Here is a 72,089-nt window from a genome sequence, read left to right as displayed (position 1 = left end):
TGAGACATAGAGAAACCAACTTGTAAAGGGGATGCGCTAACTCCAGCCTCCTCCAGCAATAGCAAATGATAATTTTCTGTGTTTGTCAAGTTGTATTTGGAACTTCAAATTTTCTTTCCTACAGACTCATTTGTTGGACTACCACCTTTCCCTTGGCTAAAAAGGGTACTCAGGGTTATAAGTAAATTTTGCAGGCTACAGTTCCAGCTATCTATGTATTTTCATAAAGACATAATTCCTTTGACCATGACCCTTTAAAATGTATCCCTTCAGTTTCTTTGATGGTGCAAAGAAAGTAGGTCTTTAGTAGGTCAGAAGAGAATGACAAGAATATTAGCATTGCAGGTAGGAACTTGTTTTCAAGTCATGATTATTCAATTATTAGCAGCAACTAAGGAAGCTCTTGGAGAAGGCGATGGCACCCCACTCCAATACTCTTGCCTGGAAAATCCCATGGACGGAGGAGCCTGGAAGGCTGCAATCCATGGGGTCGCCAAGAGTTGGACACGACTGAGCGACTTCACTTTCACTTTTCACTTTCATGCATTGGAGAAGGAAAGGGAAACCCACTCCAGTGTTCTTGCCTGGAGAATACCAGGGACAAGGGAGCCTGGTGGGCTGCCGTCTATGGGTTCTCACAGAGTCGGACACGACTGAAGCAACTTAGCAGCAGCAGCAGCAGCAGCAAAGAGGCTCTACACCTTGTGGGAGTCAGACTGCCTGAGATCTTAATTCCAACTTTGCAATTTAATAGTTGTGTAACCTTGAGAAAACTATTTAACCCTTTTTTAACCTCGATTTTCTCATATATGAAATGGTCATAGTAATAGGTCCTATATTTCACAGGGTCTTGTGATGATTTAATGAAATTATATATATATATATATATATATATATATATAAGGAAATATATTAATAAATATATACCATCATCATCATATCTATATTACCATCCAGGAAAACCCAAATAAACTTGCTTCTCCTTAGTGAACTTATCTATAAATTGGCAACCATGACCTAGGAGTGTTGAGAGAAATTCCAAATTTTACTAATTCTAAGCAAACATAGTAATCTCTGAAGTGTGTGTGAACTGAAGGGTATTTATTGATAATGAGAAAATGTAAAAGTTATCAAGTGACTACATGCCTCATTCAAGGCCTCTTTTCTGGGGTGAAGCTAACTCTAAGAGTGAGAATATGTGCTTATTTCCCAGTTTTTTCTGAGTAAATTAATCTTTGTTCTCTCCTACACTGACATTTCTTCAATGATTAATGCATAGTCATATACTAGATTCCAGAAACAGTGATGCCATCAGAGTCTCAGCTCTGATACTCTAGATGTTCTAGATGTCCTAGAGAATATAGGACTTGGATAACAGATATTTTGTTCTCAACATGATATGTTATCACAGAGAAATCTGGGATGGAATGTTTTTTAATATTCATTGATAAGACAAGCCCTGCACTTTCAGTGGAATATCAAAAGAATTAGAAAAATTTTGGTGCTTTTCTTGGTTGCCTTTTAATACCATTTTAACTTTTCTCTGTAGTATTTATATATCAGCATTGTTAGGTAACAGTTTCAAAGACCCTAAAATTAAACTCTAATATCATAGCTTTCTGTAGTCTGGGGGGTGAGGCTTGAAGACTTCAGCTTTTTATTGTGTTTGTTTGTATTGAATCATATACCTTTATCCAAGCCAGAATTACTAGATATATATGGGATTATGTATCAATATTTAACTTAAATGGGTCTTCAGTTGCTTAAAGCTCCTGAAAACGCCATATATCTTCCTTATGATTATTCACAGAGCCTTACACAAGTTTAGCTGCCAACTCTCTAGAGCTAGGCTTCACTTGCCACTATTTCTTTTGTTGAATAATGCTGCAATTTCTTCACCAATTCTTTGCAGTTCACCAGCAGAGGGAGTCAGTAGCTGTATTCTGTGGTTTTTCAGAAATTCCAGGGTCCACAGTGGGGGTGGGGGAGGGGGTTTAATTTGTTTTTGTTTAAAATATCTGTTGTGTTATGCTCATGGAGTGATTATCTGAGAAACTACAAAGTTGGCAATGCTTCTGAGGATGGGATTGTTTTCCAGTCCCCCAAATAATATTTTATTTGCCCCTAGAAAATATTTCCAGCTCAGAGAAAAGTTTTTTTTTCTTTTTTTTTTTTTCATTTTCAAGGGAGAAAACGTCTGGAATGTTAGTAATGAATAACTGACTAACGACTGAGTTAAGTCTATTCTCTTATCCCCACTACAATTAAACATGCACCTGTGGAGGACTTCCCATGGAGGGGGGGAGGGAAACAAACTTATTTAAACTGCTAAAACTCATGTTTAAGAGAGTTAGCTCATTAATAATACCTTGCCTTGGTTGCTGATTTTGATGTCTTTCTTACATATACACATGCACCTACACACACGTGCATATTCTCTCAACAACAAAGAAATACAAGTTTTATTTAAATTATTTTACACTGGGCAGAAACTAAAATCCAAACAGTTTGGAAAATTGCTTCAAACCATACAATTAACAGTTAAAGAAATAGAACTAGATCAATTAGGGTGAGAATAATCTCCCTGTCAACTCTCAGTGTCTAATATACTCTTGATGTTTACAGACTAAAGCCCCTTGTGACTTAAGGCATAAACTAGATGAGGGAATCAAATGAATAGAAAAAGAAAACAAACATAAAACTAAAAAGAGGCATAGACATTAGAGGGTTAGAAAGCCAATGGCCACAGCCTCGTGGCTCTCTTGCCAGCATTTAGATGCATATTTCACTTTAGTTATAAGCTAGCCTATTAAACGGAGAAGGTGATGGCACCTCACTCCAGTACTCTTGCCTGGAAAATCCCATGGATGGAGGAGCCTGGTGGGCTGCAGTCCATGGGGTCATGAAGAGTCGGACGCGACTGAGTGACTTCCCTTTCACTTTTCACTTCCATACATTGGAGAAGGAAATGGCAACCCACTCCAGTGTTCTTGCCTGGAGAATCCCAGGGTCGGGGGAGCCTGGTGGGCTGCCGTCTATGGGGTCACACAGAGTTGGACATGACTGAGGTGACTTAGCAGCAGTAGCAGCCTATTAAATAAAATTTTCACAACATTAAATAAAATGTTTCACAACATTCCAATTATAGATATATATATATTTTTTTTAGCAAGAAACTTCTTCAGCATATTTTCTACCTCATAAATAAAAGTCAATCTCAGTTGAATCCTTTTCAGTAATGTGGAACTTATACTTTCATAAACAACCTGTTTAAGAACTGCTCATATGTTCTATATTATAAATGGAAGTCCATCTCCACCTAACTTCCATTTATTGGTCATATTTCTTTCATCTGTTACATGAAAGGATTAGCTTCCTGCACTCTTATACATGACAACCATTATTCTATGTACAGACAGCAAGAAGTCTCTTTCCTCCCCTTGTCCAGCATCCCCAGGATGTTCATCATTAGTTTCACCATATATATACTTCCTTAGTCAAGCTTTCAACCTCTCAATATATTAGTCACCTTCCTCTGATTATTTGAATTCATTTAAGTATGTCATAAAATGTGACAAAAATCTCATCTGACCAATGTGGACTAGAATGAGAATGGCACCATCTTAATTGTGAGAAATGAATATTTCTTAATATATTAAAGCACTTTTCTTTCTTATAGATAAACAAATTATACAGTGGAGTTTTCACACTCAATTAAATCTGTGTCTTAAATATGAATTATCATGTCAGATCTTTTCATATTGTTGAGTCTAAATGCTATATGTAAATTAGAATTTATGTTTTTGTTTTACCCAGAATTTTGCAATATTTAAATAATTTTAAACTACTGATTATTATTTTATAAATACTTATAGCAAGCATTATTATTACAAAATATTAGAAGCATTAAATTAGAATAGGGAAATGAGAGTCAATACTAACACAGGATTAAGAAATTACAGCTGACAAAAAGAGAAGGGACAGAAACACTCTAAAAATATACAAGAATTAAAGAAGCAATGTTAGTTCAGAGGCACTCAGTATTGGAGCAAACAGCTCTGCATACCTCATGAAAATTTCACTGTATATGTAAACTACACAGTGAAGTACCTGAGCAATTAGGATAGACTTATGTTAACTATCTTCTACTTAATAAGGCAGATAAATAACTATCTTTAGAAACAACCCTGCTTAAAATGTTTTTGGTGTTTGTAGCAGGTTGACTGGTGCCCCCTCAAAATATGTCTATGTCCTAATTCTTAGAACCAGGGAATGTTACCTCTTTGGGAAAACAAGGTATTTCACAAGTTAAGGATTTTGAGATGAGGAGGTCATCCTTAATTATCTGGAAGGGCCTTAAATCCGTTGACAAATATCCTCATAAGACAAGAAAGGATAAGATATAGACAGAGGAGAAGGCAATATGAAGATGGAGACAGATTCGAGTACTGTGGAGAAAGGCAAGGAAGGTCAAGAATTACGACCAGCCACCAGAAGCTAGGAGAGAGACATGAAATGGATTCTACCCAGATCCTTGAGGAAAAAAGTACAAGAGCTCTGCCAATGCTGATTTGGGGCTTGTGAGCTGCAGAACTATAAGAAAACAAATTTCTGTTTTTTTAAGCTATGTAGTTTGTGGTAATCTGTACTCCAAACATAGAAAACTAATACAGTACTTAAAGTGCTAAGTATACTACATAGAAACTTTATTTACATGGAAACTGTTAAAAACTGGATAAATGAAGTATTTATGGGTAAAATAATACAAAATACTGTGAATCATAGGACCTGAGCAACATAATATTATTAATGTTTTAAACATTAAATAGCATTTACACAAATAGTACTGAAATGAAATTTCTTCATCCATTCACTTATATATCCATCCTTCCATCTATTCATCCATCCATTTAGCCTTTCAGCAGCCCAACGTTTACCTAACAATTATCGAATTCAATCTTAATCAACATCACAGCATGATTTCATTCATCAATGTTGTTAACCATGGACACATTTTATAGACTGATAATTTCAATCACCCAGATATTTGTAGTCATCCATACATTGAGAATCATGAAGTTGAATCAACTGAGTAATGAGCTAAAGTGTTTTCTTTCTTATAAATATCTTTTTTAAATAATTGGAGTGTAATTGCTATACAATGTTGTGATAGTTTCTGCTGTACGACAATGTGGATCAACTATAAGCATACATATATCCCTTCCCTTTTGTGCCTCCCTCCCACCCCACCCCCATCCCCCCTCACCCCCATCCTCCCCTCAAGGTGATCACAAAGCACCAAGCTGAGCTCTTTGTGCTATACAGCAGCTTCCCACTAGCTATTTTATACATGGTAGTGTGTATATGTCAATGCTATTCTCTCTCAATTTGCCCCAATCTCTCCCTCTCCCTTGTGTCCACAAGTCCATTCTTTATGTCCGTGTCTCTATTCCTGCCCTACAAATAAGTTTATCAGTACCATTTTTCTAGATTTCAAATATATGTGTTAACATATAATATTTGTTTTTCTCTTTTTGGCTTGATATCTTGTAAATGTAATCATAATCTAAAATGGCCCAAAATGCAGTTAAGAAGGAAGCAAAAGTAATTATGTTTTATATATAGCACACAAGATAATCATATGCTTTGAATATTCTGAAATATTCTGAAACCCCCAGGAAGTGGGAGGAAGAATACTTTGTGCTTTTATTCTTTTAGTTTATATGTTTTGTATATTATGTTTGCTTCACTTAAAATATGCTTTTTTACTTACAAACAAGAATAATCATGTTTGGCCAAATCAAGATAAGTAAATTGGAGAATATGTGAACATTATTGCTACCCGAGTTCAAGATGATATTGGCAATAAAGGAACTTAATTCATTATTCTATCAATGAAATACATAGAAAGTTTTCCTCAAACATGAAACTAGCTATCTTCCAGAAGTAGTTGGCCAGTGACTGCCCATGAGGAAGACTTCATCAATCTAAAGTAAAATGAGAAATTTGGGAGAATGTGACAAGTATTTTATAAATTTAAAGCATTTAACTTAAAGACTTCTCCTATCTTCTCTGTTTATTTTCTTCCTAATTTTTGGTGGCTATTATTTATTTTTATTTACTAATCTATTGACAAAATAAAATATCAGCAATCCCATGGCAATATCCATTTTTCCATGCACTAATTTATGAAATTGGAAAAAAAAAAGTTACTGGTATAGAGAAAAGAATGATGATTTTGGAATCAGAAAACCTGGATTGTAGTGCTAATTCTGCTTCTAGCAAGTAAAGTGATAACTTTAGCTCAATATCTTAGCTTCTAAGGACCTTGGTTTCATTATGCAAATGGAATTATCATTGTTATGGTGACTAGATAGAGGTTTTTTATTTGGGGTCCTTACATGAGAAAACATCTGAGAAAGCATTTCATGAACTGTAGTGTTAAACAAAAGGAGTTTCATTTCATGTAACAAAATTGAGAGAAATTCTTTGTTGTAGTCAAGTGCTTTTATAAAGGTACAGGAAGATGTTTTGAATGCTAGGTGAGCCTGTACTCTGTAAACTGTCTTCCTGTAGATGTCTTAGTCAGGAAAATTTGTGGCTTATCATACCAAAAATCAGCCTATCAGATAAAATCCTCTGTCAATAAGCAGTAACCATTGCAGAGCATTATAGAGATTAGCCAACTAGAGTCAGCACTGTCAAGATCTAGTATACTGTCAGACATTTAGCAGATGCTCACAACAACAACAACAAATATTTGTGAAAAAAAAAATTTGGGCTTCTCTTGTGGCTCAGCTGGTAAAGAATCCGCCTGCAATGCAGGAGACCTGGATTCAGTCCTTGGGTTGGGAAGATCCCTTGGAGAAGGGAAAGGCTACCCACTCCAGTATTCTTTCCTGGAGAAGTCCATGGAGTCATAAAGAGTCAGACACTACTGAGCAACTTTCATTTTCACAAAATATTTAAGCATGGAGTGAATGTGAGGGAGGGTCAAACAGATTTTAATTATTTTGATTAAAAATAATTATTTTACAAATAACACTGCTGTTTATAATTTCACATTTAAGTTTTAGTAGTTGTTAGTTGTTAGTTCTGCCAAAATTGTGCAAAAATCACCACTAATTCCAGTAAATTTTCATTATTCCAAAAAGAAACTCCATATCCATTAGTACTCATTCCCTATTTCCTCATATCCCCAGGCCCACGAATGTGCCTTTTGTCTCAATGAATTTTCCTATGGTTGATATTTCATGCAACTAGATTCATATAATACATGCCACTTTTAGTCTGGCTTTTTTCACTGATTTTGAGGTTCATATATGTCTCATAGAATGCATCATATTTCATTATTATTTTTATGGTCAAATAGTATTCCATTATATGAATATAGCATTTGGGTTGTTTCCACTTTATGACTATTATGAAAAATGTTGAAATGAACATTCATGCACAAATATTTGCATAGATGTATGTTTTTAATTCTCTTTAGTAGAGATCTAGGAGTAGAATGCCTTGTTTGTATGATAACTCTATGTGTAACTCCTGGAGGAAACATCAAATTGTTTTCCAAAGTGGATGCAGAATTTTACATTCTACCAGTAATATATGAAGGTTCTGATACTTTCACTGCCTTTCAAACATTTGCTATTATCTCATTTATTATAGTTATCTTAGTGGGTATTAACTAGTATTCTGTGATTTTAATTTACATTTTCAAATAACTAGTGATATTTAGCTTATTTTCATATGCTGGCTTTTGTATATCAACTTTGAATAAAAGTCTATTCAAATAATTTCCCATTTTAAATGAGTTATTGGATGTTTTATTCTTGAGTTGTAAGAGTTAAACAGTGAAATCTATTATTTTTGGATGAAATGCCCTGTAGATATAAATTATTTAAAATTTGCATTTCCTTATTAATTTTCTGTCTGGATGATCTGTCCACTGGTGCGAGTGGCATTAAAGTTCCCCACTGTCACTGTATCACTGTCAATTTCTCCTCTAATAGTTGTTAGCATTTTCTTATGTATTGAGGTGCTACTATGTTGGGTGCATATATATTAATAATCGTTATGTCTTCTTCTTTTTGCCTTTTCATACTGTTAAGATAAAATTGCCAACATACATTGCATCATAGAAAAAGCAAGAGAGTTTCAGAAAAACATCTACTTCTGCTTCATTGACTACACTAAAGCCTTTGACAGTGTGAAGCACAGCAAACTGCGGAAAATTCTTAATGAGGTGTTAATACCAGGCCGCCTTACCTGCCTCCTGAGAAACCTGAATGTAGGTCAAGAAGCAACAGTTAGAACTGGGCATGGAACAATGGACTGGTTCCAAATTGGGAAAGGAGTACATCTAGGCTGTATATTATCATGCTGCTTATTTAATGTGAAATGCTGGGTTGAAAAGCTGGAATCAGAATTGCCGGGAGAAATATCAATAACCTCAGATATGCCGATTACACCACCCTAATGGTAAAAAGTGAAGAGGAACTAAAGAGCCTCTTATGAAGGTGAAAGAGGAGAGTGAAAAAGCTGGCTTAAAATTCAGCATTCAAAAAATGAAGATCATGGCATCCAATCCCATCAGTTCATGGCAAATAGATGGGGAAAAAATGGAAACAGTGACAGAATTTATTTTCTTGGGCTCCAAAATCAGTGCTTCACATGCAGCCATGAAATTAAAAGACCCTTGCTCCCTAGAAGAAAAGCTATGACTAACCAGAGACATTACTCTGTTGACAAAAGTTTGTATAGTGTTTCCTGCCGTACATTAATGTGAATCAGTCATAGTAATAAATATATAACTCCTCTCTCTGGAGCCTCCCTCACTCCCCCTACATTCCACCCCTCTAGGTCATCATAGAGCACCAGGCTGTTCTCAGTGTGTTATACAGCAACTTCCTGCTAATTATCTTTTACACATGATACTTTATAAGTTTAAATGCTACTTTCTCAGTCTATCTTACCCTCTCCTTCCTCCACTGTGTCCACCAGACCATTCTCTATGTTTTTGTGCCCATTTCTTCTCTGTAAATACTTTCATCAGCATTATTTTTCTAGATTCAACATATATGCCTTAATATATGATATTTCTTTTCTTCTTTCTCACTTACTTCACTCTGTATAACAGGCTCTACATTCATCACCTCACTAGAACTGAATCAAACTCATTCTTTTTAATGGTAGAACAATATTCTATGGTTATATGCGTATATACCACAACTTCTTTATCCATTCATCTGTTGATGAATATTTAGATTGCTTTCATTTCCTGGCTATTGTAAATAGTGCTATAATGATCATTGGGGTTCATGTGTCTTCTTTAATTGTGGTTTCCTTAGGGTATATGTCCAGTAGTGGGGTTGCTGGGTCATGAGGTAGTTTTATTCCTGATTTATTAAGGAATGCCCGTACTGTTCTCCATAGTGGTTGCACCAATTTACATTCCTGCAAAAATTCAATAGGGTTCCCTTTTGTCCACATCCTCTCCAGCATTTACTGTTTGTAGTTTTGTTTTTTTTTTTAATGATGGCCATTCTGATTGGTGTGAGGTAATTGTAATTTTGACTTGCATTTCTCTGCTAATAAACTTTGTTAATCATCTTTTCATGTATTTATTGGCCATCTGTATGCTATATTTGAAGAAATGTTCATTTAGATCTTCGGCTCATTTTGTGAATGGGCTTTTTGTTTTTCTGATATTGACCTGTATGTGTCCTTTATGTATTTTGGAGACTAATCCTTTGTCAGTTGCTTCATTTGCATTATTTTCTCCAATTCTGAAGCTGGTCTTTTAATCTCATTTATTGTTTCCTTTGCTGTGCAAAAGTTTTCAAGCTTAATTAGGTCCACTTTGCTTATTTTTATTTTTATTTCTATTATTCTAGGAGATGGGTAAAAGAGGATCTTGATGCCATTTATGTCAAAGTGTATACTGCCTATGTTCTCCTCTACAAGCTTTATATTTTCTGGATTTGCTTTTAAGTCTTTAATCCATTTTGAGTTTATTTTTGTGTAAAGTGTTAGGAAATGCTCTAGTCATTCTTTTACATGTAGCTGTTTAGTTTTCCTATCACCACTTATTGAAGAGGCTGTCTTTCTCCATTGTATATTCTTGCCTCCTTTGTCAAAGTTAAGGTGTCCACAGATGCATGGCTTTAACTTTTGGCTTTCTATCTTGTTCCATTAATCTATATTTTTGTTTTTGTGCTAGTTCCATTCTTTCTTGATGATTGTAGCTTTCTAGTATTTTCTGGAGTCAGGAAGGTTGATTCTTCCAGCTCCATTCTTCTTTCTCATGATTGCTTTGGCTATTCAAAGTCTTTTGTGTTACCATAGAAACTGAAATATTTTGTTCTAGCTGCTGCTGCTGCTAAGTTGCTTCAGTCGTGTCCGACTCTGTGCGACCCCATAGACGGCAGCCCACCAGGCTCCCCCATCCCGGGGATTCTCCAGGCAAGAACACTGGAGTCGTTTGCCATTTCCTTCTCCAATGCATGAAAGTGAAAAGTGAAAGTGAAGCCGCTCAGTCGTTTCTGTCTCGCGGCGACCCCATGGACTGCAGCCTACCACTATGAAAAATAACATTGGTAGTTTGATAAGGATTGCATTGAACCTGTAGATTGCTTTGGATAGTTAGTAATTTTCATAATATTGATTATTAAAATCCAATAGCATGTTATATCTCTCTATCAGTTTAAGTAGTCTTTGATTTCTTTCATCAGTGTATATCTTTCTGCATATAGATATTTTGCCTTTTTAGATAGATTTTTTTCCTAGACATTTGATTATTTTTATTGCACTGGTAAATGGGATTGTTTCCTTAATTTCTCTCTCTGATTTTTTTTTAGTTACTCTATGGCATGTGGGATCTTCCTGTACCAGAGACTGAACCTGTCCCCTGCATTGACAGTTGGATTATTTACCAGTGAGCCACCAGGGAAGCCCTATATCCATTTTTGGTGTATCTGTGCAGAGGAAGGTGAACTCCACCTCTTACTCTGCCATCTTGAGAGTCTCTCCTTGAGTATATTCTTTAAAATTAAATGTAATTGAAATAGAGGTAATAGTTTCCCTAATTCGTTGGTGATTTGCTTTAATGTGCTTGGTAAAACACAACCTTTGTTAGTCTCATTTAATTTTTACATTATGGAATATTTTCTGAACTACAAAATCCAAATCTTGGACAGCTTTGCTGTGATGATCTATGAAAATTTGCCTGAATACTTTCTAGGGATTTGAGAACACTTAGAAGGAAATCAAAGGCAAATGTAGTAGCTCTTTGCATTATTCCTCCCTAAACTGATGAAGGTAGATACCCATTTTATCATAAGGTGTGAACTATGACATAAAATACTAAATTCTGAAATGACTGTCTTGTGAGCTATGCCTGTACTGCTAAAGTTTGCACTGCTATTTTACAATCTAGAATAATTTTGTGGTGACCTAAAGACAGGGATATTCTTACCTTCATACACCATGGCATAAAGACTTTTAGTAACATTTCTAATTATTCAGACAATACAGATAATTTCATAAAACTATAAAACTTTAATAATGGAAAGATCTGTACAAATCATAGTCTAATTACCTGAGTTTACACATTAAAAACAGAGGTTCCAAAGACTGTTAAACCTCCTAAGATTATAGTAGAAATCTATTGATTATAATAATAACATAATAGAGTTCAGAAACATTAATTTGTCACAGGACAAAATACTGTATGAAAGCTAACTAAACTGTAGATAAAATTTAAAGACTTATGAATTTCACTTTGCTTTTCTATAAAAGTGATGGTAAGAGAAAAAAGGGGGGGAGCTTAACCTAATTTGTTAAAATAAGCTTGTTTCTTACTACAGTGATCCAAATAAGTAGCATAAATCTCCATTTTCACTCAGACATATGCCTATAAAAATAGAAATGAGCTTTTTACTCCTAATGAAACTTACCCTCAGAATAAGAGACTCAATCATCTATTTTAGTGATATCTTTTTTAAACCTCATTTTAGACTCATGCCTCTCTTTAAAAATAATAATAATAATACAAAGCAGACTCATGCCCTCCTTTGCATGTGTGTTAAGTCACTTCAGTCGTGTCTGACTCTGTGACCCCATGGACTATAGCCCACCAGGCTCTTCTCTCCATGGGATTCTCCAGGCAAGAATACTGGAGTGGGTTGTCATTTCCTTCTCCAGGGGATCTTCTCAACCCAGGGATCAAACCTGTGTCTCCTGCATTGCAGACAGATTCTTTACCACTGAGCCATATATATATATATATTACCTTGGAAACCAAACACAGAAATTTATGTATAAATGTACATAATTTTGACCATAAGTTATCTAGATGGTAAGCTCACAATGCCCAGCTAGTATCTGGCACTAGTTGTTTGTCAAAAAATATTTGCTATTAGATGGATAAATAATAAAATTATGACAGAAGAAACAGGTTTAAAATGCTCTGAGAAGCAAATATGAGGTGAAAGTTGAGACAGTACCATTAAGCTAAACTGTTATTATTTTCTTCATATCCCTAGTGCCTAACACAAATCATGTTGCATGGTATTCATTCAATATTTAACTGTTTAATTAGTGCAAGTATTAAGACAAGTGAATTTCTACAACTTTTCTATTCTAGTTAATGTTGAACTACAACACATTGTAGATCACTCTACTTATCATGGCTACTAATTTGTTTTATTTTCATAGTCAAACAGGAAAAGGAAAAAAAAATGCTTCAAAGGGGAAAAAAAAAACTTTGCAAATTATTTATATTAAGTATATTATATTATTAGAAACTACTTTTCTAAATGCACATGCTTCTCCAGCAGTTCTAATGATCCTTACTCACCCTCTTGTCTCCAAAACCCATAGTTCTTCCCCTACCTCTTCATACTTATGGCAGCAATTTTAGAAGACACTGTTTATTAATTCCCAGAGGTATCTGAAACTGATAGAAGTAAATAAAGTCAATGACATAGGTTGTGATGAGTCTAACCAGTAGACAAGGAAACTTAAAAGGGCTCAACCCAGAATTCCATCTCTTATTCTGGCTACATTTTATTTTCCAAACTTCTCTTTAGTTATGAACTATTTAATCATATTGCTAAGTAAAATTCAAATTGCATTTCCAAGGTTATTATATACAAGCTACTGATTTGCAGTAAACTATTGAAACTGAGCAGGACCCTATGGTCTTTGCCCTTCATGTCCTCAATCTGCCTTTTGTCTGTGGGAAAAAAAATAGCCAAAGAATGAGTTTAATCACAGAAGTGAGAACATGCAGAAACAAAGAAAAACAGTTAAAGCAGACCAAATGTTAATAGTTTAGTCATTGAGCATAGTCAAGGATTTTTAGTTCATCTCCAGGACTATAGACAATATTCTGAGCCATATCCTGTGAGCAACCTTATAGATAATGAAACCCCACCAGGTGGAAAAAGTTAACTACATAATGACCAGACTTTAGACATGAGATAAGCTATCACAATTCCAAGAATTAGCCTCAAGGAAATGGCAACTATCCAACCATCAAACTGAAGATTAACTGTACCTGAAACAATCAAGTTGCTGCTGGCCAGACCACCAATGACCAATCTCAAGATATATATTTCTACATGTAGACACCTCCCTCAGCCTACAGAAACACTTGTTCCTTGATTGTTGGGGTGGGGGAGAAAAGTCAGACTTTTAAAAGGCATTCACCCTGCCCACTCTGGCTTGCCAGCATCCAAAATAAAGCAAACTTTCCTTTCCACCACCCTGTCCTCTTTAATGGCTTTTGAGCAGTGAGCAGCCGGACCCCACATTCAGTTACACTATCTCAGTTTAGAAGATTTGCTAGTAAATAATTGTCTTGCTTAACTCAGAGCCTAAATTGAGCAATGGCAGAGGTACTGATGGGAATTTCCCTACACCTATTAAGTTCAGACCCCAAATCCGGAACCCAATATAGTTTGTGTTAGATAAGAAAGGATGATTGGAGTATTTTATACATATTCAGAAATGATAGACTAGAATTATAGTTGATAAATAAAGAGTTAGAATGTTCCATGATTCTTACCTTAAGTCCAGCAGTGATTGGATTTTTCAAAATGGTTTTTAAATACCTCTGCAAGGTCCCATGGGAGCAATTATCAGGTTGGATGGATTCATAGAGGACTAGAGAATTTCCTTCCCAAGCAATGTCTTTGAGGAAGTTCATTCTTTTTGTTTGAGTTTCTGTTTAATATGGGGCTTCCCTGGTGGCTCAGTTGGTAAAGAGTCTGCCTGCGATGCAGGAGACCCGGATTCTATCCCTGGGTTGGGAAAAGCCCTAGAGAAGGAAATGGCAACCCATTCCAGTATTCTTGCCTGGAGAATCCCATGGGCAAAGGAGTCTGGCAGGCTATATAGTCCATCAGGTTGCAAGAGTCAGACACAACTGAGTGACTAAACCTAACCTAACCTTAACCCTGTTTAATATTGTTAGGTACCTTTATAATGCTCTTCTTGGCCTAATTCTATTTTGCCTCAGGTGTAGGCTTTACCATGCTTTTAAATCATGTTTAAATGGGTTTGGAATACAACCAAGTATGACAGCTTAAAACCAAGATGAACAGATTGTTCTCATTGAGGAGATATTAAGTTTTTGAAGTATGCAAAATTCAAGTGTCACACTATTTTGTAAGACTAACATTTTGATTCAGAGCTGTGTCTATTGCAAGAAAATAAATTTGGACTTTTAAAAACCACTGAGTCAACTGGTAATTTAAACTACTGGTTACTGGTGAAACCACTGGCTTCATTTCCTTTTTATTTTCTTTATTATATCTTTCAACTTAGTTACTGGAAATTATTAAATCAACTAGATCTTTCAATTTTTGTTTGCATTAGAAGGACTATTTATCTAAGAATATAGTAATTGTTCTAACAAGTTCTCTGCTAGCTGACACAAATAAGTTTATAGGGACGGTCTTGCTATTCAAAGTTGCATGTGGTTGAGAGTGAAAATATAGTTACGTCTAGATTTCCAGTATTGCTCTGCCACCAATTTTCTGACACAAACAAGTTATCCTACAGTTCAATTCTGATACAACACAAAGTTAACACAGACCCCACAAGAGCAAGTCCTTCATAAGACCACCAACACTACAGAAACTAACCACAAGTTTCATATATATTCAAGTGATCCCACTTCTGTTCAGCTGGCTACAATTTGGGGCCTCCAACAATGCCCCTAGGCTAAATAATTCACTAGAATGATTTCGAATTCAGGAAAGTGTTCTGTTTACAATTATTATTTTGTTATAAAATATACATATGTGTATCCTCACTGAGGAAACCAGAAGGGAAAGAGACACGTGTACCCCAATGCTCATCGCAGCACTGTTTATAATAGCCAGGACATGGAAGCAACCTAGATGTCCATCAGCAGATGAATGGATAAGAAAGCTGTGGTACATATACACAATGGAGTATTACTCAGCCATTAAAAAGAATACATTTGAATCAGTTCTAATGAGGTGGATGAAACTGGAGCCTATTATACAGAGTGAAGTAAGCCAGAAGGAAAAACATAAATACAGTATACTAACGCATATATATGGAATTTAGAAAGATGGTAACAATAACCCGGTGTATGAGATAGCAAAAGAGACACTGATGTATAGAACAGTGTTATGGACTCTCTGGGAGAGGGAGAGGGTGGGAAGATTTGGGAGAATGACATTGAAACATGTAAAATATCATGTAAGAAACGAGTTGCCAGTCCAGGTTCGATACACGATACTGGATGCTTGGGGCTAGTGCACTGGGACGACCCAGAGGGATGGTATGGGGAGGGAGGAGGGAGGAGGGTTCAGGATGGGGAACACATGTATACCTGTGGCGGATTCATTTTGATATTTGGCAAAACTAATACAATTATGTAAAGTTTAAAAATAAAATAAAATTTAAATAAAATATATACATATGTGTATCCAGATAAGGATACATAGGGCAAGGTCTGGGAGGGTTCTGAGTGCAAGAGTTTCTGTTCAAGTAGAGTCAGACAGTGCCGACTTCCCAGGATCTCAATATGTCCACTAACAAGGAATCTCCTCCAAATCTCAACTTTCAGATATTTTTTTTCCAGTTTTAACTATGAAGGCATGGCTGATTAAGTTGTCAAGTTATTGAACTGAATCTGCAGCCTCTCTTCCCATCCTGAACATTAGTCTGACTCAGAGTTCCAACATTCTAATCATATAATTGCTCTTTTTGGTGACCCATCCCCCATTATGAAGCTATCTAGGTACTCCTTAATAAGTTAATTTATCAGCATAACAAATATACTTGTACCACTCTGGAAACCCCAAGAGTATTTGAAGTTCTGTGCAAAGAACAAGGAGAAAAAAACCATATATAAATCTATCTATCTATATATAGTCAAACAAACACAAGAAAATGCACACAATGCAAAAAAAAAAGAAGAATATGTTTCCTCTTAGATGAGTTTAATGGCACCAGAAGATCTTGCAAAGCCTTTATGATAAACAATAAATCTAAACTGTTTTTGTATGCTATAAAGCAAAAATTGTCTGTTGATACAGAATTTCAAACAATAGTATATGAGAAAACAGAGTTCAACTTATTTACCCTCATTGTCTGTTTCCCTTTTCAAAGTATGTATTTTTATTGAGATATACTTGACGTATAACATTACGTAAGTTTAAAGTATAAAATATAGTGATTTGATACATTTAATTGCAATGTAATTGCCATTGTAGCATTAAAAAAAAGTCTATTGCATCACGTGATTAACATTTCCTCATGTGGTAGGATGAAGATGTAATCTCTTAGCAAGTTTAATGTTTATAATACAGTTTTGTTGTTTGTAATCACTATACTGTGTATAGGTCTCCAGGACTTGTTTATCTACTAGTTGCACATATGTACTTTTAAAAAACATCTCCCCTGTTTTTCCACCTTGCAGCTCCTGGTTCTAACATTTTGCTCTCTGACTTAATTATTTTCATTTCTTTTTTTAAATTCCACATACAAGAGAAGTCACATAGTATCAATCTTCCTCTGTGTTACTTAACATGATGTCCTTAAGGTCCATCCACATTGTTGTAAATGGCAGAATTTCCATTTTTAATACCAGAATAGAATAACATAAAAGTAAATATTATATGTATGCCTTGCTCATTTTCTTCAGCTTATAATATATATATATATATATACACATTCTTTATTGACTCTTTTGTTGACAGACAAAAGTTATGTCCATATCTAGACTATAGTGAATAATGCTGCAATAAATATAAGACTGTGTATGTCTCTTTGATAACCAATTATCATTTAATTTAAGTATATAGCTAGATGACACCACCCTTTTGGCAGAAAGTTAAGAGGAACTGAAGAGCCTCTTGATGAAAGTGAAAGCAGAGAGTGAAAAAGTTGGCTTAAAACTCAACATTCAAAAAACTAAGATCATGGCATTAGTCCCATCACTTCATGGCAAATAGATGAGGAAACAGTGGAAACAGTGACAGACATTATTTTCTTGGGCTCCACAATCACTGCAGATGGTGACTGCAGCAATGAAATTAAAAGATGCTTGCTCCTTGGAAGAAAAGCTATGACAAACCTAGACAGCATACTAAAAAGCAGAGACATTATTTTGCCGACAAAGGTCTGTCTAGTCAAAGCTATGGTTTTTCCCATAGTCATGTATGGATGTGAGTGTTGGACCATAAAGAAAGCTGATCACCTAAGAATTGATACTTTTGAACTGTGGTGTTGGCGAAGACTCTTGAGGGTCCCTTGGACTGCAAGGAAATCCAACCAATCCATCCTAAAGGAAATCAGTCCTGAATACTCATTGGAAGGACAGATACTGAAGCTGAAGCTCCAATATTTGACCACTTGATGTGAAGAAATGACTCACTGGAAAAGACCCTGACGCTGGGAAAGATTGAAGGGAGGAGAAGAAGGGGATAACAGAGAATGAGATGGTTGGGTGGCATCACCGACTCAATGGTTTGAGACAGCTCTGGGAATTGGTGATGGACAGGAAAGCCTGGCATGCTGCAGTCCATGGGGTCACAAAGAGTTGGACACGACTGAATTACTGAACTGAACTGATAAACCCAGAAGTGGTCTTGCTGGATTACGTGGTAGTTGTGTTTTTAGTTTATGAGGCATAGAAATGCTGTTCTCCAAAGTAGCTAAATCAGTTTACAATCCCACCAACAGTGTACAAGGATTTCCTTTTCTCCACATCCTTGCTATTCAATACTTGTTTTCTCTTGTCTTCATGATAATCATTATTTTTACAGGTCTGAGATAATATCTCATCCAAGTTTTCATTTTAATTGCCCTCATGATTAGCAAGGTTAAGCACATTTTCATATATTCGTTGGCCATTTGGACAAAAGTATATCTCCTCTTCCCATTTTTGAATCAGATTTTTTATAATGAATTAATTGAATGAGTTCTTTATAAATTTTGGATATTAACTCCTGATTCAATTCATTGTAAAAATTTTCTCCAGTTCTGCAGGTTGCTTTTTCATTTTGATATTGTTTCTTTCATTTTGCAGAAAATTTTATTTGATGTAGTCCCATTTATTGACTTTTTTCTTTTGATTGTGATTTTTTTTTTTTGATTGTGATTTTGGTGCTGTACCCAAAAAAACATTTTCAAGACAAATGTCAAGGAGAGTCTTTCCTGTTTTCTTCTAAAATGTTTACATTTTCAGGCCTTATGTTTTAAGTCTTCAATCCATTTTGATTTAATATTTTTGAATGAGTTATATAAGGACCCAAACTCATTTTTCCTTCTGTTGGTTAGCCAGTTTTCCCGCCACCATTTCTTGAAGAGACTGTCCTTTCCCCATTGGATGCTCCAGGTTTCCTTATCAAATATTAGCTTACCATTTATGTAGGGGTTTAATTCTGGGCTTTTAAGTTCCATTGATTTATGTGTCTCTTTTTTTTTTTTTTTTTTTTTTTGCCAGTACCATATGACTTTAGTAGTTTAAAATCAGGATGAGTGATGACTTGTGTTTTCTTATTCTTTCTTATGATTGCTCTGGCTATTCATGATCCTTTGTGCTTCCTTATGGGTTTTACAATTGTTTTTATATTTCTATAAAATAAATCATTGGAACTTTGATAGAGGTTGCATTGGATCTATAGATGACTTTAGTAGCAAGGACATTTTGAGTCAGCAATATTAACTCTTCCAATCCATGAAAACAGAATATCCTTCCATTTTTGTGTTTTATTCAATTTCTTTCAAGAAGGTCTCATATGTTTTTATTGCACAGATCTTTCAATTCCTTGGATAATTTTACTCTTAAATGCTTCATTGTGTTTAATGCTATTGTGAATTGGATATTTTTAAAACTTTATTTTTCAGATTTCTTATTGTTCAGTGCAGTTCAGTTCAGTCACTCAATCATTTCCAACTCTTTGCGACCCCATGAATTGCAGCACGCCAGGCCTCCCTGTCCATCACCAACTCCCGGAGTTCACTCAGACTCACGTCCATCGAGTCAGTGATGCCATCCAGCCATCTCATCCTCTGTCGTCCCCTTCTCCTCTTGCCCCCAGTCCCTCCCAGCATCAGAGTCTTTTCCAATGAGTCAACTCTTCACATGAGGTGGCCAAAGTATTGGAGTTTCAGCTTCAGCATCAGTCCTTCCAATGAATACCCAGGACTGATCTCCTTTAGGATGGACTGGTTGGATCTCCTTGCAGTCCAAGGGACTCTCAAGAGTCTTCTCCAACACCACAGTTCAAAAGCATCAATTCTTCGGTGCTCAGCTTTCTCCACAGTTCAACTCTCACATCCATACATGACCACTGGAAAAACCATAGCCTTGACTAGACGGAACTTTGTTGGCAAAGTAATGTCTCTGCTTTTGAATATGCTATCTAGGTTGGTCATAACTTTCCTTCCAAGGAGTAAGTGTCTTTTAATTTCATGGCTGCAGTCACCATCTGCAGTGATTTTGGAGCCCCCCAAAATAAAGTCTGACACTGTTTCCACAATCACCTAATTTCTGTGTATTGATTTTACATCCTGCAAGTTTGCAAAAATCCATTGATTATATCCAATATGCTTTTAGTTGATATTTGGGGATTTTCAACATAAAGTCATATCATTAGCAAATAGTGACAATTTTGCTTCTTTCTTTCCAGTTCAAATGCCTTTTATAATATTTATTTGTCTTAGCTGATTGCTCTAGCATGGATTTCTAGTACTATGTTAAATAAGAATGGAGAGAGAAGGCACCTTTACTTGCTCCTGATCTTAGAGAAAATGATTTCAGTTTTCTCCACTGAATATAATGTTAGCTATGTGTTCGTAGTTTATGACCTTTATTGTGTTAGGATGTGTCCTTTCTCTACCCAATCTGTTGAGAATATTTATCATAAAAGAATTGTGTATTCTGTCAAATTTTTTCTGTTCTATTGAGATGAACATATAAAATTTGTCTTTCATTCTACTGATATGGTGTATCACATTTACTATTAGTCATGGTGTATAATGGAGAAGGCAATGGCACCCCACTCCAGTACTCTTGCCTGGAAAATCCCATGGACAGAGGAGCCTGATGGGCAGCAGTCCATGGGGTCGCTGAGGGTTGGACACGACTAAGTGACTTCCCTTTCACTTTTCACTTTCATGCATTGGAGAAGGAAATGGCAACCCACTCCAGTGTTCTTGCCTGGAGAATCCTAGGGACAGAGGAACCTGGTGGGCTGCCATCTATGGGGTTGCACAGAGTCTGACACGACTGAAGTGACTTAGCAGCAGCAGCATGGTGTATAATTCTTTTAATGAGTTCTTAAATTTGGTTTGCTGATATTTTATTAAGAATTTTTTCATCTGTGTTCATCACTGATCTTGGTCTATAGTCTTATTTCTTGTAGTGTGATTATCTGGCTTTGTTATCTGGGTAATACCGACCCCATAGAATGAATTTGGAAGTGTTTCCTCCTCTTAGACTTTTTGGAAGATTTTGAAAAATACTGGTATTAATTTTTACACATATATAATGCAACTTCTTTATCAGTATACACTTCAGTGGACACAGGTTATTTCCTTGTCCTGGTTATTGTAAGTTGCCGGGAGCTGGCATATTGCGTATTGAGTGCAGCACTTTTCACAGCATCATCTTTCAGGATCTGGAATAGCTCAACTGGAATTCTATCACTGCCGGGAGCCAGTGTGAGGAACTCCACCCATGACAAAGGTCATGAGGAAGGAGGCTCGGCAAACGCAAAGGCGGGATCGAGCCTCAGGAGTCCCCCTGGAAATTCTCAAGCATTTACCCCCAAAACCAGAGTCTGCCTACTTTCTGCTTTGTGCTTTCACCTACACCTATGACTTTACGGGGGGTTGTCCCCCACTACCTCTCTCTGAAAAAAGAGTTAGCTTACAGCTCCAGTTAATAATTCCTGGGTGTGACAGTGTTTAACCTACAAACTACTTTGGAAATCCTCTTGCCTGCCTGAATAGGTTTTTCCGGCCACATGTGATTGTTCAGAGCCTCCCAACTGTGAGAGGCAGGAGATGTTCTAAACTGTCTAAACACAGAGTCCTTTGAGTAGTTAAAAGATTGATTAGAAATTGTATTGGTGAAGGGTTTTTCACTTACTTATTGGGCCAATGTTTGCTGCTAAGTCTCCATACTCCTTACCTACTGTGTCCTTGGCAGTGTATTGATTGATATAATGGGTGTATAGAAATGTAAGTAGTAGCCTCAATGTTTGTAACCTTGGACCCTTGAGTTAATTCTTTTCTTGATTGAGCCCACCTCACCTTTGCCCTATAGGAATGCAGCTTTGTCCAATGCTTTTTTTGGAGGCTGGTGCCTGACTTTGGAATAATCACCTTTAGAGAAAGATAAGTTTCTTAAAATGTTAACAGGCCTCCTGGCCAGAAGATGATGTAATTCACCTGAACTTTTGCATATGATAAGTTTGAAAGCCTGGCTTCGATTAGGACCAGGAGCTGCTGTCCTTGCATGACTCCACCCCTTCCCCCATTATCCTCTATGCACAATTTAAGGTATAAAAACTACTTTGGAAAATAAAGTGTGGGCCTTGTTCACCAAAACTTGGTCTCCCCATGTCACTCTCTCTCAAATTCTGGCTGAGTCTCCATCTGGAGCGCGGAACCCTCCATGCTTGCTAATTATGCCTGGGCTTCTAAGACCCGACCGGGGAGGCCTCAGTGTCTCCTCTCCTTCGGGAGAAGGAAGGACACCTGCGGCCGATGTAAGTGGTGCAAACTTCTTGTCTTGAAGTTTTATTGGTCTCCCACGTAAACCAAGCTACTCAGCCTCTTTTCTCCACTGAATTTCCTCACTGAGCTATCCTCATTCTATTACTCTTTATATCTTTGATAAATATTTAAATAAATAGGTCACCTATGCCGTCTCTCTGAATATCCTGGATCAGCCGGGGCTGGACCCCGGCAGTAAGTAATGCTGCTATTAACATGGGAGGGCAGATATCTTTTTGAGACACTGTTTTTATCTTCATTGGATATATTCTAAGAAATAGAATTGCCAGATCATACCATATAACAGTTCTGTTTTCTTTTTCTTTCTTTTTTTTTTTTTTTGAGGATCCTTCATACTGTTTTCTATAGTGACGGCACCAACTTACAATTTCACTAATAGTGCACACATGTTCCCTTTTCTCCACATCCATGCCAGCGTTTGTTTTCTCTTGTCTATTTAATAAAGGCCATTCTAACAGGACTGAGGTGATATCTCATTGTGGCTTTAATTTGCTCTATCCTAATGAGGCCACCTCATGAGAAGAGTTGACTCATTGGAAAAGACTCTGATGCTAGGAGGGATTGGGGGCAGGAGGAGAAAGGGACGACAGAGGATGAGATGGCTGGATGGCGTCACCGACTCGATGGACGTGAGTTTGAGTAAACTCTGGAAGTTGGTGATGGACAGGGAAGCCTGGCGTGCTGTGATTCATGGAGTCACAAAGAGTCAGACACGACTGAGCTACTGAACTAAACTGAACTGAATGACTAGTAATGTTGAGCATCGTTTTATGTACCTAATAGCATTTCATATATCTTCTTTGGAGAAATATATACTCAGGTTCTTAGCTCTATTATTTTAAATTGGGATATTTTTGTCTGCTTTTTTTGCTTGTTTTTTGTTGTATGTATTCCTTATATATTTTGTATATTAACCCCTTATCAGCTATGTGGTTTGCAAATATTTTTTTTCCGTTCTGCAATTTCTTTTTTCAATTTGTTGATGACCACTTCTGCTTTGCATAATCTTTTTAGTTCAATGTAGTCCCACTTGTTTATTTTTATTTTATTGCTTCTACATTAGGTGTCATAAAAAAACATTACAAGATCCAGGTCAGAGAGCTTTATTCCTGCTTTTTCAAGCAGTCTTGTTGTTTCAGGTCTTACATTTAATTCTTTTATATATTTTAGTTAATTTTAGCAAGTGCTGTAAGATATTGGTTCTGTTTCATTCTTATACATGTGAATATCCCAGGACCGATTAATGAAAAAACTATCATTTTTTCCAATGAGTATTCTCAACTTTCTTGTCAAATATCAGTTGACTATATATAGTCGGATTTATTTCTGTGCTCTTGATTCTGTTGCACTCATCTGTTTGTTTTATAATAGCACCATACTATTTTGGGGGCAGGAGGAGAAGGGGACGACAGAGGATGAGATGGCTGGATGGCATCATTGACTCAGTGGACATGAGTCTGAGTGAACTCCGGGAGTTGGTGATGGACAGGGAGGCCTGGCGTGCTGCGATTCATGGGGTCGCAAAGAGTCGGACACGACTGAGTGACTGATCTGATCTGATACTCTTTTGATGACTATACCTTAAGAGTATAGCTTCAAATCTGTAAGTGTGATGACACCTGCCTTGTTCTTTTCTCAGAATTTCCTTAGCTATTCAGGGTTCTTTGTCATTACACATAAATTTTAGGAGTTTTTTTTTTTCTAATTCTATAAATATTTAATTGGAATCTTGATAAGTATTGCATTGGAATCATAGATGCCTTTGGATAGAATAGGCATGTTAATAATATTAATTCCTCCTGGACCTAGGTATCTTTCCCTTTTTTTGTGTTTTATTCAATGTCTTGTAGTTTTTAGATTAGAGATCTTTTATCTCCTTAGGTAAATATATTTCTGTGTACTCTTGGTGCTATTATAAATAAATATATATATATATATATATATATATATAAATCATTGCCAATAGAGAATATTTTACTTATTTCCTGCAAATTTTGATGCCTTTTATTTCTTTTTTCTTCTGTGATTTTCCCAGCTAAGACTTTTGATACTGTGTTGAATAGGTGTGGTGAGAATATGCACCACTGTTTTGTACTTCTTTCACCATTGAGTATGATGTTAGCTGTGCATTTGTCATATAAGGTCTTTATTCTATCTTGATAAGTATTGCATTGGAATCATAGATGCCTTTGGATAGAATAGGCATGTTAATAATATTAATTCCTCCTGGACCTAGGTATCTTTCCCTTTTTTTGTGTTTTATTCAATGTCTTGTAGTTTTTAGATTAGAGATCTTTTATCTCCTTAGGTAAATATATTTCTGTGTACTCTTGGTGCTATTATAAATAAATAAATATATATATATATATATATATATATATATATATATATAAATCATTGCCAATAGAGAATATTTTACTTATTTCCTGCAAATTTTGATGCCTTTTATTTCTTTTTTCTTCTGTGATTTTCCCAGCTAAGACTTTTGATACTGTGTTGAATAGGTGTGGTGAGAATATGCACCACTGTTTTGTACTTCTTTCACCATTGAGTATGATGTTAGCTGTGCATTTGTCATATAAGGTCTTTATTCTATTGAGGTATGCTCCTTCTATGCCAAATTTATAGAGTCTTTATGAGGAATGGATGTTAAATTTTGTTGAGAGACTTTTTTACATCTATTGAGATTATCATATAACTATTTCCTTTCATTCTGTTAAAGTGAGGTATTAATTGATTTGTGTATATATATATATATATATATATATATATATATATATATATATATAGTATTGATTTCCTTCACTAGATGCCAGCTCTGGGATGGGCCACGTCTGTTTCTTTTGTTTGTTTGTTTGTTTTTTAATTGGAGGCTAATTACTTTACAATATCGTGGTGGTTTTGGCCATACATGCACATGAATCAGCCATGGGTATACATGTGTTCCCCATCCTGACCCTGCTTCCCACCTCCCTCCCCATCCCATCCCTCAGGGTCATCCCAGTGCACCAGCCCTGAGCACCCTGTCTCATGCATCGAACCTGGATTGGGGATCTATTTCACATATGATAAAATACATGTTTCAATGCTATTCTCTCAAATAATCCCACACTTGCCTTCTCCCACAGAGTCCAAAAGTCTGTTCTTTGCATCTGTGTCTCTTTTACTGTCTCGCATATAGGTTCATCATTACCATCTTTCTAAATTTCATATATATGCATTATTATGCTGTATTGGTGTTTTTCTTTCAGACTTACTTCACTCTGTATAATAGGCTCCAATTTCATCCACTTCATTAGAACTGATTCAAATACATTCTCTTAAATAGCTGAGTAATATTCCATTGTGTATATGTACCACAGCTTTCTTATCCATTCATCTGCCAATGGATGTCTAGATTGCTTCCATGTCCTGGCTATTATAAACAGTGCTGTGATGAACACTGGGGTACACGTGTCTCTTTCAAGTCTGGTTTCCTCAGTGTGTATGCCCAGCAGTGGAATTGCTGGGTCATAAGGCAGTTCTATTTATAGTTTTTTTTTTTTTTTTTTTTAACATGCAATCTGTTTATTTTTTTTTATTTTAGTAAATTAAACATTTCAAAAGTTTCTCAGTTTTAATTTCCAAAGGAGTAAATAACAACAGGTATAATCTACATAAATGTGCTTTGACATCTTCAATAATTTTTAATAAATGAAAGGGGTCTTAAGGTCAAAAATTTGACAACTGCTTTAGTAAAGAATATATATATATATATATATATATATATATATATATTTTTTAACTTTAAATATTGTATTGGTTCTGCCACACATCAACATGAATCCACCATGGACATACACGTGTTCCCCATCCTGAACCCCACTCCCACCTCCCTCCCCGTACCATCCCTCCAGTTTTTTAAGGAATCTCCACACTGTTCTCCATAGTGGCTTTACTAGTTTCCATTCCCAGCAACAGTGTAAGAGGGTTCCTTTTTCTCCACACCCTCTCCGCATTTATTGTTTGTAGACTTTCTGATAGCAGCCATTCTGACCGGCGTGAGATGGTACTTCATTGTGGATTTGATTTGCATTTCTCTGATAGTGAGTGATGTTGAGCATCTATTCATGTGTTTGTTAGGCATCTGTATGTCTTCTTTGAAGAAATGTCTGTTTAGTTCTTTGGCCCATTTTTTGATTTGCATATATTGATGCATACTTGCATCTCTGGGTAAGTCCCACTTGATCATGGTGAATGATCTCTTAATGCCCTACTGAATTCAATCTGTTAGTATTTTATTGAAAAATTTTGCATCTATATTTTCCAGGGATATTGACCCATAATTTTTGTTTCTAGTAGTGTTCTGGTTTTGATATCGAGATAATACTAAACTCATAAGATGAGTTTGGGAGTGTTTCATTCTCTATGATTTTTTTTTTTTTGGAATAGTTTAAGAAATAGTGGTGTTAATTCTTCTTTATATGTTTGTTAAAATTCATCTTTGAAGCAATATGATTCTGCTCTTTTCTGAGAGACTTGTTTAATGATTCAATCTCCTTAAGAGTAAATGGTAGATTCAAATTTGCTATTTCTTCCTGATTCAATTTTATAAGTTGTATGTTTTTTAAGAATTTTTCAATTTCTCCTAGGTGATCCTATTTGTTGACACATTGTTGCTCATCTTTCAAAGTTTTTGATTACTAACTCAATTCTTTGTGTATTGGACAAATATTGTATGGTCTGTTCATATTATTTCTTTCTAGTTCAGTTTTGACAGGCTTTATGATTCTAGGGAATTATCCATTTCTTCCATGTTATCTACCTTTTTTTTTTTTTTTTTTTACTTTGATGACATATATCTTTTCATAGTAGTCTCACTGGTTTCTTTGACGTTCTCTCTCTCTCCCTCTCTTTTTTGATCTTCATTTTGTTATTTTATACTGCAATCTTTATTGTTTCCTTCTCTTTCCTAACTTTGGGTTTGCTTTGCTCTAATTTTATTAATTCCTTGAAGTGCAATTTTAGGTTTTTTATTTGTGATATTTCTAATTTCTTAATATATGCATTTGTCACTATAAACTTTCCTCTCAGAACTGCTTTTGCGATGCCCCTAGGTTTTGGTGATTTGTGTTTCTATTTTCAAATGACTTTAGATATTCTTTGATTTTCATTTTGATTTCTTTGACCTATTGGTTGTTTTGAAGTGTGTTGCTTTGTTTCCACATATTTGTAGATTTTTTTCAGTTTTCCTGTTGATATCTGGTTTCATATTAGAAATGTGTGGTCAAACAAGATACTAGATATTATTATTTCAATCTTTTTACATTTGCTAAGATTTATTTTATGTCTTATATGATCTATCCCTGAGAATGTCTTGTGTGTACTTGAGAAGAATATGCATTCTGCTGTTGTTGGATGGAATAATGTATAAATGTCTTTTAGGTTCACTTGCTATAATGTATGGTTTAAATCCATTGTTTCTTTCTTGGTTTTCTGTCTGGATGATTCATCCATTTTTGAAAGTGGGGTATTAACATTTCCTGGCTTCCCTGGTGGTTCAGTGGTAAAGAATCTGCCTGCCAATGCAGGTTTGATCACTGGGTTGGGAAGATTCCTTGGAGAAGACAATGGCAACCCACTCCAGTATTTTTGCTTGAGAAATCACGTGGACAGAGGAGCCTGGTGGGCTACAGTCCATGGGGTCGCAAAAGAGTTGGCCATGACTTAGGGACTAAATAACAATGAATTAAATCCCCTGCTATTATTGCATTGCTGTCTATTTCTCTCTTCAGAACTATTGGTGTTTACTTAAAATATTTAGGTACCTCAATGTTTGGTTTGCACATATTTATGATTATTACATCTTCTTGATGCATTAATTCTTTTAATGAAGCATATCTTAACTTCTCTGTCTCATGTCCTTTCTTTACTTAAACTCAGTTTTGTCTGATATAAGTATAGCTACCCCACTTTCTTTTGGTTTCCACTTTCATATCTTTTTTAATCTCTTCACTTCAGGTTTATGTGTGTTCTTAAATCTGAAATGGGCCTCTTTTAGGCAGTATATAGTTGGGTCTTGTTTTTCTTTTTTAAACCCATCCAGTCACTATATGACTTTTGATTGATAAGTTCAATCCATTTATATTTATACTAATTATTGCTAAGTAAGAACATATTTATAACATCTTATTAATAACTTTCTGACTATTTTGTATTTCCATTGTTTTGTTTTCTCTCTGTCTCTACATACTTTTATAAATTGGTTAGTTTCCATGGTGGTATTCTTTGTTTCCCCTTTCTTTGTCTTTTGTAGATCTAGTCTAGGTTTCTGAGTAGTCCATTTCCAGTTAATAGCAACTTATCTTTGCATGCCTATAAAAGCTCCACTCTTTTACTCTTTTCATATAATTGATGTTACAATTTACTTCTTTTTATGCCATGTATTTGTTTATAATACAATTTATGGTAGCTATAGTTATTTTTTCTACTCTCTTCCTTTTTTTTTTACTATAATTGAGCAATTAATACAACATCCTAATATAGAGTTATGGTTTTCTGAATCTGACTTTCATCTTTACCAGTGTGTCATGTACTTTCACAGGTTTTCCTGCCACTGATAAGTGTTTTTTCATTTCAGCTTGAAGAATTTTCAACATTTCTTTCAAGGCAGGTCTAGTGGTGGTGAACTCCCTCAGCAATTGACTGGGGAAACATTTATTTCTTCCTCTTATCTGAAAGATACCATTGTCAGATAAAGTTTTCTTGGTTGGCAATTTCTATCTTTCAACATTGGATATATCATTCCACTCACTCCTGACCTTAGAGTTTCTGCTGATACTCCAGTATCTTCTTCTTCTTTTTTTTTTTTTTTTTTTGCAGGATCTTCTCTTTTGCTTCAGAAGCAAAGCTGAGAGAAAGATATTGGGGTGAGAGTGATAGCCTAATTATAGCCTACCCCTACGAAGGAGCAGTTGTTCTATTATTCCTTGAAGATGTCCAAAAAGGCAAATTTAAGCCCTTAAATAAGGGCTATGACTATAGATGAATCAGAAAATTTTCAGTAAGGAATTAGATGAAGAGAACCTAGCCAAAAAAAGTAGAAGAAATATGGTCTTGGAAAAATCAAGTAAGTGGTTAAGACTGAGGAAGTACTGCTGAAGAAATGGTCTGTGTTCAAGAAAGTTATAGTTCACCTCCCACCCCTCAAACACACATCACATCCTTTAATTGTTGAGGAATAAATAAGTTGAAAGAGCCACACTTACTTGAGAATTCATCTTTTACTTTTTTCCCCTCAAAATATAGTACAGTGATGGCAGTGGGATCACTTCTGAATTGGCTTCAGGAAGGCACATAGGAGGAATGCACTTTATTTGAGGACATTTAAAGTGTGGGCAAATCCCATATTTAAATCCCATTATGTTCTTGAAGTCTACTAAAACATCAGAAATTTCTTCTTGGGAAATCCTTTACCACTTTCTAGGAAAATTTCTCTGCAGCAGTCAAAATGTGTAATTTATAACAACTTTGTTATTTCAGAAGACACTTGGGCCTCCTGAAAGGAATATAGTGAGATGAAAGAGTTGCTAAAGTGGAAGGAAGATAACTAAGATGAGAGGAGAGCCAGAGACAATTGCCCTGACTTCACTTTTTGTTTTATTTCATTGTTTATGGAAATATGTTTTGCTAAGAGCAGAAGGATACAGTGAATGATAGCTTTTCCTCTGCTAAACTATACGGAAAATCAAAATATTGAGTCTTAAAAACTCTTAAAACTAAATAGAAAACATTCTTTCTTTCTCCTCATCTCCTTTTCTTCCCAAAAGACTATACTCTAACAAGTACAAGTATTTAAGTCATTAGAATAACTTGGTCAACAAGTGAGGATAGGGAATAATCTTAGCAGAGTGTGGATAGTAAAGATTCTGTTTATGGGAAGAGTGGAGGGCAAGTGTAAGGTAGGTTGGGGAAGTGGTTTATCTTTCCATTTGAAAATAGTATGCAACACTCCAGAGAGAAAGGGAGAGTAGAGCCTCAGAGAACTTACTATCCATGTAGTTGAGAATACTGACAAAGATTCTCAATTACATCAGTTTGCTGAAAAACTGGCTATATATACATGGAATTCTGGGGACAGAAATTTTTATGCAAATACAAAGACCATCTTTATTATAAAAATGTGTATTATAAATTATAAATATAAATACATTACAAATCAACATTTTCACAGTGTATTGGGAATAAAAACAAAAAGATGATATAAAAATGAAGTTGCACAAGAGTTCCACTTATGCACCCTTTCAGACCAATATAGTTTGTTCTGTTGTCCATAGGGCAGATGGTTCCTTTTCATGGAATTACAGGTTAACAGAATTAGTTGCTTAACCAAGTGACAATGAAAATGTATACACCATTTTAATATAATAATAATAACAATAATGAGAATAATAATAACATGGAAATCACTCCAATCAGTCCCAGATGCCTTGGTGGAGTCTGTACTGGCCTTAGAATAGTATGTCTGGAGCAAAGCTGGACCAAAAAAATTACTGAGGACTCTAGAGGCTACATGACTGGCTGCCTCTAGACCTTACTCTGGCTTGTGAATGTAGCCTGATAGTTGCCACTTAAAAGTAAAAAAATAACTTGTATCTTTTTGTTCTGGCCTAAACTTAGTATAGGCCAGGTATTAGTATAATAAATAGGTATTTGTATATATGTATGTATATATATATATATATATGGCATCCCCATCATGGTAAGCAAAGTAGGTATTTATTTACCATATGTAATCTGAAAGGCACTGCTCTAAGACCCACTTTCTTCAAAATATCGTTCTTTCTAGTCTGTTTCAGTGCTTTTAATCACTCCATTAAAACAAAATATTTACACTTTGAGATAAAATTCATCCCTAAGGCCTAGAATTCAGATATTTTTAGGCAAATTAATATTAAGCTAACATTAGTCCTTAGTACCTTAGTGTGAATAGACTGATCAGTTACTGACTAGAACAAGGGAATAGAAGACAAAGCATATTCATGGTGAAAAGGGGTTAATAAAGTAAATCACAACATTAAATACAAACTTAGATGGGCAAACCTGAAGAGAAGTGGTAGTTCTTAGCTAAGCAGCATAAGAACACTGGACACTTGTTCTCTCTGTACTTTTCTCAAATGACATAAATAATTTTCAAGGACTCCTGGACTGCTTCATAAATGGGCTCTAACCTCAAAATTTCCTCTAAGAAGTTCAGTAATCTCCTGGAAATATTTTTTCCTCTTTAAGATAACAGGTATGTTTAAAGTGAAATTAATACATTAATGAAATTAAATCACAGGTCTCCCCCAAATGACCCTAAAAGTGTAGTTCATGATAATATAGAAACTAGTAAACACATATTATATAGACAAGTTTCTCATTACAAGTACCCACAAAATTATTACTTCTGATCCCATTACAACACTAAATTATGGTCAAACACAAATCACTTTAAAGCAAATAGACTAGACATAGTTACAGTTACTCATTTTAAAACACAATTTACCACTTTTTTAGAACTCATTTAGCACATCCTTACCATGAACAATTAGGAGATAGATACATACACTATTGCTAGCAGTAAAAAGTCAGTCTTCTAACAGGATAATATTTTCATAACAAAGTACAAGCAAATCAACACTTGTCTAGAGAAAAGATTAGAAATTTTTCCATTCATCTAAGATATTAGAATTCACTTTGATTTCACTAATCCCCCCAAAAGTCTTAATAGCATAACTGTGTGTCTAAAATAACTCCTTTCCTGTATATATGATGGAGCTCTTCTTTGATTTTCACATTCCTTCCAGGCCAGAATTATCTGTGTTATATACCTCACAGATTTTAATTAAAGCATGTTTTAAAAGTTAGAGCTGTTTGCCAAAATATTTTTCAAAGTATTCTAATATTTAAGACCTCAGGTTTAATTGCTACTCATATTCTAGGTCTGTTTCTTGCATACTAGATCTAAACAGGTATTACTAGGCAAGGCATTTTAACAGGTGCCCGATGTCGCCAAAATTAATCTTCTGCACTTTTCTCAACAGGGGAGAAATTGACTTTCCCAGTTGCCTTGGAAGAGGCTGTACTGGCCTTAGAATAGTATGACTGGAGCAAAGCTGGATCAAAAAAATTACTGAGACAGGCATGAGTCTACATGCCTGTCTGCTTCTAGATCTTACTCTGGCTTCTGAATGTAGCCTGATAGTTGCCACTTAAAAGTAAAAAATAACTTTTATCTTTTTGCTCTTGCCTAAACTTAGTGCACTGTTTCTTGTATAGGCTCAGAAAGTGCAGTAGCCTCTCAGGTATCTCAATGTCACTCTAGAAGCATAGTGGACACTTTCTTTATTTGAAAGATATATATGTCTTTAAAGGTGCTGTCTGGAAATAGTTTAAGAGAATCAGAACTGTGATTATCATGCATATGCTTTCTCCTGGACCTTTAAAGACAATGTGGGTCACATTATATGAACTTTGATAAGCTACCTGCCCTGGATAGATTAAATATGGCAATTTATACAGTCATAGACAGTATGTGAATTAGTTTCTTATTCTTATTTTAAACATATCAGAGGCCTTAGTTCAGATTTTCATTCTATTAATCGATGTGATAGATGATTTTTCATACTGATACTTAAATGAAGGAAATAGCTATTTGAGTCTTCAGACTCAAGAGTATAATCACATATAGAAGATCAAAATGGTCCATGTTTATAACACTGTTTCACAAAATAATATATTGCCTATCCTACTTAAAGACAACTGAAAAAAAAGACAACTAAAACATGATATTGGGATATAAACTGTGATTACTAGTATAAATAGACAACTACATTGTTTCTAAATATAAAGAAATTCAGTGTCCATTGTAACAAAACCAAGTGCTTAAAATGAGTTCAAGCTAATTATCTCTCTGTATCTTAGGTTCACAGATAAAACTACTGACTCCTGCTGAAAGCATGTGCATATAGTATGTCACTGAAATTTTAGAGCTTAAATCTTAAAGACTTTATGATAAATTACTACAAGGACATATCAACATTAATGATAGTGGAATATAATGCTCTAAATAGATTGTGTTATGAAGACATGAAATCTTCATATAGATAAGATAGAGCATAACTGAAAAGCTTTGAGTGCTTGCTGTGATTACTTCCCAGTAGCTAGGAGTATTGCAAATATGTTCTAATATACTTCAGTTCACATCCATTTTTTTTTTAATTTAACATAATTCAGTTGACACGATTGATGTGGTGTGGTTGCTCACAAGTGATTTTGCATGGAGTTTTATGTTATCATGCAACTCTTGTCTTGAAAGCCGTCTTCTGAACTCATCAGTGGTAAAGTAGTATATGATTGGGTCAAGGCAGGAATTCAGACTAGCAAGACACAAGGCAACAGAATGAAATATTAGAATCACCCTTCTGGCTAGGCAGCTTTTAATTTCATTGGACTTGACCAGGAAATCTAAAGGAAAACTGAAGTGATAAGGTGCAAAGCAAATTAGGAAAACTCCTGCACATATTAGAATCATCTTCAAGGCTTTCTTTTTCTCTCCAAGGTCTTGTGCAACAGGATATTTATCTTGCAGTGATAAAACTGTTTTCCAGGTGCAAAACAGGACAATCAGAAGAGGAGTGATAAACCCAATCAACTCGCCAATGGTCATCATGACAACAGACTGAGCTAGATTGACATTCCTGGTAGGAAGATCCACAAAGCATTTGGTTCTGTGGCTAGGGGTGTCATCATTGCTTCTGAGGAGAGGAAATAGCAGACAAGCAAGGCAGATTATCAACCAGCCAGAAATGCTGATGTATAGGTCATACTTCTGTTTACAGTCATGGAAGCGAAAGGGGTACAGGAGAAACCAAAATCTCCGCACACTGATGCAGACTAAGAAGTAGATGCTTGCATACATGTTGACATACTTCAGATAGAAACAAAACATGCAGAGGCCAGACCCGAATGGCCAGTCATGATTCAAATAGTAAAAGATCCTCAGGGGCAAGGAGAGGACTTGTAGTAAGTCAGCAATGGCCAGGTTTATCATAAATATCACAGCCCGTTTGGTTTCTTTCATATAGCCATAAAATACCCACAAGGCTAATATGTTCCCTATGAGACCTGGCACAAGAATGACAGTGTATGTCACAGCATAGATGAAGTATCGGGAATCTGTGTTGTCTCTATTGATCTCAGCACACGTGTCATTAGCAGTCATGTTTGTTTCTAGAGAAGCTGCCTTTGCTAAATGGTGGTTAAAAATCTAAATTTACAATCTACTACTGCTCTTTCTGAAAGATTGATCATCGATGGGCTGGAGAAACTGAATATAGAATAACTTCCTTTTTATTGCATTGGTCAGAGCTTCTAAACATGATTTGGGGGCTTTTCAAAGAACTACCTGCATGTTTGCTTTGAATTTGTCTACATTAACTACCTGGAAGTCTAATGTGCAAGCACAGATGACAAGCTATTATAACTTCCCCTTCTTGTTACTCAGTTAAAAGGCCTTCTGAGACATTATGAGGGCTGATCCTCTCCCATTTGGATCATGAATGTGCCATATAGAAGCTCTTCAAATTCCCATACGATGATAGTCATCTCTTTACTGGTGTTTGGCAGGTTGTTTTTCTCTTTTTTTGGCTCACATAGAAGAAAGGTTTACTCTAGTACTTAGTGTGTCTGCAACTCTTCAGAGATGATTGACTTGGATGGGTCAGCTTCCTGGGACTTTCTCAGTTATGTGTTGAAAACAAAGTCAGAACTGCAAATGAAAAAAAAAAAAAGAAAGCCAATTATTATCTTGCAAAAATAATAAATTTTTAAAAGTTAATTACAATTTTAATTTAATTAAAATTAAAATTTAATTTAAAAAATCTTGTTTTTGCAAAAACAAAAAAAGCTTATGTGTAGAAAAATCTATTACCATTAATGGAAAGTTCTGACATGAGTAAGGGTGATAGACACAAGTTCCATAAGGCACTTTAGAATCACAAGAGAGTATAGCTAGAAGGAATCTGAGAAGTAATCTAGCTCCTTACTACTCAAAATATGATACATGACTCAGCATTACTTAAGAGTTTATTAGAAATGCAGAAGAATCTCAAGTCCTACCTGGAACCTGCTGCATAACAATCAGCAATTTAAGAAGAACCACAAGTGATTCTTAGGCATGTTAACATTTGAGAGGCTCTGATATAGACCACAAACATCACTGATTATCAGACTCACCTGGGGAAGTTTAAAAAAAATTATAGCTTTCCTTAGACTTCCCAGTGTTTCCCCCAGAAATTCTGAGTCAGTGTTTAAGGCCTGGAATTTGTATTTTTAAAAGATCTCTATATAATTAAGATACAGCCAACCCAGCATTTGTCCTTGAATCATCATTCAGAGGCCACTGATTTGGTTCAAATATTTCCCAGATGTCTGAAAATAAGTGGGCAACTAGCCTCTCTTTAAATACTTCCATTAACATGGGTTATTAAGACACTTTTCAATTATGCAAGACAACATCAGTACAAAGATTCAAAATTTCCAGAAAGTTGACCCAGTTAGGTCCACAATCTTTGTTCTAAAACAAATTTTAACTTAAGGGCATGGATAGTTACCTCAAGGCTGCTGAAATCCAGGAGGACGTAACTGACTTTAAAGATATGAGGGAAGAACAGAAATGAAATAGGAATTATAAAACATCCTGCTTTGGATTATCAAATCCATGTGGCTTGAAGTAGGCTTGATTCAGCCCCTGAAGGAATTATTATTGTTATTATTTTGCCTCAATTGCCTGGTAAGTAGAACAGCACATTTTGTTCAAGATATGTTACATACTTTAATTAAACATCCTGATGAATGATATGAACTAGGCATGCAGATTGATGAGGTTAAATACTTCAGATTTCTCATATAAGGAAATAGAGAGATGGTGTCATAAAACACAAAGAAGCATGACTGTAATAATAAAAGTTGATGCTGAAAGAGTGGTTAAAATTAGATTGTTTAGCCTCCAAACTGAAATATATCTTTGAAATATTTTCACAGGTAGTGACTTTGATTATGTGGCAGGCAAAATTAGGTGGACGACCAAAAAATCACAAACCCTGGTTTTTCAACCTCCTTTTAACTGTTTATGTATAAAAGTCATGTGTGCATGTATGCTTAATTGTGTCCAACTCTTCAACCCTATGGATTGTATCCCATCAGGCTCCTCTGTCCATGGGATTCTCCAGACAAGAATACTGGAGTGGGTTGCCATGCCCTTCTCCAGGGGATCTTCCCAACCCAGGAGTTGAACTTGCATCTCCTGTGTCAAATGCATTGAAAGTGGGTTCTTTATTCACTGAGCCACTGGAGAAGCCCATATATAGAAATCATCACCTGCTAATGTCACTGATTAGAAATCAGAAGTTAAAAAATATATCTAGTAACCTCTAACGAACATTCACCTCTCCTATCACAGTCAGTGGCTTTAAATCTACATGTCAATCTTGAGCAGTCGCTCTCTTCCTGAATATATATCACCTCTTCTTTTGGACATTTTATCATCATCTCAGAATTCAACTTATGAAAATGAAGCAATATCTATTTATACAAAATCCATTTCCTTCAAGGATGTGTACAAATGCACTATTTTATACATTCCTAGTGAATATTTTAGTTTCCAATATTGACTAAAGAGCAGTCTAATTATACTTACCATCTTAAAATGTTGACAAATTTTTGCTCTTGAAGCTCTTATTTCTGGGAAGTGATCCTGGATGAGGACATAATGGTAGTTCCTATTATAAGATCTATAGGTGCTATTATAGACTCTTGTATAATGTCTACAATAAACATTATATATGTACTAAAATGAAATATGGCATATCTTGTCAGATCATGTTGTGTCTTTGATAAATCTCCTAATGTATTTTCATCTCACTCAGAGAAAAAATAAAAGTTCTTACAACAAACAGCCTATGTCACCTATCCGATCTGGCCCCTGGTTACTCTTCTGACCTCACCTTCTATGATTCTCCCCTTTGAACTCTGCTCCAGCAATTCTATCATTCTTGCTGTGAGGTGAACAGACCAATAATATTTTCATCTCAAAGCATTTGAATTGGCAGTTTCCTGTACCTGAAATGCTTTAACCTAGTTATGTATGTGCCTTACTTCCTTGCCCCCTTCAGATCTTTACCCAAGTGGAACATTTTCATGAGTTTTTCTTTCCCCTATCTGCCTATTTAAAACTGAAGCTCACCTCTAACACTTCCTATCTCCCTTTAGTATTTATTTTACTCATTTCCAGTCATAACTACCATACTCTTTGATTATTACTTATTTTGTTTTCATATATTTTCCCTACTAGAATGCAAAGTCCAAGATAACAAGGATTCTTGTATATTTTGTTTACTTGCCTTAAAACAGCACCAAGGACTGTGGAAAACACAAGTAAGTGCTCAGTATTTATTCAATGAAATACTTTCAGTAAATAAAATCATTTGACTATAAACATCAATGTATCTTATACAAAAATCATCATCCCTCGAAACTTCAAACCAGTTTTTACTCCTGACTTCTTCACTGCTGTTAAGCTCATCCATGTTTTCCCAGGTTGTCTCAAAGTCTTGGAGGCATTGACTCGTTGTCATTTGTTTTCCATTTCCAAACTGGTTCCTGAGGGGAAGATAGTGTACTATGGGGGAAATAACATATGTTTAGGAGTCAGAATTATTTGAGTTTAAATTCTTGCTTTTTAAATTAATAGCTGTGCAACTTTGGTTGTATCATTAAACTTCTCCAATTCTTTAATTTCTCATTGATAAATGAGAATAATCATAGTACCTAACTTAGAGAGTCAATGTGATAATTGAGCCACCCTACATAATAAATTCTCCAAGCCATGCTTCAGCAATACGTGAACCGTGAACTTCCAGATGTTTAAGCTGGTTTTAGAAAAGGCAGAGGAACCAGACATCAAATTGCCAACATCCACTGGATCATGGAAAAAGCAAGAGAGTTCCAGAAAAACATCTATTTCTGCTTTATTGACTATGCCAAAGCCTTTGACTGTGTGGATCACAAGAAACTGTGGAAAATTCTGAAAGAGATGGAATACCAGACCACCTGACCTGCCTCTTGAGTAATCTGTATGCAGGTCAGGAAGCAACAGTTAGAACTGGACATGGAACAACAGACTGGTTCCAAATAGGAAAAGGAGTATGTCAAGGCTGTATATTGTCACCCTGCTTATTTAACTTATATGCAGAGTACATCATGAGAAACGCTGGACTGGAAGAAGCACAAGCTGGAATCAAGATTGCCGGGAGAAATATCAATAACCTCAGATATGCAGATGATACCACCCTTATGGCAGAAAGTGAAGAGAACTAAAAAGCCTCTTGATGAAAGTGAAAGTGGAGAGTGAAAAAGTTGGCTTAAAGCTCAACATTCAGAAAATGAAGATCATGGCATCTGGCCCCATCACTTCATGGGAAATAGATGGGGAAACAGTGGAAACAGTGTCAGACTTTATTTTGGGGGGCTCCAAAATCACTGCAGATGGTGACTCCAGCCATGAAATTAAAAGATGCTTACTCCTTGGAAGGAAAACTATGACCAACCTAGATAGCATATTCAAAAGCAGAGACATTACTTTGCCAACAAAGGTCCATCTAGTCAAGGCTATGGTTTTTCCTGTGGTCATGTATGGATGTGAGAGTTGGACTGTGAAGAAAGCTGAGCACCGAAGAATTGATGCTTTTGAACTGTGGTGTTTGAGAAGACTCTTGAGAGTCCCTTGGACTGCAAGGAGATCCATCCAGTCCATTGTGAAGGAGATCAGCCCTGGGATTTCTTTGGAAGGAATGATGCTAAAGCTGAAACTCCAGTACTTTAGCCACCTCATGTGAAGAGTTGACTCATTGGAAAAGACTCTGATGCTGGGAGGGATTGGGGGCAGGAGGAGAAGGGGATGACAGAGGATGAGATGGCTGGATGGCATCACTGACTCAATGGACATGAGTCTGATTGAACTCCAGGAGTTTGTGAGGGACAGGGAGGCCTGGCGTGCTGAAATTCATGGGGTGGCAAAGAGTCAGACACGACTGAGCGACTGAACTGAACTGATAGTACATAAGTGCTTAATTACCAACATTCTTATTTTTACTACTTTCTGCAACTGCATTATTTTTCATAATCATATTATTCCTTAAATTGCATTGTTTTTACTCTAGTTCAGGGGTTTATTAATTTATCTCTCTACCTCTTCCTTTATCTTTTTCCTTTAAATGAGATCCTTAAAAAGCACTAATGGCTTCCTTTTGCCCAACAAATTACAAAATACATAGTCTGGAAATCAATGGCTTCCTGGAAATCAATAGAGTGCCATCAACGTTTAAAATTTTGTCTTCCAGTGTTCTCATGTGCCAAGAACTCCAGCCAAACTGAGCTCCATACCATTCAAATTGACTTTTTCTTCCTCAACAAATAGATTTTGCTCATTCTGTTGCCCAGCTTGGAATATCATTTTTTTGTTTTGCATAGCAGTCCTACTTATTTATGAAGACCTCTCTCAAATTTCCAGTTCTTCATGGAAACTTTATTGTTGTTGTCCTAACTCCTTTTAAAATCCCCATTTATACTTCCATTAAAGCATATACTTCTGCTTTTTGGTTAGTAACTCGTTTTATTTATGCCTCTGCCCCTTTTCACCCCACTCTACCACAACAAGGCCAGAAAATTCTTGAAGTCTGGGGTTTAGTCTTATGTACTTCTATATCCTCTGGAACACTTAGAACTATGTCTTGAATGTATTGGGTTCATCCAATATTTATTAAGCAAATAGTTATTCAGCATTTATCATTTGCCAGGCAATGTGCTTGCTACTTTCACTTTTGAAAATCTTCAGAGTCAAATAGCTTACAGTATTTCCAGGAAACCTGCCCAGCAACTGTGTCTAAGAGCTGAATACAGTTCAGTAAGCAAATACTTTTAGAAAGTCTTTACCTGGTTAATTCTTCTAGAGAGAATGTTCCATCAGAATTTTTATTTTAGAAAGAGGTATTCTGTATACATACCATATCTAATCATGTTCCCAACTTCCCTTATCTCTGGCATCTATGACTCCCCAATAGGCCAGATACATGAAGGGAGGAAATATCTTTGTGTGGACAGACAAAGCAGCTATCTACAGTTATTATTTTACTGGAAAGTTTCACTTAGCCAAGTCTAAATGTTTCTTTTCAGATCTGAAGCACAGTTCCTCTCCAGCAGATTGGGCATCTTGTTCCTCTGCTCTGAGTAGTGCACTTTTAATTATTTGGAGAAAGAGGGAAGGTCATCACTCAATTTCACATCACCAATGATAATGCCCAGTCATGTTGCTTTTTCTCAAATATCCTAGTTCACAATCACTTCTCATCCTAGAGACCAGGGCATACCAACTGATATTTGATTGGGGGACTGCAGAAGGTGTTGAAATCTGTACTGATAATTAAAACTTAGTTTAGCCACTATCCACTTTCTTGTTTCTGCCATTCATTAAAAAACTTAGTTTTTTCTTAGACAGCTCTCATGTCTTAGGGTCTTGCTCTTATCCACGTGATTTATAGGTGTCTATGTTTAGTCTTTCCTTTTTTCTTAAACAAAGCTTCTCAAAATATGATCCCTGGGCAAACATAGTGCATATAACTTTCTATTTAAAATACAAGTAACCATTTTACAAAGTTCAATTCTACACATTACATTTAAAATATTTTCAGTTTTATAGAAGTGATGAGAAGATCACAAGCTGTTATGGTGGGAAAACTGTACGTATTTCCTGTTCTCAGTGCTGACAGGGCTGTGGGGATTTTCCTCAGCTCTTTTGAATGTTCACCTTGTGTCTGAGGCCATACATGAGCATTTGGGCAAGAAAGTTTTTTTTTTTTAAGTAAAATTATAAGCTTCCAAAAAATAAACTAAGATCCAAGATAATCAAGTCTTTCTGTCCACCACCCCCCCTTTTTTTTTTTTTTTTGCAGCTCTTTCTTGCAATTTTCTGTTTGAGAGTGTATCCAAACAAAGTATCCAGTGCTTCACATGATTAATAGTCTGTGAAAGTGGATAAGTAAACCAGTCCATTCTGAAGGAGATCAGCCCTGGGATTTCTTTGGAAGGAATGATGCTAAAGCTGAAACTCCAGTACTTTGGCCACCTCAGGTGAAGAGTTGACTCATTGGAAAAGACTCTGATGCTGGGAGGGGTTGGGGACAGGAGGAGAAGGGAACAACAGAGGATGAGATGGCTGGATGGCATCACCGACTCGATGGATGTGAGTCTGAGTGACCTCCGGGAGTTTGTGATGGACAGGGAGGCCTGGCGTGCTGCGATTCATCGGGTCGCAAAGAGTCTGACATGACTGAGTGACTGAAATGAACTGAACTGAAACAAACCTTATGAGTTTTAGTAAAAAGGGCAAGCATGAAGTCGAAAATTAAACCAGTCTCCAGGACCTCAGTCCAGGGTTGGCCTTGCTTTGAGATGTAGGTAACTACCTACTGTGATGTAAATTCATGAATTGCCCAAACTCCTTGCTTTAAGAAAGAAGAAAGAAAAAGCCCTTTCCCATTTGTTGGCTGGAGTCCAAACTCCTTTTTCTTAAGGATAAGCCTTTTGCCTTATACAGAGAGTTTTGGCTTGGGATATCAGCCTCCCACCTTTAAAGATAGAGTCCTGTAATTTAAACCTAGTAACTTTTCTTGAGGAATGTCACTACTTCATACAAACTCAGAATTTCTGGATCATGTTGTAATAGACCTCAGAACTTTTGCATCCTTTGCCTTTCTACTCAGTGTATCTGATGTTTCTGGTCTTGGTACTTAGTAATTTCAACTTTCCACCATTACTTGTGTTTTACTTGTAATTTGGAGCCATTTCTCCACACTATATTATTCAAAGTGTATAGTATTTTGTTTATTAAAAGGAAAGTAAATGTGGAAGCTTCTCAGAAGACACTGGGGTCTTCAGAAACTTCATAAAGGATCCTTATGAAAAATTATTTAGAATTAAATTTTAAATACTAAAGTACAAATGGCAAAAAGGAATTAGTTAGCCCTCAGTAAAAAGCCCTAAAAAGTACTCATAGAGACTTCAGTAACTACTCTGAAAAATTACCAGAGAACATTTGATATCCCAAGAACAAGGCAATTAATCTGACAAAGGGCAATCTTAATTTTGAATTTTAAATGGCAGATAATGTATATTGTCCAAGAAGTGACCATATACCAGGAACAATTACTGTGGTCCTACACTTCTCCTTTCAGCAGCAACAAACTGAGTCTTCTGGAAACTCTTGGCTCTTAGAGATATCTTTCTAATTATTGACACTAAAGTGTCACTGAAAAGGAAGATTATTGGATTCCTTGACTAATTTTCTAACAGTGACAGAAATGCTATGACAGGTACATGTCCCTTGGCTTTAGATGGAAGCAGAGAGGATGGCACATAACTGCTAATGCATCTTCTTCCCATATTCTTCTTTTTTTATAAGCCACCACATTTGAGAAAATAATTATGAATATAAAATGTTAGTAGAGTAGGTATATGTTTCCTTTGCTTTGTCTCCAAAAGGAAGAGTATGGGGGTGTTAAGTGGGGCAAGTCCCAGACCAAACTCATAGACTCTTGTGTCAAATCTACTCTACTCATGATCTAAGAACAAGGTAATGACATATTCACCTGGAGGTCACTGTAGCCCAAATCTGGAATAAGGATGCCTCAGGTACAAAATATCAAACATCAGATTATTCTGTAGGTCCTCACCAGAACTGTTGTCATATATGTTGGAGATGGCATCATATATATGTTGATTGAAAACAAATAGTGAAAATTGGGTAATATAGAACCCTTTCATATGACACTCTTTTCATCCCACACCAGTCTTTAAAGTACTGAATTCACAAATATCCAGACATTTTACTTTTCTCTAAGACAGGGCTGAGGTGTCCTAGAAGGATCACAGACTCCATCTGAAGTTAAGCCTGGGATTATGTCAGCCCCTGGAGCTTGATGCATGGCCAATAGTTGATTGGAATTTTGTATATTTGTTTTCATTTCATAATGCTCTGTTAGTAAATAAGGTAATTTTTCAGTGAGTGGAAATATTTGTAAGATTGGTATATAATGAAGAACAAGTCAATGTCCTTCATTAATCTTATTCTTTGGCTTTAAAAGCAGATCTATAGCATTCACTGTTTTCTAGCAGTCTGTAGTAGTTGAAAAGCATAAAAAAGAAACCCTGAAAATCCCTTCTTCCAAAGTCTTTTGCAGATGTTATTACAGAAAGATGATTAGATTCTATTCTGTCTTGACTCAAAACATAGTGTTCATACGTAAAATGAATAGGTAAGCAAATAAAGAATACCCACCAGCAGCTGCAAACTTTTTGTACCTTTCTAGCATAGTATCAGTAGCACTTAGCAGTATTTCAGGAGGAACAAACATTCATATTTTATCTCTGTTTACAACATTTTAGCATAAGCAATAGCCCAACTTCCTTTTTATTATGTTAAATAGCACACCTTTCTTATTTTAGATGAACATATTTCTACAGATATCTTTATCAGATACAGGATAAAGCAAATCATGAACTTATGCAAAATCTTTCAAATATTCACACTGATGGTTTAAAATATCTGACATTCAAAGCTCTATTTTGTCTCTTTAGCATGATCTCTTATTATACTCTTCCAAATGTCTTAGGCTTTCACCATGCCAGGCTGACCTTGAATATATTGTGTACCTTTTAATGTCTCTCTCTCTCTTTCTTTTAATTTAGTCTGAAAGTTTTTAAGGTCCAGTCCCCCACCCTCATTTTCCCACTTTGAAAAAAAAAAATCTTGATAGAAAAGAGAATTTTGATAATTTCATTTCTTCCTCCAAGACTCTGAGTCATTCAGATTGGAATTAGCTCTCCTTCCCAGGTGGCACTAGTGGTAAAGAACACTACTGCCAGTGCAGGAGACACAGGAGGCTCGAGTTCGACCCCATTTCTGGATTGGGAAGATCCCCTGGAGTAGCAAATGGCAACTTACTCCAGTATTCTTGCCTGGAGAATCCCATGGACAGAGGAGCCTGGTGGACTACAATCCATAGGGTCACAAAGAGTTGGACATGACTGAAGCGACTTAGCATGCATACAAACCTTCTGATGGGGCCTGACTAATAGTATAGTTAGTTGTCTATATAACTGCTAAATTGTTAGCTTTTTGTGAACAGGAACTCTGTCCTAATCATCCACATATCTGTCACAACACTTCAGTCAGTTCAGTCACTCAGTCGTGTCTGACTCTTTGCAACCCCATGGACTGCAGCATCTTCCCTGTCATCACCAACTCCCGGAACTTGCTCAAACTCATGTTCATCGAGTCTGTGAAGCCATCCAACCATCTCATCCTCTGTTGCCCCCTTCTCCTGCCTTCAATATTTCTTAGCATCAGGGTCTTTTCAAATGAGTCAACTCTTCACATAAGGTGGCCAAAGTATTGGCGTTTCAGCTTCAGCATCAGTCCTTCCAATGAATATTCAGGACTGATTTCCTTTAGGATTGACTGGTTTTGATCTCCTTGCAGTCCAAGGGACTGTCAAGAGTCTTCTCCAACACCACAGTTCAAAAGCACCAATTCTTTGGCACTCAGATTTCTTTATGGTCCAACTCTCACAACACTTAGACCAGTACTAAATGCTCATTGGCAGACCTTTAGTAGATGCCTACTAAATTTGAATACAAATTCTCCTGCATGGCTGTAGGATATTTTTTTTTTCCAATTATCCAGTTTTGTATAATTTTTGAAGTATGTCACTTAAAGGCTCTTGAAATTATAAAATCTAAAAACATATTTAGTGATTTCCAGCTATTGTTTTAATAATTGATAGTGGCTACTGCAAAGCATTTGAAGATTACCAAACCTCTTTTTAAAGAATTTCCTTTTTTTATTTACTGAGGATCACATCTGAATTTTTTAATAGCAGGAAAATTTGTTCTTCCTTCTTAGTCATCTCTCAGTGGATAAAATAATTGTTCTGGATGCCATACCATTGAACTGATTATGATTTCATCCACAGTTTCCTCAAAACAATCAAATATATTCATATAAGTGTTTGGAGATCAAATTGAAGAAATTTCAAAAACAATCAAAAAGAAAATCCCTCCTTCATGGCAACAGTGACCCGGCTAATCTTCCATGCTCACCTATCATTTAAAAAATAATTCAGCTACAATGTTACCATATTTACCTGCAACCTCTGAACTAAGGCAGAATTGTTGTTGTTATGTAGTCACTAAGTCACATCTGACTCTTTTACTACCCTATGGATTGTAGCCCGCCAGGCTCCTCTGTCCATGGGATTTTCCAGGCAAGAGTATTGGAGTTGGATTGCCATTCCCTTTTCCAGGGGATCTTCCTGATCCAGGGATTGAAAGCGTATCTCCTGCATTAGCAGGCAGATCTTTACCATGGAGCCACAAGGGAAGCCCTGAGGCAGAGTACAGAACTCAAAACAAACTTAGTGCCTTTTTAAAAAATCTCAACTTTCAGTATACATTTAAACAGCTGAATTGTATTACAATTAAAGGAAATGCAAATAAAATCAACTCAAGTTTAAAAAATATTACCCTCCTACCACACACACACACACACACACACACCAGAATGGAAGAGCATACTTCTTTGTGGTAATGTGGTGCTATTTTTATTTTTTTTTAAACCACCACCTGCTGCTTTCTTTTGGCAGGAAATGACAACTCCCTCCCCCATCATACCCAGGGGACTTACCAAGTACTGAAACTGTGTTGAACAAGCACTTGTTCCTAAAACCTGCAGTTGAGAAAAGATTATATTTTTCCCTATTACATTTACCTGCTGGCTTGCTCACTTTTATTTCTGACATAAGGCAATTGCTTACATTTCTGTCATTATCTAATCAGAGTACAGCTGGATTTCTGGATACCTATATGCCTAGGGAATTAATTTGGCCTAGAGTGAGTTTAGAAGCAATTTAGGCAGAAGCTTGCTCTTTATTTATTTCTTATATCTTTCCCTTAAATGTGTCTTATGGAAGGCTAAAGAGAGAAGGTACTTCTAAACCAAAACTGGTGACAGTAAATAAAAGGATTATTTCCAGTGAATGGTGTTATTTTCAGTGCTTGGCTGGTTTGAGATGACTCTTTATATCACTGGATTGAAAACTAAGTGGCTCACCACTTCTTGATATTCATTTAAATTTAATCATTTCATTTTCTTCCTGTTTTCTTTGCAACATTTTAACAATTGTTTGTTTCAGTGATTGACTTCAGTGACAGAGAACTGCAAATATGAGAAATATGATTCTTTTCATTTTAAGATATTCATCAAGTGTTAATGTGCTTCCATCATTAGTTCCATGACTGGCCTCTTATCTAACTGCCCATCGATTATTTTGACAAGACTTCACAGATAAGCTAAGAGGAAGAAATGGCTAGCAATCCTAAATAGCAAATTTATCTAAAACTGGGACCCTTCTTTTTCCTTGTCCTTCTCAGTACTGGGCAGATCATTGATATCATTAATAACTCAAAATTTAAACTTTAAAGTTTTCTTTAATCCCCTTCTTCACTCTGTCCTATTTCTCTTCTCTGCCCCCTGTTTAGACTGCAACTTACTTCATCTGACCTTCTCTGTCACATTGTTATTTTGTTTTTTTCTTATTTCTAGTTCTATCTGACTTTCTCATTACTTTCACAACATCTTCAACTGTATTATCAACATATCCTACATACCACACACCAATATATTCATCTCTAGTAAATTTCCTTTGCCTGGGAGCATGAATGGTATTCTCCATTTGAACTTATTTATCTGGGAAAAGTAACCCAAGAAACACAATGCAGCACATGCATGCTTTTAACATTTAAGACTTTGGATTCCTTACAGTGGTAATATATTTTAAAAATAAAGTTATCACAAACAACAAAGTGTAACTATATTCAATATCTTATAATAACCTATAATGGAAAATAACTTGAAAACACACACACACACACACACATAGTCATTTTGCTTTACACCAGAAACTAACACAGCATTGTAAACCAATTATACTTCAATAAAAATAAAAAATAAAGGACATCTAGGAACATCCTACAGCTAAAATTTTATTTAATGGTGAAAGACTGAATTCTTTCCTCCTAAGATTGAGAGTAAGTAAATAATGTCTGCTCTCTTTCCTTCTATACAACATTGTACAACTTGCGAATGCAACCAGGCAAGATAAAAGAAAATAATGCATTCAGACTAGAATGGAAGAATCAAGATAATCTTTGTTTTTAAATGACATGATTGTCTATTTAAAAATACAGTAAAAAAAACTGCCAGTTAAAAAAATGAATAAAGCAAGGTTTCCAGAAAACATGTCAATAAAGAGATATCCGTTTATATTTATGTACTATTAATGAACAGTTGGACACTGAAACTTAGAAAATAATGTTTATAATACCATCAAATTATGAAATACTTAGAAATATATCTGGCAAGTGATGTGAAAAAGCTGTACACTAATATTTATAAGATGTTGCCGAGAAATTAAAATGCTTAAATAGATGGAACAATATGTTTCAAAACAAACAAACAAATTTATCAGTAAGCAAGCAACCAATTGAATTTGTCTTTCCTAGGCTGTCACTTTGAAAAGTTATATGCTTATTCCAATTACATTCCTATTGCTCAGGAACATTTTGGAACTCTCCTTTAGAATTACACTCAGAGTTTGCCCCACATACTTTAGAATAATCCTGTGGTGAAAAGTCTTTGTCTTTTAATGGTAGTTGAATTTTGGAAACAGTTAAAAGTTATTCAGAAATAAGTCTGAAGAATGAAGTTTAAGGATCAAGTTAAAAATGCCTTTTTTGGCCAAAAACAAGATATGATCACAGTGTATTAAGACTCAGTTTTCTTAATTAGCTCAACTCAGTCTCAAAGATAATTTCAAAGAATAAGTTATAAGACTATTTGGTGAAACACGACATCACTATTAGGACTTCCTTGGTGGCTCAGATGGTAAAGTGTCTGTCTACAATGCAGGAGACCTGGGTTCAATCCCTGGGTTGGGAAGATCCCCTGGAGAAGGAAATGGCAATCCACTCCAGCACTCTTGCCTGGGAAATCCCATGGACAGAGGAGCCTGGTAGGTTACAGTCCATGGGGTCGCAAAGATTATAAGCATATAGCTTTGAAAAATGAAGATCTGAAGGTGATACTCATTAAAAATATAAATGATGATATACTTCCTTAAATTAATAATAGCAAAGGTAACTTAGTGAAATGAAAATAATATCAGATTGAGAGTGAGAAAACATCAGTTCTTGTTTCACTTCTGCCATTGAATATCTGTGTGACCTTGAGCAAGTCAATTTATCTGGGCCTCCATTTTTTTCTTTGAAATATGTAGGTTAAGCCAAATAATGTTTAACAGCACTTCTAGCACTAGTATGTTGTCCTTTTAGTTCTGAATTTTATTTTATTATTATTATTACTATTTTTGGCTGCACCACATGCTTTGGAATCTTAGTTCCCTGAAAATGGCTTGAACCCATGCCTGTTGCATTGGAAGCACAGTATCCTAACCAGTGGACCACCAGAGAATTCCCTTACTTCTGGATTTTAAATAGCTCTGGCATTCTATGCCATATATATATGTTTTCATGTTAGTGTTAGTCATATCATTCAGACTTTTAGTGACCCCATGGACTGTAGCCTGCCAGGCTCCTCTGTCCATGGAATTCTCCAGGCCAGAATATTGGAGTCAGTATCCATTCCCTTCTCCAGGGGATCTTCCAAACCTAGGATTGAACCCATGTCTCCCACATTGCAGGCAGATTCTTTACCATCTGAGCCACCAAGGAAGCCCAAGAATACGGAGTGGATAGCCTATCCCTTCCCCAGAAGATCTTCCAAATCCAGGAATCGAACTGGGATCTTCTGCATTGCAGGCAGATTCTTTACAGGCTGAGTCGTGTTTTCATGTACATGCATATATAATTATGGCACAATATGTAAATATTTTACAAATAATGAGGCATCATTTGTAGTTGACAATAAAATGGACTCTGGAGCCAGTCTTTGTGTTTCCAAACTGAGGCTCTGCAACTGACTAGCTCTTGAATTTGGGCAAGTAACACAAAGATTTCTACATTTCAATTGCCTCATCTGTAAAATGAGATAACAATGCCTTTCTCTATGGGTATGAGGAGTTGATATTTCTAAGATTCTACACCAAGTGCTATATAAATATATTAAATAAAATGAACAAATTCTTAGCATTACACAGTGTAAAATAATTATAAATATTCATAAATGTGTGGCCAAAAACCAAATGCTAGCTAATGTCTCCAGGAGGAAATCATTTAAACAAATTACATAAATTACAAGTTGCATACCTATTAATACAAATTTCAAACTACATACCTATTAATACAAAGAATTTATTGTTATTTGTCTTATTTAGCTTTTTGTTTGTTTGTTTGCTAATTGTAGTAGTTGAGTATTTCTCTTTTTCTCTCTTGAGCCTGAGGTTATATCTTGTTTATGGACTTTTATGGTTATTCAGAAATGAAAATGCATTTGAATTGTCCTTAGTTAATTTGAATTTTATATCATGATTGGAATTCAGGCTAAAGCAGCACTTTCATTTGTAATACTTCCCATGGAAGTATGGTCCATTAATTGAGCCAACAGATATTTATTTCACAAAAGACAATAGAAATATATCAGTAGCGGTGTAACCTACTCAACCTATCACTAGTCACTGATTTATGATTGTTACAAACATTATACATTTTGGACAGTTGCCTAAATTTTTCTCTTTGTCTTACTGAGCTCTCCAGTTATGCTCATCACCTCAGGGGAAATGTCTCAAGTAATCTTGAGAAGAGGCTCTTCCGCCTTTTATGAGAAAGTACAACAAGAAAGCAAGGATGGAGTGGCTTCAGGTTGGCTTTCACATATCCATAAATCCATACACTAAATACTTGTTAGCCATGCACACATTAACATACAAATGATATGTTCACTACAAAGTATTGTATTATTTATTAAAACACTGACCTCATGGTTAGGAATATAACCCAAAGCGACCATATTTAGGGGCTTTTTTTTTTTATCCATGTTTAAGTGATCTGTGTAGTCATTTTGCACATGATTTTTTATTATGTAAGTTTCAGGTATATGACATTATAATCAAACATTTGGATAACTCCAAAATGTTCACCACTACAAGTCTAGTTACCGTCCTTCACAACAAAGTTGACCTTCTTCATCCATTTCAACCACTCCCCCAACCTCCTTCCCTTCTTATAACCATTAATGTTTGCTGTATCTACAAGGTACAGGAATTGAACATAGACCATAGGAGCATGCGTACAAAGCCACTTCAGTCATGTCCAACTCTTTGTGACCCTACGGACTGTAGCCCACCAAGCTCCTCTGTCCGTGGACTTCTCCAGTCAAGAACACTGGAGTGGGTTGCCATGTCCTCCTCCAGGGGATCTTTGTGACCGAGGGATTGAACCCACATCTCTTATGTCTTTTCTATTGGCAGGCAAGTTCTTTACCACTAGGGCCACCTAGGAAGCCCATATCTTTTGGATTTAGTTCAGTTCAGTCACTCAGTCATGTCCGACTCTTTGCAACCCCATGGACTGCAGCACACCAGGCTTCCCTGTCATCACCAACTCCCAGAGCTTGATCAAACTCATTTCCATCAAACTGGTGATACCATCCAACCATCTCAACCTCTGTGATCCCCTTCTCCTCCTACCTTTAATCTTTCCCAGTATCAGAGTCTTTTCCAATGAGTCAGTTCTTTGCATCATGTGGCCAAAGTATTGGAGCTTCAGCTTCAGCCTCAGTCCTTCCAATGAATATTCAGGACTGATTTCCTTTAGGGTTGGCTGGTTTGATCTCTTTGCTATCCAAGTGGCTTTCAAGAGTCTTCTCCAACACCAGAGTTCGAAAGCATCAGCTCTTCAGTGATCAGCCTTCTTTATGGTCCAACTCTCACATCCATACATGACAGTGGGAAAATCATAGCTTTAACTATATCGATCTTTGTCAGCAAAATATTTTGGATATTAACCCCTTATCAGATATACTGTTTGAGAATATATTCCCCCATATAGTAGGCTACTTTTTTGTTTTGAGAATGGTTTCCTTAGCTGTACAGGAGCTTGTAAGCTTGATGTAGTTCCATTTGTTTACTTTTGCTTTTGTTTCCTTTGCCTTTTGGTGTCAGATCAACAAAATCATTGCTAAGACTGATGTCAATGAGATTACCACCTATGTTTTCTTCTAGGAATTTGATGATTTTAGATCTTATATTCAAATTTTTAATTCATTTAGGGTTAATTTTGTATGTTGTGTAAGCTGGTTTCATTTGTTTGCATGTGAAAGTCCAATTTTCCTACCACCATTTATTGAAGAGACTGTCATTTCTCCACTGTTTTGCTCATTTGTTGTGAATTAATTGTCCATATGTGTGAGCTTATATCTTAGCTCTCAGTTCTGTTTCATTGATCTGTGTGGCTGTTTTTACACCAGTACCATACAGTTTGAATCACTATAAATTTGTAGTACAGTTTGAAATCAGTTAGCATGATGCCACCAGTTTTCTTCTTTCTCAAGGTTATTTTGGCTATTCAGGATCTTCTGTTTTTTTTTTTTTTTTTTTTTTCTTTACTTTTAAACTTTACACTATTGCATTGGTTTTGCCAAATATCGAAATGAATCTGCCACAGGTATACATGTGTTCCCCATCCTGAACCCTCTATTTGATACAAATTTTAGTATTAGTTGTTGTAGTTATGTATTGTACTGCATTGTTTTAGTTCTATGAGATATGCCATTGAAATTTTGACAGGCATTGCACTGAAGCTGTAGACTGCTTTGGGCAGTATGCACATTTTAACAATATTAATTCCTCCATTCCATGAGCATAGAATATCTTTTCACTTGTTTATATCTTCTTCCACTTCTTTCATCAATGTCTTATAATTTTCAGTGTATGGGTATTTTAAGTCCTTGGTTAATTTTATTCCTAGTATTTTTATGCAATAATAAATGAGATTGTTTTCTTAATTTCTCTTTTTGATTGCTCATTAATAGTATATAGAAACACCACAGATTTCTGTATATTGATTTGTATCCTGTGACTTTTGTGAATTCACTTACTTCCAAAAATTTTGGGGTGCAGTCTCTAGTGTTTTCTATATACAGTATAATTTCTTCTGAAAATATTAACAGCTCTAATTCTTCCTTTCCAATTTGGTCGCATTTAATTTATTTCTCTTGCTTAATTGATGTGGCTAAGACTTCTAATACTATGTTGAATAAAAGTGATGAAAATGGAATCCTCATCTTGTTCCTAATCTTAGAATAAAAGCTTTCAACATTGAATATGATTTTACTTGTGGTTTTGTCTTATATGGCCTTCATTGTGTTGCATTATCTTCCCTTTTTAACTATTTTGTTGAGATTTTAATCACAAATGTATGTGGAATTTTTTTTCAAATGACTCATGTATCTATTGAGCTCGTCATATGATTTTTATCCTTCACTTTGTTAATGTGATGAATTGCATTGATTTATTTGTATGTGTTGAGACATCCCTAAATCTCTAGTATAAATCCTAATCAATTGTGGTATATAATCCTTTTAGTATATTATTGAATTAGATTCACCAATATTTTGTTGAGTTTTGCATCTATGTTTATTAAAGATATTTTCCTGTAGTTTTCTTTTTCTGTTGTATCCTTGTCTGGTTGTCATATCAGGGTAATGTTCAGTTCATTAAATACATTTGGAAGGATTTCTTCCTCTTCAATTTGTTGGAAAAGTTTGAGAAGGATAGGTATTAAATCTTCTTTTCGTGCTTTGTAGAATTTATGATTAAAGGTATCTAATCTTAGACCTTTGTTTATTGGGAGATATTTTTAACTTTTTATTTTATGTTGGAGTATAGTTGATTAACAATGTCATGTTAATTTCATGTGTGCAGCACAGTGATTCTGTTATACATATGCATGCATCCATTCCTTTTCAAATTCTTTTCTCATTTATGTTGTTACATATATTGAGCAGAGTTCCCGCTGCTATATAGTAGGTCTTTGTTGGTTATCCATTTTATATAGCTGTGTGTACATGTCAATTCCAAAGTCCCTGACTAACCCTTCCTTTTCAGAGATTTTTTGTTAATCCTTCAGTCTCCTTATTGGTAATATGTCTATACAGATTTTCTATTTTCTCATGATTCAGTCTTGAAAGATTATATTTTTTCTAGGAATTTACTATTTGTTCTCAGTTGTCCAATATTTTGACATACAATTTTTCATAGTAATCTCTTATGGTAATTTGTTTTTCTGTGCCATCTGTTATAACTTCTCTTTCGTATATTTTGAGCCCTCTCTCTTTTTTTGATATGTCTAGCTTAAGGTTTGTCAATTTGGTTTATACTCATGATATTTTAGAGTAAGCTTAAGTATTAGATATTTTCACTTCTGATTGTTAGATATCTAGGCTGATTTTTCAGTAATACTCTTCTTTTAAGAATAGACATCAAGACAAAGAAGCCAATAGAAGCATACCAAATCCCCCCCATCTCTAAAATCTGTTCTTAGCCTAAGATTATTGATTTTAAGCTTACCAATCAGTGAATAGATGTTTGCCTAATATGTATGTGAGTCACCTATAGCTACTATAATCTTCCTTTCCAGCAAATGGAATACTCTTTCTCAACACACACATATTATTCTCTATTGTATGACTAGTGTGGCCAATGTGTGTTGAGTAATAATAATAATAAATATATATATATATATATATATATATATATATATATATATAATTTAAACTTATTCTTCCCTTTGTCTCAGATTCCAATATGACTCAATGGGACACTATTAATAAAAATAACATTCTATCAAATACTCTATAAACTGTGGCCTTTCATGTTCTATAAGATTACATTTATTGCCTAAGATAAATGTAATTTACCTGGTCATCACCTGGTAATCTGTCAAGTGGACCAGGAAATGTGAGACAGGCTCTTAGTGCCTTTCCAGGGCCCACAGAGTGTAAGCACACTCTTTTAAGGATGATGAAAAAAGAGAAGTCAAGGTAATGTTTGAATACCTACTGTTTTCTCCAGTGCCATTAAAATTCTTTAATCAGAGCAACAGGGTCTCTTTAGGAAGCCATTGGGAATCCGGCTGCTTTGATTCATTCGTGCCTGAAAGAACATAGAAGAACCATGGTCAAAAACAGTGGGAACAGCATTCTCACAGAAGGCTGGCAAATTTCAGAAAGCGGATGCTTAGAACCTAGAATTAGATTACTGTGGACAAGTGAGAGCATGAAAAGAGTTACCTTAGCCCTTAGTGACAGCAAAGTAGAGCGAGCAGGAATCCATTTACTACCATCTGACATCTCTTTTTGACTTAGTAGCTTTTTGAAAGGGTATAAGTGGATAAGGATGTCAGTGCTGGGTTCACAGTCCTTCCTTGTTCATAAGGAGCTCCTCATTTTGATGAGCTCCCCAGGAAAATCTCAACAACTTGTAGTCAAACTCACAGCACACTTGGAATGTAGAAACTGACTTTTTCTCAGTTAGTGATTTTTCTGAGTTCTCGTGACCACAGCTGTTTAATTAGTGAATACACATATAAGGAAACCAAGCTGGCCACTGGCTGTTAGCACAGCCGGTGCTAAGAAGAGAGACTAACTTGTATGCAAAACTACCTTACAGGTATCCTTGCAATGATTATAGATGTCTTCCTACGTAGGGTGATTTAGAGGCATCAAAAAACCACACTCCACATCTGTTCCTCTCTGCTCCACTTTACCCAATGATTTCTTGCCCAGACTTGCCACTTTGCCTTAAATACACCAGTATAGATGCTATCCTTTAGGGCACTTTGTCTCCAACAATCTCCTATTAAAATAAAAGTGCTACAGGGAGGATTTTCACATTAACTGATTAATCAATCAGATAAGCTAGTTTTCACCATAAAAGGTGAATTGGATGAAATACAAATATATATGTATACTTTTTTACTTGGTAGAAGAAGGAAAATAAATGAATGCAGAGGCAGATAGCCTTACATGGTGCGATATAGTAGGATTACCTGAGAAGCCAGATTGCAGAAGTTTTAGCAGAGATTTATACAATAGGAAAGAGAGAGCAGGAAAGACAAGAGGTAGGCAATAAACATAGCAGCTGCCACCTAAACAAGTTTGATTCAAGCTAGTCTTTTCTCATCAGATTGCCAGTTCCTTCAGGAAGGGGATCCTTTCAAAGAGACTACATATTAGAGTTCAAACACCAGGGTCAGTTGGGGAATATCTCTCTCTCTCTCTCTCTTTCTCTCTCCTTCTCTTTCTCTCTTGCCCTCTTTCTCCATTCTGTAAAATGAGTATAATAAATAATGCCTGTTCCTGGGGTATATTATTAAGATTACATGAGGTATACCAAGTAAAAGTCAGTAAGAGTATGCTTGACACACAATAGATAGCCAATGCATGTTGTTTGTCTTTTTCTTCTTGCCTTTAAGACATAGTAATTAGGATGCTAGGCACACAGAAACTCCTCAATATAGGCTTTAAAATGGCCTGATGAAGAAAATTAATAGTGTAGATAAAGTAGACTGAAGTTTTTTCTAAACTGCTTTGTCATTAAAAGAAGGTAACAATGTGAAAGAAATAGACATGAGAAGACAATGAGTAAGCTGAATGCATTCTCAGATGCCCCAGAATCCACAGAAGTCTGTCATGGTGGCTTTGAACCAAAGCCCGGACAGGAAGTTACAAAGTTATGATCTCTACTGGTACTTTGTTAGAAGGTAAAACAAGAGCTATCCAAGTTCAACTATACCACCAAAGTGGGGCAGATATCTGAGGACAAACTATAGGGACATAATTCAGTGACTGAGCAGAGTCACAGATTAATCATAAACTCTACCAAGAAAATCCAGCTGGCTAGAAGTAGATTCTAAGATGGTAAATATTCTCAAGAACTATTTTTTAAAGTCATTTAAATTATTGTATTTCATGGACAGGAGTCAGGCAAGGTATAAACAAGTGGATTTTTACTTTGGAGTCACTTCATCGATTACTTCTAAAAGAGCCATATACTACAGAAGTATTCTGCTTTACTTGCTGGATTTTTCAACTCCCAGAACAGGTTACTTAAGCTGAGAGAAAGCAGGATGTAGGGGAATGAACACTGGCCAGGCACTGGATTCCTGACTTCTAGTTTTGGCCATATCAGTAATTAGTGATATAATCTTAGGAAAGTTCCTTCCATCTCTGGGACTCATCTTTTTTTGTGTGTAAAATGAGAGACTGAATTATCCCTAAGGTTCTGATATTATAAGTCTAGTAGAAAATTGGATTTGGCAGATAGACTCAGTCAGTGGCACCCCACTCCAGTACTCTTGCCTGAAAAATCCCATGGACGGAGGAACCTGGTGGGCTGCAGTCCATGGGGTCACAAAGAGTCGGACATGACTAAGCAACTTCACTTTCACTTTTCACTTTCATGCATTGGAGAAGGAAATGGCAACCCACTCCAGTGTTCTTGCCTGGAGAATCCCAGGGACGGGGGAGCCTGGTGGGCTAATGTCTATGGGGTTGCAGAGTCAGACACACTGTAGTGACTTACCTTACCTTACCTCAATTCTAAATAAAAATTGGAAAAATAAGAAGAAAATTTGTGTTCTTTCTTTCCAGTACTTCATCACCTCAGGTCTGATCAAGAGGCCTCATATCACAAGCCTACCTGCCTGGATTCCATATCCAATCCAAGATATACAATCTTAGGCAGACTTTCCTGATTTGCACAAACTGAAAGAGGAGAGTGAAAAAAGTTGGCTTAAAACTCAACATTCAGAAAACGAAGATCATGGCATCTGGCCCCATCACTTCATAGGAAATAGATGGAGAAACAGTGGAAACAGTGTCAGACTTTATTTTTTTGGGCTCCAAAATCACTGCAAATGGTGATTGCAGCCATGAAATTAAAAGACGCTTACTCCTTGGAAGAAAAGTTATGACCAACCTAGATAGCATATTGAAAAGCAGAGACATTACTTTGCCAACAAAGGTCCGTCTAGTCAAGGCTATGGTTTTTCCTGTGGTCATGTGTGGATGTGAGAGTTGGACTGTGCAGAAGGCTGAGCACCGAAGATTTGATGCTTTTGAACTGTGGTGTTGGAGAAGACTCTTGAGAGTCCCTTGGACTGCAAGGAGATGCAACCAGTCCATTCTGAAGGAGATCAGCCCTGGGATTTCTTTGGAAGGAATGATGCTAAAGCTGAAACCCCAGTACTTTGGCCACCTCATGTGAAGAGTTGACTCATTGGAAAAGACTCTGATGCTGGGAGGGATTGGGGGCAGGAGGAGAAGGGGACGACAGGGGATGAGATGGCTGGATGGCATCACTGACTCAATGGACTTGAGTCTTGGTGAAGTCCGGGAGTTTGTGATGGACAGGGAGGCCTGGCGTGCTGCGATTCATAGGGTCACAAAGAGTCAGACACGACTGAGTGACTGAACTGAACTGAACTGATTCCCATCGAGGGGCTTCCTGGGGGCTCAGTGATAAAGAATGCACCTGTCAATGCAATAGATGTGGGTTCAATTCCTGGATTGGGAAGATCCCCTGGACAAGGAAATGACCACCCACTCCAGCATTCTTGCTTGAAAAACCCCACTGGCAGAGGAGACTGGTGGGATACAGTCTATGGGGTCACAAATAGGGTCACTATCTCTGCTTTTAAGCTGAGAAATTAAGCTAGTGCATTAATGATAGAGAACTATAAGACATTATCCAAGACCTTCGCAAAAAACATGCAGACATTTTCCTAGCAGTTTATTATTAACTAAATCATGGAAATTTTGGCAGACCTAAGCAAAATGAGTGTGGTATCATAGGTGGAGAGTAAGGGAGAGGTTTTAATTAGACTCTTTTTTGTTTAGTAGCTAAGTCGTGTCCAACTCTTTGTGCACCCATGGACAGTAGCCCACCAGGTTCCTCTTCTACACTGGCAGGCAGATTCTTAACCACTGAGCCAACAGGGAAACCTGCTAATCAGGTTAGAGCCCTTATTTCCTACACTAACACTGGTTCAGTAGCCTATACATGGAGTAAGTAATTCAACAATTTCAGACAGCAAATATTTATTGAGCATTTGGAACGCCATGCTGTTTACATCAATACACCCAAAGATGACATAATGATTCAGTGAGCCTTATTATAATTTTTAAATTTCTGGCAGGCTGAGCATTTAAAATAAAGATTAGACTACTAATCTTTATTAAATCTCTATTAATAACCTAATAATCCCTATTAATGATTTAGCTATTACAAACAAGGTAACTGAAGTAGGGGATTCTTCCTGAGTTACATAGGAAGCTAATAACTAAGCCAAAACTACAGCTTAAGTTTTAATTCAAAATCCGTGTGTGTGTGTGTGTTTATCTACATCACATTTTCTCTCAACTGTGTATTCTCTAATATGTGTGTATCCACACATATTTCTCTTCCCTTCATACAGTCTAATCATTTGAATGAAAACTTTATGTATATTATTAAGATTGCCAACTTACTAACTAATGGTGAATGTAAAGATCAGCAGAAATAAATGTCTCTCATTTTTCTTTCTGCAATGACATGGAAACCAGCGATCTTTATGCAAAAACTCATCTATTCTTTCCTCTTTCTCATCTCTCTCCATATCCCACTCCTCACACATAGAGAAACACAGACACTCAGACATCCATTTCTGCTGACATACAAGACTGGAAGAAATTAACCAAAATGAGACAATTGTTCTTTTTTTCCTCTTTAGCGCCTTTCTTGATGCTATAATTTGTTAAATTATCAAAGAAAAAGGAATTAAGCAATGAGATGAGCAATATCATAAAGTAAGTCAAGTCACCATGCTAGATGCCACTGGAGATAAAAAGAAAGGAGACACAGTCTCTCTCCTCAAAAGCTTGTAGACTGGTAGCAGTGACATGATAAACAAAACAAGAGAAATTAGTAAAATCAAATACTAAATTGAGCAATTCAAATGTCAAGCTATGTAAAATCTGCCATATATTTAGGGTACAAACCCACAATAGTTTTTAGCATGGTTAGGCCATTCCATAAGGTATTCTTCTCCATCCGTGTCTCTATTTCTGATACCACAAGTAAGAAAGTGTTAGTCACTTAGTTGTGCCCAACTCTTTGCGACACCATGGACTGCAGCCCTCCAGGCTCCTCTGTCCATGAGATTTTCCAGGCAAGGATACTGGAGTGAGTTGCCATTTCCTTCTCCAGGGGATCTTCCCAACCCAGGGATCAAACCTAGATCTCCTGCACTGCAGGCAGATTCTTTACTGACTGAGCTACAAGGGAAGCCCAAGGCATTTCTAAAAGCAGTGATTTCACCAATCCATAAAACTCATACAGTAAGTCTCCTACATATGAATCTTCAAGTTGTGAACTTTCAAAGATGCAAGCATGTGTTCCAACAACATCAGGCATGAGTGAAATTGAGGTTTGCCCTCCATTTTATATTGCTGAAGATCCTTCAGCTCTGTCATCTTCCACCTTCTCTCCCTCTTCCAGTCAGTAACTCTTCTTACCTGTTCTCTTGATGGCAGCCCCTGTATGACAGTTACTGTACTGTCCTACTGTTCTTCCCAAGGTATTGTATTGTAAGATTGAAAATGTCTTCTCTATCTTTTGTGTTTGTTTTTTTATGTATTATTTGTGGGAAAAGTATTATAAACCTATTACAGTAAAGTACTATATAGCTAGCTGATTCTGTTAGTTGGATACTTAGGTTAACTTTGTTGGATGTACAAACAAATTGGACTTACAAACGTGCTCTCAGAAAATAACTCGTTTGTATATAGGGGACTTACTACACTTCTCTTTCTCATTTATTCTGCTCTAATGTGTATAGCTATTATCCTTCTTATAAGCATTTCAAACTGCAAACTTGACCAAATGTAATGCTCTCATGTGCTGAAGGAAATCTGTCAGATGAAAGACAGGTGCAACCTAATTTTCCCAGTGTGATTTCAATCCAAGCACACATGGCACTTTTACAAATTGTGTAGAGGAACTCTGACCAGAGGAATGCAAAGTATCTATTAAGCATTAGCGTGATGATTCATACTCTATAGAAAGAGGTACCCTTTATCACACGGCTTTTACAGACAGAGAAACTGAAAACAGGAAATTTTGCTGTCTTGTTCAGGTTATACCCCAAACCAGTCCCAAAGGAGCACACCTTGAAGCTCATGTATGTAACTGGTGCCTGCAGAAAGTATGATTTAGAGTTCTAAATCAGGTGTAGATGTCTTAAGTTCTTTCTTTTGTTTCTTCTTGGATAAAGAAACATAGACATGGGTGGGGGATGAGGGGGCATTGCAGAGATAAGAAAGACATGAGGGGATAACCAACATTATCAGGAGATGAACTATCTTAAAACTTTGTTCCTCTGATTTTGTTTTGTTTTGTTTTTTGTTATTGTTGTTTATTTTAAACTTTATTTTATTTTTTTAACTTCATAATATTATATTGGAGAAGGAAATGGTAACCCACTCCAGTGTTCTTGCCTGGAGAATCCCATGGATGGAGAAGCCTGGTAGGCTGCAGTCCATGGGGTCGACCGCACAGAGTTGGACATGACTGAAGCAACGCAGCAACAGAAGCAATATTGTATTGGTTTTGCCATATATCAAAATGATTTTTACACAGAGTTCTGTAACCTGGTGGGTCAGATATTATACCACTGAACTTCTAAACTTATATATGTTAGATTACAACTAATTCTTTCTGTAATATAGCCATAGATTGTGCTCTGAATCTGGGACATACATCCTGTAACACCAAAGCCTTGATCTTAAGGAAAAAAATGATTCACTAATATAAATATAGCTCTACTTTTTCTTCCGATGGTTGGTGCATGCATGCACAGTTGTTCCAGTCACGTCTGACTCTTTGCAACCCTATGGATGTAGCCTGCCAGACCCATCTGTACCTGGGATTATCCAGGCAAGAACATTGGAATGGGTTGTCATTTGTTCTCCAATGCATGAAAGTGAAAAATGAAAATGAAGTTGCTCAGTCGTGTCGGACTCCTAGGGACCCCATGGACTGCAGCCTACCAGGCACCTCCGTCCATGGGATTTTTCAGGCAAGAGTACTGGAGTGGGTTGCCATTGCCTTCTCCAGGGTGTTTTTTTTTTTTTCTAGGAAAGACTCAGACACATAGGAATGGCCTAACCAGGCTAAAATACTTTTTGTGTCACATCAGCTTAAATGTAAATGTGGATAGTGAGTCTCTGTTTAATGCAAAACACAATGTATTTTCTAAATCGGTTTTGTATATTCAGGTTTAGTGTGGGCTATTTTATCTCCCTCAAGTAAATAAGCCCCATGAGGGCAGAAGCTTTATCTTATATGACTCCTATTATTATCCATACTACACTGAAAAAGTAGTCATCACACCATATAGATTGGTTAAAGAGAATTAAAGTACTTCATCTATACTTTCTATGATCTCTTTTTTTTTTTTTTTTTAGTAAAATCTCTTTATTTTAAAAATGACAAAATTATCACCCCAAGTCCATGGTTTACATTAGTATTCATTTTTGGTTATGTACGTTCTATGGATTAGGACAAATGTATGTATAATGACATGTATTCACTATGATAGTATCAATACAGAAAAATTTTTTTACTGCCATTAAAATCCTCTGTGCTCTGCCTACTATTCCTCACTCCTTCACTGATCTTTTTCTTGTTTCCACACTTCAGATGATAATGATGCATTAATTTAGGTTCACCGATGGTAACAAATGTATCACTCTGGCGGCGGGGGGGGGGGGGGGGGGGGGGGGGGGGGGGGGGGGGCGGGGGGGGGGGGTGGGGGCGGGTGTTGAGAATTGGGGAGGCTGGCATGCCTCAGGGCAAGGTGGGTATGAGACATCTCTGTATCTTCCTCTCAATTTTTTCTCTGAACCTAGAACTGCCCTAACAAAAAAAATAACAAAGTCGTAAAAAATAACAAAATGGAGACTTTGGGAGGCTAAGTGACCTGCCCAAGGTCACAGAGCTGGTTCCCAGTGGACCAAGACTAGAATGCAGGGGCCTGATGTTGCAAGTTTTATGCACCGCACATTGCTACCCTGCATCCCATAATAACAATAAAAAGTCAAGAGATACTTGGAAATAGAGGAGGATCTCCTCTAGGTCCAACTGAATCACCCACTTGCTGCTCATGGGGAGAAGTGGGGCAGGTACTAAAATTTACATCTGGGTTCTGTTTTAACACCCCCCACCCTACCCCAACCACACACACCCTGGCACCTCCACACTTCTGCTCTTGCTGTGCTCTGCCTGGAAGACTTCCTTCTCCATCTTCAGCTGCTACTTGCTCCTGAAGGTGAAGCCTCCTCTGGGCAGAATGAACTCCTTTCTCACAATTCTCAACTCTGAGTACTTTGCAAATAACTCAGTCATAGAATACTGTAAATACTGTGTAAATACTGTACTCAATGGTTGCTTATTAGCCCTCCAATTAGACCCTGAGCTCCGTTAAGCAGGACTAGATCTTAAATTACCTTCGCATTTCCAGAGACAAACTCTGGGATGGAGTACCATTTATGTGCTCAGATCTAAAATTTCTTTTTTCCAGAGTACAGTTTAAGACTAGAAAACATTATCAAACAAAAATAAATATTGCTTCTACAATGAAGCAGCTGATAGAATATATGGAATATTGTACGTTTAAGAGTGCTGGTAGGGGACAAACTATGTTATTATGAGGATATACAGATATTCTTTCCTTCACATTAGAAACATGATTGACAACAGAACTGTAGTTTTTCGTTGTTCTGAAACTGCTAATAACCATTTAAAAATAATAGGTAATCATTTGCTTTAAAAATAAAAGAATCATACAAAATATATAAAGTATATAAAGAACAGTTTGGTCCTTGGTCATGGTACTTGCTGGGAGTCATTTTGGAAGGTTATAAGGCCATCAGTGATGAGGAGGCACAGATTAAATAATGAACCTGGAAACGTCTGGTTTTACATTGTGATCACATAAAAACAAGGTCAGTCACGAAGTTATTGCTTATAATCCCTGCTACTTTATGATATTTGGCAAAACTAATACAATTATGTAAAGTTTAAAAAAAAAATCCTTGCTACTTTAGGACTAAAATTACATTTAAATGTACTAAAGCAAAAAAAAAAAAAAATTACAATAATCTACTTTGCAAGTGTCAAATAACCAACTGTTTGATTCAAGATTTTAAAAAAGGAAATGAACACACACCACACAAAGATGGTTAAGCTGTTTTTTCCTACTACCTACACAATGTATAATAGTGCATAATTAGAAATAAATTTTAGGTCAAAAAACTTCACCTTTTTAAAGTATCTTTTGCTCCACTTTATAGGTTCCTGTGATTTGTATTTTCCCTAAAACACAACATTTGCTCTGTTCATTTATCTCATAAGGACTTGACAGAAATGCAAATATATGCATATATAAAAGTGGCTAGCTTAGATATGACAGCCCTTTTTAATCCATTTTTATTTCTCATTTTATGTGTTATACTCTCTTATTTCCTAGTTTACTCAGCCCAAACCTAATAAAAGGACAACCTATTTCAAAATTGGTACAACTTGATTCCTTCTGCTATAAACTCTGTTGATTTCAAATGGAAAGGGTCAAAATAGTGTGATGTGACATTGTCATATAGAGACAGCCTAGTGTAATGGAAAAGGCTTTGACAACCAACAAAATTGGGTTTGAAATTTTTTTTTAACTAACATTTAATTTTAATTTTTTTTTTTTTTTTACTTTACAATATTGTATTGGTTTTGCCATACATCAACATGCATCCGCCATGGGTGTACACGTGTTCCCAATCCTGAACCTCCATCCCACCTCCCTCCCCATACCATCTGTCTGGGTCATCCCAGTGCAGCAGCCCCAAGCTTCCTGTATTCTGCATCGAACCTGGACTGGCGATTCATTTCTTATATGATATTATGCATGTTTTAATGCCATTCTCCCAAATCATCCCCCTCTCCCTCTCCCACAGAGTCCAAAATACTGTTCTATACATCTGTGTCTCTTTTGCTGTCTCGCATACAGGGTTGTCGTTACCATCTGAACAAGACAGTTGTAAAACGTTGAGTAAGTTATTTAATTTCTTTCACATTGCTTTTCTTCATCTATAAGATGGGGGGAGATAATAAAGTTATTATTGAGAAGTAAGAGTTATTGCCCAATGCTTAGTGCACATCATAAGTGCACAATAAATAATAATCATTTTTATTTTTGATGGTATAGAACTCAAAAGCAAAGTTAGGGCTTGTAGTAGATAGGCTTTAAAAATTGGTTAATCGTAGGCTATAGGTAGCTTATTAATTATTTAGCAGTTTTTTCTGGAGTCATTACTAGGAAGATACATGATTTTGATTAGGGCATTAGTTCCTTGGGGAGAAAACAGCTCAAGGATAGCCTGAATTTGATGTTGACCCTTAGACCACAGAGTTCACAGCTTGAGCTTTGAGGAGGATTTTGGAACCACTAAATGTATATCTAAACTCATAAATCATATTGGAAAATTCTAGTTATTTTTCCTTTCTTATAAAAACTAGACTGGTCTCCCAGAATTGTAATAATAGAAGAAAGAGAAAGACTCGGAATTTTTCATGAGGATAATGAAATCAACATGCTTAAGAGTGAGATTGAGCAAATCAAAATTAACTTATATTCCAAAATGAATTTTTCAAATCTAAAAAAGGGTAATGTGAAATTAAAATCTTATTTTGAAAACACACTATTAGACAATCCATCTTTTTTAATGAAAATGTTAAAACTTCATGGGAAAAGAGAATAAACTATCATTGCATAAGAGTATTGTCCATTCTTTGGCCTAATATGACAAGAGAGTTAATGCACGAATTCATTACTAGATTAGAATTAAAATTTCCAAGGCAGTATCATAATTCTTTGGAGATGAGTTTACTAGGATGATTCACCTTTCATTTACATTTCATATCAAAATATTTGCTTCAAGTTCACAAATATGTGACTAAATGAAAAGGCTGGGGAAAAGACTGCATCTTTATCCAATGTATTAAAGCATCCTGCATATTGGGGATCACACTGCATTTGGATACGAGCCAGCATGATTAACCATAATGCCATATTTTCCAGATATTTGTTTAGTATAAGTTTTTATTCTGGCTCTATATGTTTTTCCCAAGTCCCAGTCAAGGAGCAACTTATAACCCAGGTTAATCAACCTTAACATCTCTTCCTTATTGAATGATATCACAGGGATTTTCAATTTACTGATTCCCAGAGGTCAAGGAGCTTTAAATTTCCTCAGCGATTTTTTTCCCCTAGAAAAGACTCAGATACACAGGTGACATTTCTTAATGTTCAGTTATTACAACTGTAATTTTGAATCAAGATGCTTATTAACAAGTAATTCTATGTAAAATACATTCCAAGCCATCTTCTGTGAATTCTGAGAAATAGCACTCTTGTCTCTGCTGATTGCAAAATGTCTTTACAGTGCTTTGATTAGTCAAATTTCATGGTCCAAAATTGAATGAAGTTTACACTATTTTCTGTGACCAAAAGGCTCTTCTAGCAAGTGGCCAGAGAAAAGCTGAGCAACTCAAAATTCAGAGTATGATCACACACTCTGTATAACTCAGTCCCAAAAATCTACTTTCCCTAATTAACCCTAATTGTGAAGCTAATTGATAGCTTCACAGTATGTCATATTCTTATTGTGCTTCAGCTAGGTAGAGCATAAATAGAGTGAATTTATCATATCCATTGATGTGAAATTAAAACAATTCATTTTTTTAAGACCTGATAAGATTTGGAAGTCATAGACTTTCAGAGGGAAAGACATTACTGTACCTGATGTCTTGACATGGACTGTGCTTGATTTTGATAATCAAACTGGGTATTTCTATCATCAGTGGCTCTTCCACAGAGAGATTAATGCTAGGTTAAGTGACTGAAATTTCCCTTATTATATTAAATAAAATTAGTACTACCCAGTTTTATGCTTAGCATTCTTAGAAAAAAGAGGTCTACTTGTACTTTTAGAATTAAAAAAATATTAAGATGAAAGGAAAAAATGATTAACCAACAACAAAACAAGAAAAAAAAATTAGATACCAATCAAAATTGAATCAAAAGAGATAGAAACAGATGTTATTAACATTATTATTATGGAAATATGGAGAAAATGGCAAATATATCTTTAGAATATTAAATCAGTAAAATTCTTGGTTATAAAAATTAATAAGGAGCAGGATAACATAGATTTTAAAATCCCCTCTGCACATCCCTACCACCCAAGAAAAAAAATAGAAATTTCTAAATTATTTTTATACTTACAAATTTAAACTAACCTAGTATATTGGACAAAAACAGGAAGAGAACAACACTGTGTCTACTAAAGAAAAGTTTGCTTATTGGACCCAAGTTATGATCTTCCTTTATCAACATTAACTGAATTATTTAGATAATTATTTAACTTTCCACTGTGAGAGGCATGTATAAGCATAACTTTATCTTAGAGTACCTCTGATAGAATTTTAATAAAAGTTATCTAACTTTGTCATATCATTGTGTTTAAAGATAACACCAGTCTTTTGTTTCAGATTCTTTACAAGAATGTCTAGTACATATCCTTGATTCACTAGTATCACAATATATTATTGTCAAGTTGCCAAGAATGTTCATTAGTTTCAACAATTTCATTTTACAAGAAGAAAAGAGAGAAAGAGATTTTCAACTTGTTATAGTAAATTTAGAACACAAATTTTTTCTGTAGTTTGGAGCCACTGTCTTACTCATCTTTGTAATCAAGATGGCTTAATTATATCCATTGATGTGACCTTAATTACAAATATCAAGAAAACATGTCCTTTTGCAGTTTTGAAATTGATTTTTTTTTAAAAATGAAACAAATCAGATAAATAATAAATCAGTCCATATTGTGAATAGCATTCATTTTCCAGCAGAGCAAAATCTCTTGGAAGAAACAAATATATTGTCAATTATTAAGAAAGGGATTTAGGTATCTGATTGGTGCCAAAAGTGTCTATCAGAGAAAGACAGAAAGCATGCTTGTTTCTCCTTTTAATTTCAGCTATCTTAGTGCAAGGAGATCAAACCAGTTAATCCTAAAGGAAATAAGTCCTGAGTATTCATTGGAAGGACTGATGCTGAAGCTGAAGTTCCAATATTTTGGCCACCTGATACAAGGAACTGACTCATTAAAAAACACCCTGATGCTTGAAAAGATTGAAGGCAGGAGGAAAAGGGGAAGACAAAAGGATGAGATGGTTGGATGGCATTACCAACTCGACAGACATGCATTTGAGCAAACTCTGGAAGTTGGTGATGGACAGGGGAGCCTGGCATGCTACAGTCCATGGGGTCGCCAAGAGTCAGACACAACTGAGTGACTGAACTGAACTGAACCTAGTGTTAAAGGGGATAATTGAGTTCATTCATTCCTAAGAATCCCTAGGTGGAAATTCAGTGAACTTTTTGGAAGAGTCAATGACCCTCATGTGTTTATTCACCTTTACAATGTTCTGTACTATATTTGCTGGCCCCAACAGAAGAGATACACTAGATGGTTCCTGTCTCACAGAAATGTTATTGTAAACATTAGCAAGGCAGAGTGGTACATGTGTTCACAAGTGCAAAGAAAATTTTTGTAATTAAAAAAATCTTCCTCTGGCACAGACTTCTTGGAGGATGGCATTTATGTATTCCAAATATTCACTAGTATGGAATCTTTCCCTGGGCTAAAAAATTTAAATCCCATCTATGAGATTGGTGCTTTTGCCACCATATCTGAGATTTACAGCAACTAAAACACTCAGAAATATATACTCTTTGCTGAATGACAGAAAGCTTTCTAAAAAATAAATGTAAGCTTTGCTAGTTGAATAAAATTATAACCTTTTTCTTCCTTGGAAATATTATAGCATTATAATATGAAGCCCTTGCACACAACTGTCAACAGCAGAGAAGAGAGAAGGAAAACCATTTGGAATTTAATCTTGGGTCTTGTTGCACCATAAGAATATATAATTTCCTTTCTTTTAATCTTGGGATGCAATTTCTAGTGGTTACATGCTATTGATAGACTCATCACTTAAAATTTGAGTGTGAGTGTGTTAGTTGTTCAGTCGTGTCCAACTCTTTGTGACTCCATGGATTGGGGCCTGCCAGGCTCCTCCATCCGTGGGATTTTACAGGCAAGAATACTGGTTTGGGTTGCTAGTCCCTTCTCCAGGGGATCTTCCCAACCCAGGGAGTTTGAAATTTTGAAGGTATCTTCATTAATATTTTCTCTTTGAGCATAAAAGAAAAACAACATGCATACTAGAAAACAATTTCACTTACATTTTTTCAAAATAAGTTGTCAATTATAAATGTATAAAATGCAAACTTAATTCAAAATTATTTTATCTGTTGTTGACTTTATAAATATACTGATTATTTATTCTCATAGATACAGCTTATGTATGAGCAACTGTGTCTGTTATCTTTCTTATTTCCCCTCTCATTAGAGATATGTTTTTTCTTACTGAAATGTTTTGTTTGAAAGAGAATTCTCTATAGCTAACATTTATTATAATTTAAATTATAATTTAGAGTGAAAATATGTAACTTGTACAAGCTAATAGGAACACACATTCATGTTGATAAGGGTCTTCTTGTTTTCTTATTATAGCTCATTTTGAAAAAGACACAAATGTAATATTTTGGCAGGTAAAAATATCATCTCCAAAGAGTTATAGCAAAGAGTAGATAAAAACAATCCTGAACATTCATATAAGCAACTCTACTTAATACAGAGTTGATTAAATCATGAATGTCCATAAGGCTATTTTTATTCAGTATCAACTGATGGAAACACATTATGAAAAACCTCTCTATGTCAAACTTATATTTCTCCAAGTTCAAAGATTCTTCCTCCTTCCCACCTCAGGTAGCCAACTGTACAATTATTTTTGTTTGTGCAAATACCAAGGAAATGACATACAAGGATGGTCCAGGTTTACTACATCCATGCCACCCTTAGATCTGACAGTTTGCCCAGAATCTGGTGTAAAGAGGTCAGTCGAAGAGATCAAAGGTGAAAGGCACAGATAACAGCTAATATGCATTTAAAAAGTGGAGCTTACCATTTCAACTTCTTTCTGTTTTCTCCAGAGATATCCAAATAATTCATGTATGAACCACTCCAACATGGATGCTACTGATCAATTTAAGCGTTTCTCTTTGTTCTGAGAAAAACTAATCCAATCTTTCTTCACTACAAATCCCTACCAAAAAAAAAAAAAGAAGAAAGAAAGAAAGACACAAGAGAAACAAAGGAGGGATAAAGGTTGGAAAGAAAGCATAAATAGAAAACAAAATAAAAGAAAAATGAAGAAAGCAAGAGAAAAAAGAAAAAAATTATCTGCATTGCCTAACCACTATCATATTGAAAAACATGATAGTGAGATGTCAGAGTGAAATATGCAAGCCACTCTGAACACTGAACATTTCCGTTTTCCACGGGCAGCTTGAACTAACATTTGTGCATGTTCTCTCTCTCTCTCTCTCTCTCTCTCTCTCTCTCTCTAATTAATGATGCAGGACTAACACTATGGGCTACACATACAGTCTGCAAAGCTTTACACTTAACGGAGAAATTCTCATTTCTATTTATAGGACCACAGTGCATTGTCTTTCAATCTTGTGGTTGCACTCAGCTTTGAGACTGTGGTAATACACAGCCTATTTGTGAATGCAGCCTTTTTCTGAAACTAGGTTTCCTTTGGCCACATGCATAGATAGTGGATGACTGTAATCTTTACTACTATCTTTTCTCACAGACCCTCAACTACTGTGTTCAAGTACCAAAGTGGACACACCCTGTCTAAGGATGTCCCTTCACTTCAGTTCAGTTCAGTCACTCAGCCGTGTCCCACTCTTTGTGACCCCATGAACTGCAGTACACCAGGCTTCCCTGTCCATCACCAACTCCCAGAGTCCACCAAAACCCATGTCTGTGGTGTCGGTGATGCCATCCAACCATCTCATCTTCTGTTGTCCCCTTCTCCTCCTGCCCTCAATCTTTCCCAGCATCAGGGTCTTTTCAAATAAGTCAGCTCTCTGCATCAGGTGGCCAAAGTATTGGAGTTTCAGCTTCAACATCAGTCCTTCCAATGAATACCCAGGACTGATCTCCTTTAGGATGGACTGGTTGGATCTCCTTGCAGTCCAAGGGACTCTCAAGAGTCTTCTCCAACACCACAGTTCAAAAGCATCAATTCTTCTGCACTCAGCCTTCTTTATAGTCCAACTCTCACATCCATACATGACTACTGGAAAAACCATAGCCTTGACCAGACAGACCTTTGTTGGCAAAGTAATGTCTCTGCTTTTTAATATGCTATCAAGGTTGGTCATAACTTTCCTTCCAAGGAGTAAGCGTCTTTTAATTTCATGGCCGCAATCACCATCTGCAGTGATTTTGGAGCCCGGAAAAATAAAGTCAGCCACTGTTTCCTCATCTATTTGCCATGAAGTGATGGGACCAGATGCTGTGATCTTAGTTTTCTGAATGTTGAGCTTTAAGCCAATTTTTTCACTCTCTTCTTTCACTTTCATCAAGAGGCTCTTTAGTTCTTCTTCGCTTTCTGCCATAAGGGTGGTGTCATCTGCATATCTGAGATTATTGATATTTCTCCTGGCAATCTTGATTCCAGCTTGTGCTTCCTCCAGGCCAGCGTTTCTCATGATGTACTCTGCATATAAGTTAAATAAGCAGGGTGACAATATGAAGCCTTGACGTACTCCTTTTCCTATTTGGAACCAGTCTGTTGTTCCATGTCCAGTTCTAACTCTTGCTTCCTGACCTGTATACAGGTTTCTCAAGATGCAGGGTTAGGGTTAGTACTGGATACAATCTCAAAAATGACAGCATGATCTCTGTTCGTTTCCAAGGCAAACCATTCAATATCACGGTAATACAAGTCTATGCCCTGACCAATAATGCTGAAGAAGCTGAAGTTGAACGGTTCTATGAAGACCTACAAGACCTGCTAGAACTAACACCCAAAAAAGATGTCCTTTTCATTATAGGGGACTGGAATGCAAAAGTTGGAAGTCAAGAAACACCTGGAGTAACAGGCAAATTTGGCCTTGGAGTACAGAATAAAGCAGGGCAAAGGCTAACAGAGTTCTGCCAAGAGAACACACTGGTCATAGCAAACACTGTCTTCCAACAACACAGGAGAAGAATCTACACATGGAAATCACCAGATGGTCAACACTGAAATCAGATTTATTATATCATTTGCAGCCAACGATGGAGAAGCTCTATACAGTCAGCAAAAACAAGACCAGGAGCAGACTGTGATTCAGATAATGAACTCTTTATTGCCAAATTCAGACATAAATTGAAGAAAGTGGGGAAAGCCAGTAGACCATTCAGGTATGACCTAAATCAAATCCCTTATGACTATACAGTGGAAGTGAGAAATAGATTTAAGGGACTAGATCTGATAGATAGAGTGCCTGATGAACTATGGATGGAGGTTTGTGACATTTTACAGGAGACAGGGATCAAGACCATCCCCATGGAAAAGAAATGCAAA

The 72,089-nt window shown here is 36.1% G+C and overlaps 1 protein-coding gene across 6 annotated transcripts; it reads right to left on the bottom strand.

Moving 5' to 3' along the window:
- Nucleotides 1-30,438: 30,438 nt before the first annotated feature.
- GPR174 (G protein-coupled receptor 174) lies at nucleotides 30,439-70,063 on the bottom strand. Of its 6 annotated transcripts, XM_027533978.1 has the most exons (5): nucleotides 69,627-70,063; nucleotides 54,501-54,593; nucleotides 37,013-37,993; nucleotides 35,928-35,962; nucleotides 30,439-35,083 (listed from the first exon to the last, which is right to left on the bottom strand). In XM_027533978.1, exon 5 carries the CDS (start codon nucleotides 34,535-34,537, stop codon nucleotides 33,536-33,538), a length of 1,002 nt encoding a protein of 333 aa, XP_027389779.1. In that variant the 5' UTR covers nucleotides 34,538-35,083; nucleotides 35,928-35,962; nucleotides 37,013-37,993; nucleotides 54,501-54,593; nucleotides 69,627-70,063; the 3' UTR covers nucleotides 30,439-33,535. The 6 variants fall into 6 exon arrangements, with proteins under 6 accessions (XP_027389779.1, XP_027389780.1, XP_027389778.1 ...); XM_027533979.1 differs by lacking the exon at nucleotides 35,928-35,962 and having other exon boundaries at nucleotides 54,497-54,593; XM_027533977.1 differs by lacking the exon at nucleotides 35,928-35,962.
- Between the last annotated feature and the right edge of the window lie 2,026 nt (nucleotides 70,064-72,089).

The sequence above is a fragment of the Bos indicus x Bos taurus genome, chromosome X, assembly GCF_003369695.1.
Source record: "Bos indicus x Bos taurus breed Angus x Brahman F1 hybrid chromosome X, Bos_hybrid_MaternalHap_v2.0, whole genome shotgun sequence".
NCBI lineage: Eukaryota > Metazoa > Chordata > Mammalia > Artiodactyla > Bovidae > Bos > Bos indicus x Bos taurus.
The sequence above is the reverse complement of the archived record's forward strand: the minus strand, read 5'-3'. Positions and strand labels throughout refer to the sequence as shown.

Coding starts and splice junctions, on each gene's coding strand:
- GPR174 (XM_027533979.1), bottom strand. CDS start 34,537: ATGACTGCTAATGACACGTGTGCTGAGATCAATAGAGACAACACAGAT.